The 72,089-nt window shown below is 38.0% G+C and overlaps 1 protein-coding gene, 1 long non-coding RNA gene and 1 other non-coding gene across 13 annotated transcripts; 1 reads left to right on the forward strand and 2 right to left on the reverse strand.

Moving 5' to 3' along the window:
- Positions 1-24,673: 24,673 nt before the first annotated feature.
- Positions 24,674-25,084, reverse strand: LOC145109816 (uncharacterized). Its single transcript, XM_079046965.1, has one exon. The coding sequence runs from the start codon at positions 25,082-25,084 to the stop codon at positions 24,674-24,676; it is 411 nt and encodes a 136-aa protein (XP_078903091.1).
- A 1,364-nt stretch (positions 25,085-26,448) lies between these two features.
- Positions 26,449-26,555, forward strand: LOC145110484 (small nucleolar RNA R71). Its single transcript, XR_013709863.1, has one exon. It is a non-coding gene; the product is annotated as a small nucleolar RNA R71 (small nucleolar RNA).
- Positions 26,556-54,724: 28,169 nt separating this feature from the next.
- On the reverse strand, positions 54,725-58,451 carry LOC145169112 (uncharacterized). Of its 11 annotated transcripts, none has more exons than XR_013742311.1 (12): positions 57,643-58,450; positions 57,459-57,506; positions 56,884-57,376; positions 56,501-56,708; positions 56,316-56,397; positions 56,190-56,221; positions 55,886-55,965; positions 55,587-55,699; positions 55,437-55,480; positions 55,235-55,289; positions 55,031-55,098; positions 54,725-54,931 (listed from the first exon to the last, which is right to left on the reverse strand). It is a non-coding gene; the product is annotated as an uncharacterized LOC145169112 (long non-coding RNA). The 11 variants fall into 11 exon arrangements; XR_013742309.1 differs by adding an exon at positions 56,057-56,090 and having other exon boundaries at positions 56,190-56,218; positions 57,459-58,450; XR_013742307.1 differs by adding an exon at positions 56,057-56,090 and having other exon boundaries at positions 57,459-58,450.
- Positions 58,452-72,089: the final 13,638 nt, after the last annotated feature.

Raw genomic sequence — 72,089 nt, forward strand, 5'->3', positions numbered from 1 at the left:
GTGTCGTCCACCAGGCACTTCCGCAGCTGCGAAACATGGAAAGTGCTGTGTATCTGTCTGAGCTCGGCCGGCAAATCCAACCTATACGCCACCTTGCCCACCCGGGCTAATACCCTGAACGGACCAATGTACCTGGGGCCTAACTTGCCCCGCTTCCTGAATCGAATGACACCTTTCCAAGGCGACACCTTTAGGAGAACCATATCCCCGACCTGGAACTCCAGGTCTGATCGACGCTTGTCGGCATAAATTTTCTGCCGACTCTGAGCAGTCTGAAGCCTGCTCCGAGCCTGCTGAATCCTCTCGGGCGTCTCGAGCACCACTTCGGTGCTCCCCATCACTCTCTGTCCAACCTCACCCCAACATATCGGGGTCCTGCTCTTCCTCCCATACAACATCTCGAAGGGAGGACGGTCGATACTCGCATGATAGCTATTATTATACGAGAATTCTGCCAACGGAAGGTAGGTATCCCAGCTACCTCCAAAGTCTAAAACACACCCCCGCAGCATGTCCTCCAGAGTCTGAATGGTCCGCTCGCTCTGGCCATCCGTCTGCGGGTGAAAGGCGGTGCTAAAATGCAGACGAGTACCCAGCTCGTCATGAAACTTCTTCCAGAACCTAGAAGTGAATCGCACATCCCTATCCGAAATCACCGAAACTGGCACTCCGTGCCGCGCCACCACCTCTCTGATGTAGATATCGGCCAATTTCTCGGCCGAGATGCCCTCCTGAATCGGGATAAAGTGGGCGCTCTTGGTCAATCGATCGACGATGACCCAAATCGAATCCACTCCCCGCGCGGTCCTGGGAAGCTTGGTGATGAAATCCATCGTGATGGCTTCCCATTTCCACAGCGGGATATCCAACGGCTGCATCTTGCCGTGCGGTCTCTGGTGCTCGGCCTTGACCTTCCTGCAGGTTAAGCACCGCTCCACATACCATGCCACGTCCCGCTTCATGCAGGACCACCAGTAATCGGGACGAAGATCCCTATACATCTTCGTCGCTCTGGGATGGATGGAAAATCGGGATTTGTGCGCCTCCTCCATCAGGACCTGGCGCACGCCTCCATGATAAGGGATCCACACCCTACGGTGAAGGGTCAATAACCCTCGGCTATCATAATCGAAGGAGGAAACCTGACTCACTATACGCTCACTCTTCCGATGTTCCTCCTTCAGGGCCTCCCGAATCCGCTCCAAAAGTGGAGTCACCACTGTCATCCGCATGCAGATACCTCTGATCGGCGCCGCCTTGCGGCTAAGCGCGTCGGCCACCACGTTGGCCTTCCCCGGATGGTAAAGGATCTCGCAGTCATAATCCTTTACCACGTCCAACCACCGACGCTGCCTCATGTTCAGATTTGGCTGATCCATGAGGTACCTCAAGCTCTTGTGGTCCGTGTAAATCGTACAACGAACCCCATAGAGGTAATGTCGGCAAATCTTGAGGGCGAACACAACAGCCCCCAACTCCAAATCATGCGTCGGGTAGTTCGCCTCGTGAGGCTTCAGCTGCCTCGACGCGTAGGCGATGACGTGCCCTCTCTGCATCAATACCGCGCCCAAACCTGAAATGGACGCGTCACAGTATACTACAAAATCCTCCACGCCCTCTGGCAGGGCTAAGATTGGCGCTTCGCACAATCTCTGTCTCAAAGCCTCACACGCTGCCTGCTGCTCAGGCCCCCAACGAAAGACCACAGCCTTCCTCGTTAGCCTGGTCAGGGGTAATGCTATCTTGGAGAAATCCTGGATGAATCTCCGATAGTAGCCAGCTAATCCCAGGAAACTCCGAATCTCAGATGGAGACTTCGGAACCTCCCATCTCATCACGGCCTCCACCTTGGCTGGATCCACCGAAATCCCGTTCTGGTTGACAAGGTGCCCAAGAAACTGCACCTCGCGCAACCAGAACTCACACTTGGAGAACTTGGCATACAGGTTCTCCCTCCTCAAGGTCTCTAGAACCTCTCGCAGATGCTCCTCATGCTGCTCTCGCGTCTTGGAGTAAACCAAGATATCATCAATAAATACTATCACCGACCGGTCTAACATCGGTCTACACACGCGGTTCATTAGGTCCATGAACGCGGCAGGAGCATTGGTGAGCCCGAATGGCATCACCACAAACTCATAATGGCCATAACGCGTCCGAAACGCAGTCCTCTGCATATCCTCCTCTCTGACCCTCATCTGATGATACCCCGAACGCAAATCAATCTTGGAGAACCAAGATGCTCCCTGTAGCTGGTCAAAGAGGTCATCAATCCTCGGGAGTGGGTAGCGGTTCTTCACCGTTACCTTATTAAGCTCCCGATAATCTATACACATCCGATGCGACCCGTCCTTCTTCTTCACAAACAGAATCGGGGCTCCCCATGGTGAACTGCTCGGTCGAATGAAACCCTTGTCTAACAGCTCCTGAAGCTGTGTAGACAACTCCTGCATCTCAGGAGGAGCCAACCGATACGGTGCCTTGGCTATCGGAGCCGCACCAGGGACTAGGTCGATCCTGAACTCCACCTGTCGCTCCGGAGGTATCCCAGGCAACTCCTCGGGGAATACGTCCGCAAACTCTCGTACCACGGGTACATCGTCCATCGTAATCCTACCCGCCTCCCGGGTATCCATAACGTAGGCTACATAACCTGCGCAACCCTGCTGAAGGTAACGCCTAGCTCTCGCTGCTGAACATAAAGTTGGTCCTCGCTGTGGCCTCTCGCCCTGAATCACCAGCTCTCCCCCACTTGGGGTCCTGATCCGTACCAACTGTTGCGCGCAGTCGATCACTGCCCCATTGGGGCTCAACCAATCCATGCCAATAATGACCTTGTTCCCCCGCAAAGGTATGGGAACCAGGTCCACCAGGTAGCGCTCCTCGAATAATCTCAGCACACAATCTCGGAACACCGTCGATGCTCGCACCGAACGGTCGTCTGCAATCTCTACCTCTAGAGGGCAATCCAACATACCCGAAGACTCGGAAAACCTCTTGCTGAGCGCAAGAGAAACAAACGATCGGGTAGCGCCCGAATCAAACAACACCTGAACCGGGATGCCGTTCACATGGAACGATCCTAAACAGAGCACATATCAATAACATAAACATCATAAAAATAAATCAGAGGGAAAGAATCATACCCGTCACCACATCGGGTGCAGCGCGTGCCTCCTCGGCTGTCATCTAAAACGCTCGGCTCCGCACCACTGGAGCCTCTGCCTTGACCTTCCGGCCATCTGCAACCCGCGGCGTCCCTAAGACCGGCGCCGCTGCTGCCAATCTCGGGCAGTTGGCCCTTTTGTGGCCTCTCTAATTGCAGTGGAAGCAAATCAGGTATGTCGTCTGTACTGCAGGGGCGGGGGCAGTACAATCCCTGCCAAAATGCCCAACCTTGCCGCACTTATAGCAGCCCGAACCCGGCCCAGTGCGACAAGCCCCCTCGTGTGACCGACCGCATTTCCCAAAGCGGTCCCGTCCTGCCTGGCCTTTCGGCCTACCATCAGATCCCTTGGGCTTTTTCCCCGAAGCCCCGGTCGTCAGCCCATCTACCGCCTTCCTCTTCTAGATGTGCTCCAGATCAATCTCCCTCTCCCTAGCCCTGGCAACCATGGAATCCAAGGTAGGGCAAGCCGAAAAACTAACATGCTCCCGAATGTCATCTCGTAGCATGTCGTGGTAGCGGGTCCTCCTCATATCCTCGTCTCCCGCATACTGGGGCACCAGCAATGCCCTCTCCCGGAACTTGGCGGTGATCTCCGCCACAGTCTCCGTAGTCTGTCTCATATCCAAGAACTCCCTGGCCAGCCGCTGAAGCTCCACAGCTGGCGCAAACTCCGCCCTGAATCTGGTCACAAAGTCCGACCAGGTCATAGCCTCAACCGCCGAGGCTCCCAATGAGTCACTAACAGACTCCCACCAATCTCGGGCCCTGTCTCGCAAGCAACCTGTTGCATACCTCACCTTCGACCCCTCCGGGCAGAAGCTCGTCAGCTGCGCAGACTCAATGTATGTGATCCATCTCCGGGCAGCAATGGGGTCTTTCACCCCATGGAAATCTGACGCACCACTCCCACGAAAGTCCTTGAAGGACAGTGTGCACGTGCCCACCTGGCTAGACGCCATATCACTCCTGAATGCTCGGAGGCGATCCTCCATTAGCTCAACAATCCCCTCCTTGATCGACCCGAAGATGATAGGGGTCGACTCAAGGATGCCTCTCGTGATCTCAGACGCGATGAACTCGCGCAACCCGTCATCAACCTGCTCAGATCCTGCACCCGAGCCTGATCCTGATCCGGAACCTCCTGCTCCGTGTCGTGTGGTCACCATGCTGAAAATACACGCATAAACGTCAGGATCATACATATACTCGAGAGATCTAACACCCTCTCCAAGGTCCTTGGTTCCATCTAGGCCCTCCTTGATTCGAGTACGGGTCCTCTGCTTTCAGTAGTACGGGCCCATACTACCTTCCACATCTACCTGTACTTTCCTCAAGGATTGCTTCGACTTCGCCAAGTCCCTTTACCGATACCCTTTCCACTGACCTCATCCTAGGCTTCCCTAGGGCACTCTCCGACCTACCCTCCGCCATCAGCTGCATTAGGAGTCCCTATTATCTCCCCCTAACTAACTTGCAGATACTGTTACATATCCGCTCCTTAGTTAGTTGGAAATGGCCAGGACCCCCATAGCACAAAGCAAGCAGCATTCGTGCATCGAGTAACCAAACCAGGCATAACCTATACAGGCCATCCTACTGCTGACTAAACAGTCCTAGCATACAGCTCATACAACCGGCGTATAAGGCATCCTCCTAGATCCTTAGCCCTAACTAGCATGCAATTATCAGAATCATATATCAGGCACACAAGGCATCTTCCTAGATCCTTAGTCCTATTCTAGCATGCAATTCCGAATCAAACCATATAGCATAATATAACAAGTATGGGTATCTTGGGGAAACTTACTTGAGCCCGGCCGTCGCATGCATCACACACCTTGTTTTTCTTAAAACCCTTCCGTTTAGACTTTTAGAAAACCATTTTATTGTACAAATCTTTTAGCCCCTCAGTTTGAGTCCAGACACCCCCGAGGGTGTGTCTGAATCCCTCGAACCAGAGCTCTGATACCAACTTGTAACATCCCAAAATTCAAGCCCAAAAATTTCATTTTTGATTAATTAATTCATAAAACATTTATTAGAAAATATTGTATAAACACGTCATCTCAAAAAAACCAAGTATCATGTTTGAAACCCACAACATAAACAAATGTCATATCAGAGTACAATCCCAGAGAACACCATGCAGAAAATCATGTGTGTGTGTGATGCCATGCTACGCCGCCGGCTCCTTCCCCTTAGGCGAAGAGGTACCTGAAACCAAAACTGAAACCGTAAGCACAAAGCTTAGTGAGTTCCCCCATCATACCACATACCATACAATATCATCGGTATCTTTCAACCGGTAACCATTCATCGGTATCTTTCAACCGGTAATCATTCATCGGTATCTTTCAACCGGTAACCATTCATCGGTATCTTTCAACCGGTAACTGGGGACTATTCCACCCCCTACCACTAACATACAATACAAGATATAAGCATACAGTCAGGCATATCCGGGTACTGACCTACCCCTCGGTCCTAAGGACCACTATCAGGGAAACTATCCTTATCATGCACGTAACATATCATACAGATATAACTCATAACCAAACCAAGATAATTATCACAAAGACAATCATCTTCTAAATACTCCTCATTGGTGGGCCGGCATTGTGGCCGTAGACCCACCCCTACTGGAAGGTAACTCACCTCGTACAAGTGGCTGCTGATAATCTGTGCGGGAAACCTCCGTCCACTGCTGCTCCAGAAATCCTCCGGCTACAAACCCCATAAACACTCAGTTAGAAACTAATCTCTATACTTAGGGTAAAATGACCATTTACCCCCAACCAAGTCAAGTCAAAGTCAAAGTCAACTTCCAGTTGACCCGACTCGCCGAGTTGGGCCGTCAACTCGCCGAGTCCCTCACTCTCTACTCGTCCTCATCCGTGACCCTACTCGTCGAGTTGGGCCGTCAACTCGACGAGTTCTTCTCTCATTCGAACGCCCCATGAAAACTCATCCGACTCGCCGAGTTGATGAACAACTCGTCGAGTTGGCCTTTATCTGATGAACCAGATCTGTCCTCAACTCGCCGAGTTGATGAACAACTCGCCGAGTTCTAAGGAGATTGCCTTGGACTCGCCGAGTCCGTTCATGCACTCGCCGAGTCCCATGAACTTCCAGCACAATGGCTTAGTCCATAACGTTGGGTCACTCCCTGGGACCCCCTTAAAACCTTTCCACACTCAACTGGGTTCTTTTGACCCTCAACAGAAAGGGCAAAACCCTTAGACTCGCCGAGTCCAAGAATGGACTCGCCGACTCGGTCTCATCCCCTCACTAAAACTTCGATTTCAGATGAACAACACTTGACCAAATGATAGATCCCAACCCCTGGACTCGATCTAGCACGTAAAGTTACAAACTTTACGTGCATGCATGGGACATTAGAGCTTAAAAGGCTCTAAAATGGTTCTTTTGTTGCATGGGGCCTTCCTTGGGTGCAAAAGCAACCTAGATCTGACTTGTGACTCATAAAACGACATGATACAGAAGCCCAAACCCCCAACCATGTTTGCAAACATGGTTGGCCACCAAAAATGGCTTATAAAAGCCCTAAATCACCTCAAAGAGGGATCTAACAAATGAATGAGCAAGGTTCAGACTTTATACCTTCCAAAGACTGCAAATGATGAACCAAACTCGAATCCTTCAGTCCCCTCTTGATCCTTCTATGCTCTTCCTTCTTCCTTGAGGTCAAAACTCACAAGAATCACTCAAAAAGTCTTAGATCTTCTCAAAAACGGCTAGGGTTTGATATGAGGGGTTTCTGGAAGCATAAAGGGGCGATGGGGGCTGCATAAGGTTGTTTAAATAGGGTGCAAACCCTCAGATTAGGGTTTTTGTCCAGACAGAGGCTACTCGCCGAGTCCGGGACCCGACTCGGCGAGTCCGCGACTTAAACCCCGTGCCCCTTCCCGCTCCTACTCGGCGAGTCGAGCCTTTGACTCGCCGAGTCCAAGGCCAAACATGCGAAATACTCAAAGATTTAAATAAAAGAATACGTACCAAGAACCAAGTGCTACATTTGGCTTCTTGGTCGGCATTTCCTTCTTGCCCTTGGGATTCAGATTCTTGGCCTTGTGGGTTTGATTCTTGGCCTTCTGCGCATTCCAGTCACCATCGTCTGAACGTGACCTTGAGGGGTTTCTTTTGAAGTATCTCCCTCTTGGCGCGTTCTACCAGCCTTGTGCATAGTAGGGAACGTATGCGCGATTAGGACAATTTCTGGCAATGTGTCCAGGTGTTCCACAGTGAAAACATGTCTTTTTCTTCACTGTGAAGTTGTTTCTTCCTGCCCCTGGTGGCGTATCTTTGCCTTGTCTCTTATTGTTCCCACAAGCATAATTACAACAGGCACTCTGTTTCACTTGAATTGGTGGCCTATATTTCTCAACAGCAGGTTGATCAGAAGCAGCTGAGTTCGAAGCAACAGATTCAGAGTTCAAGGAGATGTTGGTTTGTTCAATGGTGTTCTCCTTGTTCTCATCCTCTGCTACTTTACCTGCACATGAAGTAGATGTGCTAGAAACAGGAACATCAGTATTTTCAAACAAATCATCAAATATGTCAAAAAAATTTAGTTCGGCAGGAGCAGATGCGGAAGTATCACAAAAAACATTGTCATTTTTAACATCAGAAATAAAAGGTTTTTCATTGGAAACAAAAACATCTGGTTCAGACTCAGTTTTGTTATCAGAAACAGATCCTTCAACTTCGTGCTTTGACTGATCTAAGGATTGATCTACAGGGGAAGTAGAAACGTTAGTACTTTCAACATTAATAAATCCTCCTGAAACAAAACCAGCTGGTTTGCCATAAACCATGAATGGTTCGTTGGCAATCTCCTCTTTAGACACAGGGTGATACTGATAATTATGATTGAAAGGAGGAGGCACTTTATCGTATCCTAAACCCTTTTGCTGGTTATTTTTAAATTGAAAACAATGGTCTATCATGTTCGCAACTACTTCGCTTGATACATCAAACCTTTTAAAATCAAAATTTGCAGTTTCAAATTGCCCTTTTAATGTATCAAGCTCAGTAATTAACTCAGCATTCTGTCTCTTGATATAATCATAATGTACACATTTGATACTGTAGTCTTCCTGAAGTTTCCTAAAGTCCTTTATTTTTGTTTCTAACTGGGCCTTTAGGGGTTTCTGTCCTTTCCTGAGTTGGTATCCTTCATATCTTAGGTCCTCAACATCTCTTTTTAATAAATCAATTTGTTCCCGAAGAAATTTAATCGTAGTTTCACAAGCTGGAGTACATGAAACTTCATTTATCGGAATGGATTCGGAACTCATTTTTTTTTTAAAAAATTCTTTGACTAAAAACTCAAAAGTTAACCTTAAAAGTCAAATTTAAAAAGTCAAACTTAAAAGTCAAACTTAAAAGTCAAACCGAAAATCTAAATTTGAAAATTTGAAGGTTAAACGAGAAAGTCAAAGGTCAAACTTGAAAGTCAAAGTCAATTTTTGAAGTCAAAAGTCAAAAATAAAAGTCAAAAATTAAAACCTAAAATTTTTGGAAGAAAAAGGAATTTAAAAATAAAAGAAATTGATTTTTGGGTTAAAAATGTAAAAAATTCGAAATTGGAACCGAGAAGGACGCCTTATGAATTAAATGTGAGAGGAGTGACATAAGGAATCAGCTAGTCGAGTTGGGTAACGCGCTGAGTTTATGAACCAGAGGTCCCGGGTTCGATACCCGGCACCCTCAATTTTGCTTCGATTTTTTTAGTAAAGTGCTGATGCGAGCTTCGGATATGCGAAGCCGAGATTGCGATGCGAGGACGAGATGTAATCCGAGGCGAGAACCGTAAGCTTCGACCGTACACGTGCAATGCGATGCTGACCGTGAACCACGGACCGAACACGTGACCGTGAACTTCGGACCGTAAGCTCGCACCGTAAACCTCGGAGGGCCGTAATCTCGGAACGCAAACTCCGGAAACCCTAGCTGCTGGCCGTAAACGCCGCCACCCCCTCGCTGGTTACGACCAAAAACAACGATTTTTGCCCCTTTTTGCTCCAAAACTCGATCAAAAACCCATTTTTATGAAAAACGCGAAGAACAAACCCCCCCTAATTTTCAGAGATCTATCCAAAAACGCAAAAATGTTTCAAAAATAAGATCAAATAAGCTCCAGATCTGACAAAATTGACTGATACAATCCAGGCTCTGATACCAATGGTAAGTCCCTAATCTGCTTGTGTATCAATCAGATCCAATCGATGGTGCGGAATCCCAATCAATTGGATGATGTCAGATCAAATAGAAGAGAAGGAGAAGAAGAAGATGATGAATCTTGAATGTATTGATTAGAATGAAGTTCCCTTACACAAGATTCACACACTTACACACACTAAAACTCCTCTCTTCTCTCTTGGCCGTACACTCCTTTTATGGTCATCAATCCCTCCTCAACCACCTAACACCTATATATATACTTGGGGAATATGGGCCATAAATGGGTTTACGGCCGTAAATGGGTTTACGGCCGTAAACACCCATTGGGCCGTAAATACAACTACAAAAATATATTACACGACCAAAAATTATAAATGCCTAGAAAAGTAAAGTATAAACCATATTTTTGACCCAACAATAAAGAAAATGCACGTGCAGGTGCACGACGCACACTGATAAAGGGACGTGGACCAGGTAGATTTTGACACGTGTCGCAAGGGCATATGAGCAACGTCATCTTAGAGGTGTGATACGCCTCTTGGAAAAGCACGGTGCACCCCCCTATGAGCATATATATTCGAGCATTTTCAAGCCATTTCACTCACATAATTCTCCCACGACTCTCCCATACTACCCCAAATCCTTAAAGCCCCACTTTTAGTTATTTTTGAGTGTTACTAGCAAGGCTCTGGAGCGTCTGAGATCCTGGAGAAATAAGTCTTTCGGTTTCGGAGTTCTTCCCATGAACTTTTCTAGTTCTCGCTAAAATCTTTGTAAGTTAAGCTACATTTATTTTATTTCAAGTGTAACTTATATTTATATTCATAGTCATTGTTATGAATTTATAAATACGATTTATCAGTTATTCCAAGTCATTATATTGATTGATCTACTTATGACGGTGATGTCTAGGCTAGATTTAGTGAGGTGTTTAAAGTCAGATTTCCAAATAGTATACTATGTATACCAAACGGACCCTACCTCCGATATGATCGTACATGGTTGATCCTTACTTGATAGATCTTGATGTAGACATTGGGTTTGTGTAGGAATCTGGACTATCATTAGTCACGAAGAATATTAGACTAAGACTTAATGATAATTAAACCTAGGTCATATCAAAGGAAAAGTCAAGGTGTTAGGCAAAGCGTTTTCGAATTCACGAGTTATCCACTTTTAACAAGTGAGTGCATAGTTACTTTCATCTTACACATAGATATGAAGTACTTAAATAATTAAATGATATGTATGCTTATTATATGTGATTATGATGTTCTATGCAAGATGATATAATATAAGATGATATTTATATGATTTCTACCGTATATGTATTTTTATACATATAATATTGGGTAATGATGGATGAAGAAAGATTATAGATGATAAGGGTGATGGGTTATGAGAGATAAAGTTGATGAATATAGGCCACAAATTTAAAATAATACTAGTGTACTAACAATGTAGTCATCTAACAGAGTATAAGTGACGACCTAGTCCACGACTTTAAATATTACCAGTGTACTAACGATGTAGAAATAGTACTAGTGTACTAACGATGTAGTCATCTAACATAGTATATGTGACGACCTAGGCCACAACTTTAAATAATACTACTATACTAACCATGTAGAAATAGTACTAGTGTACTAATGATGTAGCGATCTAACAGAGTATAGGTGACGACCACAAACTATTCAAGACAGTCACATGGGACACATGCAGGTTCATAAGCTGTAGGTGATAAACTACGTGTTCATTTGATGTAATCTACTTCCTACTAACATATATTGCGGAGAAATCCCTGAAACAGTATTGTCAGCAACGATGTTCATGATGATCCTTTGGATGGGTGCTTAGGGATGAATGTAGAAGAGAACAGGGATGGGTAATCGGGTTAATTGTTTGATAGATAATTAAACATATTAATTATATTATTGTGAGTTGAGAACCCTATGTACTCACCAGGTTTCCCAACCGCACCCACTCAGTTTCTTTGTATGACATGAAGCAATGCAAAAATAATGATGTCTGGATCTAAGGAGAGATACGAGGAGATGTAGGCCATAATATAATAATATGTTGTAAGGCATGCAATGACTATGTTTATGCTTATGTTTCTTGTATCAGTTATTGTTGGGTTTAAGCACTATAACACTCCTATGGTGCACATGCAACCCTAGATGCTTTGGATCTATGTTTTCTCTAATTATACATGCATTTTCAATTTTCCAAAGCATACATCCTAATTAGCATACAATGGAGGATATACAATACAAAACTCATAGTTAAATGAATACCTCTTGATGTAGTTGTAGTTCTTGGCCTTAAAAAGCTTTAGAACCTCAAGTGTGATGCCTCTAATGTTCCACAAACATCAAATGCAAGAGGAGGCTTGAGAGAATAAGCTAGTTAGCACAAAATCAATATCAAACTCTTAGAATGATAGGTGTCCCCAATTTTGGCTCTAGGGGATTCCTTTTATAGTGTAACAAATGCTAGGGTTACATCTTTGCAAACCCTAATGCACCATGACCTTTCATATTACTTAGGCTCCATGGGTTAAACCTTCATGGACTATCCATGGACTATCTCATTGGTTTAGTCCATCCAAATTAACCATGGATCATTGGCCCACACTATAAGAATCATTGATTTACTTAATCAGTCCCCGTATATTTAATTAGTCTCTTTTGATCACTAAATTAATTCCAAATTAATTTTTGATCAATACTAATTAAATAATATGATTTCTCAATTAATATATTATACTTATAATATATTAATAAATCACAAATAGCCTTATTCTCAAAAGTCCATCCTGTCAAATTGCACTGGTGAAGGCGACCCAAAAGGACCATGCTACAATCGGGTCAAGTACATCCCAGTTAAATTTATGGGCTTAGACACCTAATCCAACAGTCTCCCACTTGGATACGTCTAATAACTATAACTGCCAATGCCACTTCAGGATCTGATTAGCGATCGTAGCTTTCCAAAGCCGTTGTCGAACTCTGACCCATTCAGTGACGCGTCCTTTAGATAAGGGATCATATATTCCTCTATTCTCAAGATATCATGCGGGAAAATACATGGAACATAATCATACTTATTGTCCTGCACTTTGTTTCCCGATTTCCGATTATCTGACATAGAACATAACTGAACACATCAATTTAGTTTTGACCGGGCCGACCACATAAGTCAAAACAAAATCATCGAGGGGCCCAAGATATCGTTTTTAATCCTCTTAGGATAAAAGGAACAGATAAATTTGGAAATTATATGCTTGTACTAACTACTCATCAAATCATGCACAACGATACGTTTTATAACATCAAGTTACTGATGCATTTTCGTATCATCAATGCACAACCAACTCGTAGTCAACAACTCATATATCTTAGTTTGAAGACTATAAGATATTATCGTCTCACAATCACTCGTGATAAATTCCATGAAGTGATTCAGGTGAGCGTGGGTTTAATCCAATGCTCAAATCTTATTTCAGGAGCACTCGTGAATGGTGTAGCAAACTTTTGCTATGTCTAACGCGTTAGACAATATACAAGCCAACTCATGACAGTCTAGCCTCATAACCTACTTCCAAAGTATGATCGACTGTGGATAGTTTGAATAATCTTATTATTCTGGAAGTCAAAACATGCAAAGGTGAAACAATAGTAAATAATTGACACAAGTCAGTAACTTTACTTATAAATAAAACTCCTTTTATTCAATAATCAAATGTCAATTACAATTTAGATATTACAAGTTTCAAAACATTTATCTAATCACTAAAACTAATATCGTCCGTTAGCCCGATGCCCCTTGCATGCCGCAAGTGCTTAACCCTACTCAGTCCCTTCGTGAAGGGATCTGCTGGGTTGTCCTCTGACGATATCCTCTTCACAACGAGGTGTCCTTCTTCTACTTGATGTCTTATAAAGTGGTATTTTCTGTCGATATGCCTGGATCTACCATGATCTCTCGGTTCCTTGGTTAAGGCACCCGCGCATTCATTATCGCAGAAAATCTCCACAGGCTCCTTTATGGATGGCACAACTCCAAGGTCTCCGATGAAGTTCTTCAACCATATCGCCTCTTTTGATGCTTTGCTCGTGGCTATGTACTATGATTCACACGTTGAATTAGCCACAGTCTCCTACTTGGAACTTTTCCATGTTACTACTCCTCCATTTAGGGTAAATACCCAGCCCGACTGAGAGCACAAATTATCTCTGTCGGTCTGAAAATCGGCGTCACAATACCCTGTCACTCTCAAGTCATCACTCCCACCGAGGGTAAGGACCCATTCCTTAGTCCTCCGCAGGTACTTAAGAATGTTCTTAATTGCAGTCCAGTGAGCTCTACCATGATTCCCTTGATATCTGCTAACCTTGCTCAAAGCAAAGGCCACATCAGGGCGAGTACAAGTCATCGCATACATGATCGAGCCAACCGCGGAAGCATATGTTACTCGACTCAATTCCACTATCTCAGCCTCTATACTCGGACTCTGAGTCTTACTCAGTTTGGTATTGCTTTGGATAGGTAAGTCACCTTTCTTGGAGTTCTCCATGCTGAAACGCTTCAACACCTTGTCCAAGTAGGTACTTTGACTAAGTCTTATTAGTCTTTTACTCCTGTCTCTCATTATCCTTATCCCTAGAATATAGGCAGCTTCTCCAAGGTCCTTCATAGCGAAACACTTCCCAAGCCAGGACTTAACTTCCTGCAAGGTCGGGATATCGTTTCCTATGAGAAGTATGTCATCCACATACAACACCAGAAAGCTTACTATACTCCCACTAGCTTTGACATATACACGGGACTCATCCTCGCTTCTCGAAAATCCAAACTCTTTGACTTTCTCATCGAAACAAAGATTCCATCTGCGAGATGTTTGTTTCAATCCATAAATGGATTTCTCAAGCTTACACACTCTATTAGGGTACTTTGCATCGACAAAACCCTCTGGCTGACACATGTAAACATCTTCAGCCAACTTTCCATTAAGGAAAGCGGTTTTGACATCCATTTGCCATATTTCATAGTCATGAAATGCAACTATGGACAACATAACCCTTATAGATTTAATCTTCGCTACTGGTGAGAAGGTCTCATCATAGTCAAATCCCTGAGTTTGAGTAAAGCCCTTCGCAACCAGTCGCGCCTTATATGTGTGTAGTTTCCCATCCATGTCGGTCTTCTTCTTGAAGACCCATTTACACCTGACTGTCTTACGACCCGGTACATTGTCAACCAAGTTCCAAACTTGATTGTCATACATGGACTGAATCTCGTTGTCCATTGCCTCTTTCAATTTAGAATACTTGGGGCCTGCCATGGCTTCCTTGTAGTTAGATGGTTCATCCAATTTACCAGTGTGCTATCATTGATAAACGTATCACCTTCAATAGTAATATGAAAACCATAAAACTCAGGTGCCATCCTATCTCGAGAGGAACGTCGAATAGGTAATGACTCGTCAATAGGTTCAACAGGAGTTTCTTCCTCGGGTTGAGTGCCAGTGTATGAGTTTCCTTCATCACTTAACTCTTGAAGCTCTTCAAGGTCAATTTTCCTCCCACTGTCCTCTTGGCATATGAGCTCTCTCTCGAAAGACTCATATCCTCGCGACGAAGACAACATTGTCACTCGGTCTGTAGAAGAGATATCCAAATGATTTCTATGGATAGCCAATGAAAATACATCACTCACTACGAGGTTCGAGCTTGTGGTGAGTCTCGCGTCTCACGAAAGCCTCGCAGCCCCAAACCTTGATGTGATCTAACGAGGGAACCTTCCTTGTCCACATCTCGTGAGGTGTTGTGGCAACCTTTTTAGTAGGGACTAGATTAAGAATATGGGTGGCAGTCTCTAAGGCATACCCCCAGAATGAGATAGGTAACGAAGCTCGACTCATCATGGAACGAACCATATCCAACAAGGTTCGGTTGCGCCTCTTAGCCACACCATTCAACTGCGCTGTCCTAGGCGGCGTCAACTGTGAAACAATTCCACATTCCTTAAGATAGTCTAGGAACTCGATACTAAGATACTCTCCTCCTCGATCGGATCACATAATCTTTATCTTCCTGCCCAATTGATTCTCCATTTCCTGTTTAAACTCTTTGAACTTTTCAAAAGTTTCTGACTTAGGCTTGATTAAGTAAATATACCCATATCTACTATAATCATCAGTAAAAGTCACATAGAAGCGGTTAGCATCCCTTGTGGCGGTTCTAAAGGGTCCACACACATCTGTGTGTATGAGATCCAACAAACCTTCACCCCTTTCACAAGTACCAGTGAAGGGTGACTTGGTCATCTTCCCAAGTAAACAAGATTCGCAAGTGTCATCCAATTTCAAGTCGAATGACTCCAAGACTCAAGCCTTTTGGAGTTGGCCTATGCACTTCTTGTTGACATGTCCAAGACGACAATGCCACAAGCATGCCTTGTCCAAAACATTGGACGAATCAATATTCAACACATTATTTCCTAGGTTATCTACAACCATCACAGTTTCATATATACCATTACAAGGTAATGCATCAAAATAAAAGACACCATTATAATAAGCACTAATACCACCACTTTCATTATTAAAAGAAAAGGTAAAACCTTGTTTATACAAACTGTGAAAGGAAATAATATTTCTCGTCATATCTGACGAGTAACAACAATTATTCAAATCTAAATTTAACCCATTACTAAGCAATAAAGAGTAAACTCCAATCTTGGTCACATGCGACACTTTCCTATTCCCCATGAATAAGTTTATCTTCCCGTGCTCCGCATCCCTACTTTCTTTTAGTCCCTTCATATAAAAGCAAATGTGAATACCACGACCTGTATCAAGGACCCAAGAATTAGCATGTGATGAGTTATTAGACATAATAGTGTAAATACTTGCGAAGGTGGGCTTTATCTTCCCATCCTTAATATCCTGCAAGTATTTTGGGCAGCTTCATTTCCAGTGCCCTTTTTCATGACAATGGAAGCATGATGTGTGTGAAACAAACTAGTTTTAATCCTAACAAACTCAAATAAAAACAAACATACGCAGGCAGTGTACCTATCGATAACAGTTTAGTTCAAGCAAGTAGGGTATCGAACACAGGGAACGGTAACAGCTAAAATTAATACTAATATTATCTAAGTAAAACAATTAATAAAAGAGGGGGGTTCTCTAGTTTTGCAAGACTAGAAACTTAAACAATCAATTTAACACTCAAGCAAAGACAATTAACAACTAAGAAGAACAAGAAAGGACAACTAGATTCAATGATAAAAGAGACTTCTGTTAAGATTCAATTCACTTATTCCTATGGTTGATTTAATGGCAAGTGCAATGGATCAATATTTTAATGGTTACCGATTTCTAATGTGATTGGGTTCATGTTCACTATTACCGATCCTTTAGTAGACATATTAATTCAAACAGTGATCAAGTGATTAAACTAACAAGTTTTCTAGTGTTCAGTTCGTATCAAGTAAGACTTGTAATAATAGCTAATCAAATTTGTTCAATTCAATCAACTCATATGTGGTTGTTCATCACACATGCTCACACATTTATTTACATATTTTCTCGTTAACCCTAGTTTCATATTCACTATTCCTAGGCATACAATCTTGTATTCACAAAATTATATGAATCAAGTAATCAAGAAGATGTTCATGCAACTCAATAACTTACTTATTAACATAAAATATTTACATCAATACATAAGGATCTTTAACAAGCTTAACAAGATGAATAACCAAATCAATATTAATCCAACCACTCAATCAAACCATGTTCATAAGATTATCTCATCCAAACAGAAGTATAAAGCTTTTAGCTCATATCTATAGCAAGTAATAACCTAAACTCAAAATCTAACGATTCAAACATGGTTCAAAACAAAGATTAAGAAAAGAAGAATAATTAATTGCCTTTGATCTCTTCTAAATTGCCTCTTAGGTTGAAATCTCGAAAACTGAAGCTTCAAGAACCCTTCTGATCTTCACTAATCGCAGCTAGTCTCCAGAAAAAGTTAGGGTTTTGGGCATAGATGTTATCTATTTATAGTTTCCAAAAATCAACCCAACTCGTCGAGTTTTTAAGAATAACTCGATGAGTTTTTTCTACAATCCGCGTATGCAACGTGTACGGCAAGGCATCCTTGAATCGAGAATATTCTGACCAACTCGTCGAGTTGAGGGTCAACTCGTCGAGTTTCTTCATATTTCAGCCTTCTTTCAATCTCCAAGCTTCCAATTACTTAGTCCTCTTCCTTTTCACCCGAGCATGTCTTTTATTGCTGAAATTGAAATATTAAGCTAATTAAGTACCTTTTGTCCATAAAATGATATAAAAACAACATAAAGTATTAAGATAATGCATGAATTTTATAAATAAATATGCCCATATCAAAATACCCTACACTTGACTTTTGCTTGCCCCCAAGCAAAACTGAATTTTATCACACCAATATCATATAAGACAATCCCAATTGAACCCAACCATTATTCCAAGACCGCAACACATGCATTTGTGTCTAAAATTTTCCTAAGGACCACCCTCAATTCTAAATACTTACAATCCTCATAAACACTTGCCCACTTCTTTTGAACATTGATCATTTTATGCATCCCTCCGAATCCATCCCCAAAAAACTTTCTTAACCTCAAGACATTTTTGGTTAAATCCCCAAGCATACGTATGATAAAATAACCTAGAAAAGAAAATTACAATAAAAATAAATAACTTTATAACTTTTTTCCTTGAATCTTCAAGAATTAGCAGCTTTTCTTCTGTGTATTTCTTCTTTGTCTTCATAGCTTTGTAGATTCTTTCAAACATTTCATTACTTTTTTTTACTCACTTTTCCACTCAAAACTAAAAACCTAGAAAACATATGCTTAAGCAAGGGAATTTAACTTCATCCTTTATTGGTTAAAGGCATTAGTCTTATGTGCAATGACTACTTGAGCTTTCCTGGATACATTTCTGGTACACGATGCTAAACATGTTGCAATCCTCAAACTAAGCGAGATTGTGTTTTTGTCCCATGATTTCACTAGAATAAAGGGGGCCACAAATGCACTATAACGTATATTGGCTCAACTAAACATTTGGGTCTTCATAGAATCATCAAACACAATAATAGCATGGAACCCTAATTGCTCTACCAAAATTGTCTGAATTAACCCTAACAATTTTTTATGCAAAAAAAAAATTTTCAAACCAAGAATTCAAAGGATTCTAATTTTTTTTTTCACTAAATGTAATCAACCCCCTACCCCACACTTAAATTATGCAATGTCCTCATTGCATGTTATGCATGATAGAGAATATAAAGTAAAGAGAGAATTAGAACAAACTCCCCTGGGATAGTAGTTGCGAGGTTGAAATTCTTGTTTTGAGCTCCTACTTCAGCTGACTTTGGACATGGGAACAGCTTATCCACGCCTTGGGTGTCAAATCTCGTTGGTTATGCTCCAAAATATAGAGGAAAAAGATCTTGGAAATTCTCGGAAATTGATCTTTAATAGTATAGCCAATTGCCTTTGCCAAATTCAGTCAAATCACCAACTTGAAGGTAAAAGAAAGAGTAACTCGTCGAGTTTATAGATAACTTGCTGAGTTGAGTTGTTAAAGCTGGCACAGTCGGGTTTTTCGAAAGAACTCGTCGAGTTTATAGAAGGAACTCGACGAGTTTTCTTCACTGAGTGAACACAAATAACTCCAACTTCAGGTTCATTTCTGAATTTTTAGGAAATGATTGTAGCAATACTCCCCCTCATTTTTCTTTAGTAAAAGCACATCCTTTCAGCTATTTATTCACCGAACTTGTAAATAGACTCAATTATCTCATTCTTCTCGTTTTAGACTCGATTTCACATTATACTGCTCACGCTTTATTCTTTCATTCTATCCCTCACCCTATATTCTGAAAAGAACAAAAAAAACAAACACTAAGTAATAAAAGGAAAACATACCAATAAAATCCTAAATTACTTAAAGTTTAAACATCAACCACACAAATAAAAAGATAAACACACCAAACAAATGAAAAGAGTTTAAAACAAGCCAAACAAAATAAAAGATAAAGAAAGGATAGTTAGACTTCATCTTCACTCTCTTCTCCTCTTAGCCCACTTCCTCCGGCTCCACCTTGTCGCGTATTCCATCTCTTACTCCAACTTCTCACATATGGATAGTCGGGCTCATCATCCATCCTTGGAATGTTCAAATGATTCATCATATGGGCAAAATTTCTATGACCATAATTCATGCTTCGTGCCAATTCATCTTGGAATGCCCTTAGTTCAACATTATAAGGGTCCATGGGAAGTTCATCATGTATCGGGATGACGGGAGGATCTTCTTGCATGGGTTCTTGTCTTGGACGAACCCGCCTTCCCGGTTGTTCGGGTGTCACTACTTCATCAACACCGGGAATACCAAAATTGCCCCCGCCATAATCTTCAATAATTCTAGCCCTCCTATAAAGAAGAGGACTAAAAGCGGGTTGTGGCACCATTGTTAATTGATTCCCAACTCTCTCACCAAGGACTCCATATGACCTTGCTAATGTAGTCACGAACATTCCACCACATATTCTTGAAGTTGTTCTATCCTTTACCCCACTTTTTGCCAAGTACTTCGCTAAGCAATATGGAATGTTGCAAAACATGTTGGGTGTAAGAATGCACCATAGGAAAAAGACATCTCTGCTTGGTACTTTATCGGCATCCTTTCACATGTTTATGGAACTCGAAATAAAGCGGTGAATAAGGCGATGGATAGGCGACCAGATACTTGCCTCTTGAGCCGCGGATGGAATATAAACCCCATTGGCAATCGTGTTCCACCATCTCGCTGCATCTTCACCATTTGGAACATCCTTGTGACAATTTTCCAAAAATATCCCAAAAGCTTCTGTCATAGCCACATTTTGCTCGTATAAGCCCATTCGCCATGCTAATTCTGCCATACTGCACTCTCTAAACTCGCCCCCAAGCATAAAAGTGAGCACATTAGTGTCAAAGTAGTTATTGCCCCCACGGAATGTAACAGTAGAATAAAACTCCCAGCACAATTCTTGATACACAGGCTCTTGGAGTTGGAAAATTCGCCTCCAAGCATCACATGTAACCCTCACTTCATCTTGAATGAAAACCTTAGTAAGATAAGGATTCATCCCTCCCACTAATCCCCATTGTTCCAAACTTAGCCAATCTAACTCATTTGGCAAATAGAAGTCTTTCTTTTTCAGCTTTTCCAACTTTTTTCTCCATGCCACCAATGTTGCCTTTGAGCCAATTTGAGGGAAATCAAGCCAAGGAAAGCCCCTTTGCCCTCTTTGAGAACCTTGGTTCCTGCTTCTTGACATGATTCTGCAAAACCCAAGTCATAGCAAACCAAACAAACACAGAAAATGTTAAAAAAAATTAATAAAAAATAAAATTGTCACACAGCGGCATGAACTCGTCGAGTTCATGCACAACTCGGCGAGTTCCGTAACAGGTGCGAAAAATTATTCTCGGTTTCAATATATCGACCCATTTAACACAAAATTTCACTCAGGGGTTTGTCTAGGAGAGCAAAATAGGCAAGAATCCATAGATAAAACTAGCAAAAACATCCTAATTAAGTCAAAATCTAAACCCTAATGCTCATATGAAAACTCAAAAATCGGGTTATTTAAACGAATTGGGGCCATGCAACTACTCAAAATCGAAACTTTAACAAGAATGGTCATAAAAAAGATCTTACCTTTTGAAGAGATTTGAAGGAGAAATCACCAAATTGGAAGAACTTGCTTGGGAGGATTTTTTTTTTGGCCGGTTGAAGTGGGGGTGACGGCTGTGAGTGGGTTTACCTTTTTAGGGTAAAATCCCTAATTTACAGCAATTAATTTTTTTTCGATAATAAAACACAACCCGTCGAGTAGTGACCTGGAACTCGACGAGTTTTTGCCTCTGATTGAAAAAAAATTGTTTTCCTTGTGAAAATTATGCACCACCCCACACTTAACTTTGCTAGGCCTCTCAGCAATATTTTAAGTGAATTTGGAAGATAAATACTGAAAATCCTAATAGAACACACAAAAATAAAATCAAAGACTAAAAAGAAACAGAAAAAGAAAGCAAACTCAAATGTCGGGTTGCCTCCCGCAAGCGCTTCTTTTTGAGGAGTCTTTAGTTGGACTCCTTCCCGCCCTACGTTGTTGTGGTCTTCTCCAAGTCTAATCCTTCTTCAATTTCTGCTTCCTTGGGCAAGCCTTCTTCATATTTCTTAACCCTATGACCATTGACCTTGAAACTTATCCCATCTTTATTCCACAATTCAATTACCCCATATGGAAAAACATGCTTAATTGTGAAAGGTCCGGTCCAACGAGTGTGTAGTTTGCCCGGAAAAAGTTTAAGTCTTGAATTATATAAAAGAACTTTTTTCCCTTCTTTAAACTCCTTATTACCCTTCAATCTTGCATCATGCCATTTTTTGGTCTTGTCCTTATAAGTCAACGAGTTAGTGTAAGACTCGTTTATTAATTCCTCCAAGGCATTCATTTGCAAGAGTCGATTGGCACGCAACTCATTTGGATCAAAATTACATGTTTTCAAAGCCCAATAGGCCTTGTGCTCAAGTTCTACTGGAAAATGACAATTTTTCCATAAACTAATCTATAAGGTGTGGTTCCAATGGGTGCCTTGAATGTAGTCCTGAACGCCCAATGTGCATCATCTAACTTATCTGCCCAATCTTTCCGATGACTGCCCACCGACCTTTCTAGAATTCTCTTGAGCGTTCTATTCGTGATCTTAGTCTGCCCATTTGTTTGTGGATGATAAGGTGTTGAAAATCTATGGCGTACACCATATCTTTGCAATACCTTTGCTAATTGTTCATTAGCAAAGTGGGTTCCCCTATCACTTATCAAAGCTTTTGGTACTCCAAACCTAGAAAATAATTTCTTCAAAAATTTTACCACAACCCTTGCACCATTTGTTGGTAATTCCTGCGCTTCTGCCCACTTTGATACATAGTCCACCGCCACAAGTATGTCTTTGTGCCCCTTAGATGATGGGAATGACCCCATGAAATCTATACCCCACACATCAAAGACTTCACACACTTGGATGTTTCTTTGAGGCATTTCATTCCTTGCAGAAATATTTCCTGATCTTTGGCAAGCATCACACTCTCTCACATAGGTGGCAGCATCCTTGAAAACTGTTGGCCAATAGAATCCTGCATCAAACACCTTTTTAGCAGTGTATTGAACCCCATGATGTCCTCCTGCAGGTCCATTGTGGCAATGCTCTAGAATGTCACAGATTTCTTTGCCAAACACACACCTTCTAATGATCCCATCTGCACAACTCCTAAAAAGGTAGGGCTCATCCCAAAAATAATATTTCATCTCTGAAAAGAGTTTCTTTTTCTGCTGATGAGTGATCCTTTTTGGAAGAAAGTCTCCAGCCAAAAAGTTGGCAATGTCTGCATACCATGGTTCTTCTCCCTTGATCACCACTAAGTACTCTTCTGGAAAACTATCCCCAATACCCTTGTTGTCAGATGCATCCCTTTCTGGATTCTCTAATCTTGAAGATGGTCGGCCGCTACATTCTCCATTCCTTTCTTGTCCTTGATCTCGATGTCAAATTCTTGAAGTAACAACACCCACCAGATCAACCTAGGTTTCACATCCTACTTAGCAAACAAATATTTAATTGCAGAATGGTCAGTAAAAACAGTGGTCTTAGATAATATAAGATAAGGACGAAATTTATCAAAAGCATAGACCACGGCCAATAATTCTTTTTCAGTTGTGGTATAATTTTCTTGGGCCGGATTTAAGGTATTGCTTGCATAATAGATTGGTTGAAAATGTTTGTCAACCCTTTGACCAAGCACAACACCTAAGGCAAAATCACTTGCATCACACATTATTTCAAATGGTAAATTCTAATTCGGGGAGATAATGATCGGGGCGTTAGTTAATTTTTCTTTCAATATTTCAAAAGCATTTAGGCATTCTTTCGAAAAATTAAAAGGTGCATCTTTCAAAAGTAGTTGAGTTAAAGGTGGAGTTATTTTAGAAAAGTCTTTTATAAAACGACGGTAAAAACCCGCATGACCTAAAAAACTCCTAACGCCCTTCACATTGATTGGTGGAGGTAATTTAGCAATGGTATCAATTTTTGCCCGATCCACCTCAATCCCCGCTTTGGACACTTTATGGCCTAACACAATGCCTTCTTTTACCATGAAGTGAAACTTTTCCCAATTCAAAACTAAATTGGTTTTTTCACACCTAGCAAGCATCAAATCAAGGTTATAAAGACAATCATTAAAGGAAGAACCAAAAACAGAAAAATCATCCATGAATACTTCCATAAACCTCTCCACCATATCGTGGAATATCGCCGTCATGCATCGTTGAAAGGTGGCAGGCACATTGCATAACCCAAAAGGCATTCGTCGATATGCAAATGTTCCACTTGGACAAGTGAAAGTGGTCTTCTCTTGATCATTTGGGTCAATTGGGATTTGGAAGTAACCTGAAAATCCATCTAGAAAACAATAATAGCAATGGCTAGATAATCTCTCAAGCATTTGATCAATAAAAGGGAGAGGGAAGTGGTCTTTGCAAGTGGCATCGTTTAGCTTTCGATAATCGATGCACACTCGCCAACCAGTTACCGTTCGTGTAGGTATGAGCTCGTTCTTCTCATTCGTCACGACTGTCATCCTTCCTTTCTTTGGTACTACTTGAACAGGACTAACCCATGGACTATCAGAAATTGAATAAATGTTCCCAACATCCAAGAGCTTGACTACCTCCTTTTTTACCACTTCTTGCATGTTTGGGTTCAATCGCCTTTGATGTTGCACTACCGGCTTTGCTCCTTCTTCAAGATTGATTTTGTGAGAACAATAAGAAGGACTTATTCCTTTTATATTGGTGATTTTCCATGCGATGGAATTCTTCCTTTTCTTCAAAACTTTAACTAATTCTTCTTTTTCGGTTTGGGTAAGATCGGATGCAATAATAACAGGCTTTTGTTCGCCTTCTTCGAGAAATGCGTATTCTAAGTGTTCCGGCAATGTTTTCAGCTCCAATTTTGTGCTTTGTACATTAAACATGTCGAGTTCAGGTAGGGAACTCGGCGAGTTTAGGCCAAAAGTGGCGTCTGATCGCGATATTTCGTCACAACTCGTCTGAGTTATAGATAGAAACTCGTCGAGTTTTCTGTTTAGTGCTTCTAATTAGTTCTTCGTATTCGGATTCTTCAAGTAGTCTTTCTAGCTCCTTTTAAGTCTCTCTCAGCATCAAATTCATCTTCTGAAATGAAGATTTGTTCACCTGATTTGTCTTCTTGCCACTCTTCCAATAACTCTTCCAAGATATCCACCGAAAAAGCCGTATCATCACTAAACTCTGAATGTTTCATGGCTTGATCCATTCCAAAGGTAACCGAGTCTTCTCCCACCCGAAGGGTAAGCTTGGATTCTCGTATGTCAACTATGGCACTAGCGGTGTTCAAGAATGGTCTTCCAAGAATTATTGGTACTTGGTAATCCTCCTCCATATCTAGTACAATGAAATCCGCCGGGAAGACAAACTTATCGACTTTTACCAATAAATCTTCACATATGCCTCTCGGGAATGTCACCGTCTTATTTGCTAAGTGGATTGCCATTCGATCGGTCTTGGCTCTGGAAGGTTTAGTTTCTTAAAGAAAGAATATGGCATGAGTTTCACACTTGCCCCTGAATCGGCTAATACATAGCTAGTGGCTAAGTTTCCGAATTGGCAAGGTATTGTCAAGCTACCCGGGTCACCCATTTTCTTTGGCAATTTGTTCAACATTGCGGCTGAACAATTCTCATTTAGGACCACTTTGGATGCCTCCTCCATCTTCTTTCTATTTGTGAGAAGGTCCTTTAGGAACTTGGCATATTTGGGCATTTGTGCCACCGCCCCGATGAAAGGAATATTGATTTTCAAGGCCTTTATGTGCTCCAGGAACTTTTGGTAGTCTTCATTCTGCTTTTCTTGTCGAGCTCGGCCCGGAAATGGCAATGGTGGCTTATATGGCTTGACTGGCGTCTTATTTTTCTCATCAGGTAAGGAACTCGTCTAGTTTTTGTCAGGAACTCGACGAGTTTTTTCCACTGTATGTGATTCCGGGTTTTATTGGTCTTCTTCGTGTATTTCCTTAGGATCTTCACTTGGGATTGGGATCAGGGGCGTGACTATCTTCCCACTCCTTGTTGTCACAATGTTAATGTGTGCACCCTTCGGATTTTTCTCGGTATCGCTTGGAAGTCCGTCCGGTGGTCTTTCGTTGAATTGCTTGGCAAGTTGCCCATGTTGTTTTTCAATATTTAGTATTGAAGCTTGTTGATTCCGGAGTAGATATTGTTGATCCATAATCATTGCTTGGTGCTCCTTCATCATCTTTTGTTGATCTCTAATGGCCGCATCGGCATCGTCATGCCTTTTTTCGGAAGCATTAGCAAATCGGGCTAACATAGCTTCAAGATCCGTCTTCTTCTCTTGTACTGGTTCCTCTTTTTGATACAATCCGCGCGCCTTTTGCCTATATCTTTCCTCCTTTGCCTTCTTGTACTCATCGTAGAGAAGCCACTCCTTCTTGGGTTTTCGCCAATCATCATTAAATCTATCGCCACTTGAATAACAAACTTGCGCCTTTCGGTTGTCGTTCTCATCAAGGTCACAATCCTTAGTAAGATGGGGTCCACTACAATTGTCACAACCCACCCGAATGGCATGGATGGATTGGTCCATCTTTGTCATCCTACGATCCATACTTTCTAGCTTGGCCATCATTGCAGCCATATCATCGGAAACTGAGTTAACCATGCCTCTAGTGGTGTCGTTCCTTGGGTTATGATATTCTCTTGAATGTTTGGAGAACTCTTCCACTAATGTTTTAATAACGGCTGGTGGTTTCTTCATGAGAGGTCCTTGGGAATCGAGTAATTCCTAGTTGTGACTTTCACACCATCATAAAAGATGGAAACCTCTTGTTGCACGTTCAGGTCGTTTTGAGGGAAATTTCTTATCAAACCCTTGTATATCTCCCACGCCTCATAGAGTGATTCTCCTGGCATATGCTCAAAGTTGGCAATAGCTTTCTTCAATTTTGCTATCTTGGAAGGTGGACAAAACTGATCAATGAACTCTTCGCGCATCTTTTGCCATGTTGTAATGGATCCTGGGGGTAGGGATTTCAACCATTCCTTCGCGGCTCCTTTGAATGTAACTGGTAGCATCCGAAGTAAAACGGTATCTCGAGGCACGTTTGGCATGTGGAAATAGTCACCAATGTCCATGACTTCTTCAATATGCTTATAGGTATCTTCGTGATCCTTCCCATAGAATGGAATGTCTTTTAGTTGGGCGAGTATGTGACCCTTCAGCTCAAAGTTGGCATTAGCTGGGATTGTGGGTTGCACGAGTCCCGGCCCGGTACCATCTATTATGCGCTTCTTATAGTCCCCCATTGGTATATCAGCGATGTCGGCCATGTCGTCTTCTTGGTCGGAATTGCTTTCTTTACCAAACGTGGGTATGTCGGATTCGTAACCTTCTACCTTTTCGTCGTGGATTTTGTTGAGATTATTAGGCTCTTCGATTGTTTTGCCCCTCTTTTAGTGAATAATCGATTCCGGATCTTCCACGGGTGGCACTAGTGTGGAACTAGAGCCGCGGGTCATAAAAACCTGAAACAAAACAGAAAAACACGCGTAAAACGAACAAAAACGAAGAAGTAACGAAACTGAAAACGCGATGAACTCATCGAGTTCAGTAATAAACTCGACGAGTTTAACGCAAAAAGATGAAAACTAATGACGAAAATAAAAACTGAAAACAGGTAACTTTATGCAAGAAAAATATCACACAAAGGATCCATAACACTGACAAATAAAATATTAGAACCGTTCCCCGGCAACGGCACCAAAAACTTGATGTATGTGAAACAAACTAGGTTTAATCCTAACAAACTCAAATAAAAACAAACACACGCAGGCATTGTACCTATCGATAGAAGTTTAGTTCAAGCAAGTAGGGTATCGAACACAGGGAACGGTAACAGCTAAAATTAATACTAATATTATCTAAATAAAATAATTAATAAAAGAGGGGGGTTTTCTAGTTTTGCAAGACTATAAACTTAAACAATCAATTTAACACTCAAACAAAGACAATTAACAACTAAGAAGAACAAGAAAGGACAACTAGATTCAATGATAAAAGAGACTTTTGTTAAGATTCAATTCACTTATTCCTATGGTTGATTTTGTGGCAAGTGCAATGGATCAATATGTTAATGGTTACCGATTCTTAATGTGATTGGGTTCATGTTCACTATTATCAATCCTTTAGTAGACATATTAATTCAAACATTGATCAAGTGATTAAACTAACAAGTTTTCTAGTGTTCAGTTCGTATCAAGTAAGACTTGTAATAATAGCTAATCAAATTTGTTCAATTCAATCAACTCATATGTGGTTGTTCATCACACATGCTCACACATTTATTTACATATTTTCTCGTTAACCCTAGTTTCATATTCACTATTCCTAGGCATACAATCTTGTATTCACAAAATTATATGAATCAAGTAATCAAGAAGATGTTCATGCAACTCAATAACTTACTTATTAACATAAAATATTTACATCAATACATAAGGATCTTTAACAAGCTTAACAAGATGAATAACCAAATCAATATTAATCCAACCACTCAATCAAACCATGTTCATAAGATTATCTCATCCAAACAGAAGTATAAAGCTTTTAGCTCATATCTATAGCAAGTAATAACCTAAACTCAAAATCTAACGATTCAAACATGGTTCAAAACAAAGATTAAGAAAAGAAGAATAATTAATTGCCTTTGATCTCTTCTAAATTGCCTCTTAGGTTGAAATCTCGAAAACTGAAGCTTCAAGAACCCTTCTGATCTTCACTAATCGCAGCTAGTCTCCAGAAAAAGTTAGGGTTTTGGGCATAGATGTTATCTATTTATAGTTTCCAAAAATCAACCCAACTCGTCGAGTTTTTAAGAATAACTCGATGAGTTTTTTCTACAATCCGCGTATGCAACGTGTACGGCAAGGCATCCTTGAATCGAGAATATTCTGACCAACTCGTCGAGTTGAGGGTCAACTCGTCGAGTTTCTTCATATTTCAGCCTTCTTTCAATCTCCAAGCTTCCAATTACTTAGTCCTCTTCCTTTTTCACTCGAGCATGTCTTTTATTGCTGAAATTGAAATATTAAGCTAATTAAGTACCTTTTGTCCATAAAATGATATAAAAACAACATAAAGTATTAAGATAATGCATGAATTTTATAACTAAATATGCCCATATCAAAGCACTCTGCATCCTTTGGATTGGTAGAGGGATTAGTAGAATCAGCTTTGGTCCCACTAGAAGAGGATCCATCAAGAGACTTTCCGTTGTAGCTCTTAGAAGGAGCCTTCCTCTTCATCCCTTTCCCATGTCCGATTGCCAGAAGAGGGGCAACAATACTAGGAGTAGGTACAACCGAATTGCCTTTCAAGTTGCTTTCTGCAGTTCTTAGAAGGCCTTGAAGCTTGCTAAGAGTGACCTCCTCCTTGTTCATATGATAGGTCATACATAACTGATCATAACAAGAAGGTAACGAGTATAGGATGATGTTAATGGCCAACTCTTTATCAAAGTTCACATTCAACTTAAGTAAGTGGTCCACTAATCTCTACATCTTCTGCAAGTGGGTCGTGATGGACTCTCCATCCTTCATTTTGGTTGTGATCATGGAGGAAATGATCTCATACCTTTCCTATCGAGAACTTTGATGGCACCTTTACATCAAATCTTGGTGCATTTCGTAGGGCCAGAAGTCCTCATAGGACTTTTGAAGCGCAGCAGTCATGCTAGCGATCATTATACATTCCCTCTCATGAACCCTGTATTCTTCGATTTGTTTGGGAGTAGCAGTTTGCTCATCAATCTCCTTCAACTCTTTATCAAGGACATATTCTTTGTCCTCATATCAAGGGGACATACGAATGTTTCTTATCCAATCGTTAAAGTTTGACCCATCGAAGATAGTTATCCCAACCAAATTCATGAGGGAGAATGAGCTAGAAGGGTTTGAGCCTGAAGCTTTTTTGGAATAAACATCTGAAAAGGAAAAGAACAAAGTTTATATTAGATGAGAATCCTTAATATAACACCCAAATGAAATATTATGGCTAGGACCCAACACAATGTTTTACAATTCGGAAGAGGAATGTCGTAATCCAACTGTAAAATATTTGAAGGTAGTTAAATGAAGATTTACCAATTTCCACCATGAAAAATGAAATTGATTATTAAGTTTTAATTGGATTGAAATTCCTAGATTCTTTTGAGATTCATTGAACTTTTCAATGGCATGTTTAAATCTCAATTGTGCCCTTCAAGTTTGTGACTGGGATGCCGAGGATCACAAACAAGGTGTGAATAACCATGCAAATGTGTTTGGTACTCTTAATGTTACAAATCACCTAATTAATGTGTCGATTAACCACACACGCTCCATTGATCTATGATTAACATCAAGATACCCTTTGCCACTCTTTCCAGTCCCAGATTAGTGTGCCGGTTAACCACACACGCTCCACTAACGACTTAGCAAAGTGAAAAGTGTCATTTCATGGAATAGCACCATTTTCACATTTTTCCTAAAGTAACTAAGATTGGAAATTTAATAAAAGGTTTAGTTACTTTATAATTATCATTATACTTTTAACGAGAATTAATGTCCTATCCTACCCGTTCGGCTAACGACCCTCCACCAGTCAAGGAAGCGGTGGGTGAGAGTAGACACCCATTAAATTGCCATTTTATAGGCAGTAACCTTATACCTCCCTTTTAGACCGTCTTCGTGAATGAGGCCTACTAACGGTAAGACTGACTTGTCTTATATATATATATATATATATATATATATATATATATATATATATATATATATATATATATTATTAAACTTTTTATATTATAATAGTATAAGGGTTGAATTTTAAACTTTTAAAATTTTAAGGTTTGGAATTAAATGTTTCATTAGTGAGACTTTATAAACTCCAAAACTTGAGGGCAAGTTTTGTAACTTTCAAAACTTTTGGTTTCCATAACTTATGAAAACTTATGAGTAATTAATGTTCATGAATGAGACTCTTCACATAACTTGAGGACAAGTTACAAAAACTCAATACATGAACAACTTAGATCAATTTTAGCCAACAAGATTATCATATAATTTAACTTTTGATCTAATCTAACTCATATAGCAAGGCAATTCATGTCAAATAATACAAATAATATATCATATTATCTTAAAATTTGACAATTGTCCTTAAATTGGATGCGGATCATCATTACCAAATCAGAAAATACATTTTTATGATTACAAAACAGTTTGTGGTAATGATCCTTAACCAATTCTGGCCAAGAACTCGAATTTCTGCAACTAGAGCCACCTACTCGACGAGTGCATGAACCTGACTCATCGAGTTGCTCTTTTACTGAGTGGATTCGTCGAGTCAGTCAGTGGACTCGGCGAGTCCATCATTCAGGGGCTAGAAAATCGATTTTTTCAACTTTGAAAATTAGCCAGCATCAAATATAACAGAAAATAATCCTAGGCTCTTATACCACTGTTGGGTTTTAAGCAATATAACACTCCTATGGTGTACATGCAACCCTAGATGCTTTGTATCTATGTTTTCTCTAATTATACATGCATTTTTCAATTTTCCAAAGCATACATCCTAACTAGCATACAATGGAGGATATACAATACAAAACTCATAGTTAGATGAATACCTCTTGATGTAGTTGTAGTTCTTGGCCTTAGAAAGCTTTAGCACCTTGATGCCTCTAATGTGTCACAAACACCAAATGCAAGAGGAGGATTGAGAGAATAAGCTAGTTAGCACAAAATCAATATTAAACTCTTAGAATGATAGATGTCCCCGATTTTGGCTCTAGGGGATTCCTTTTATAGTGTAACAAATGCTAGGGTTACATCTTTGCAAACCCTAATGCACCATGGCCTTTCATATTACTTAGGCTCCATGGGTTAAACCTCAATGGACTATCTCATTGGTTTAGTCCATCCTAATTAACCATGGATCATTGGCCCACACTATAAGAATCATTGATTTACTTTATTAGTCCCTGTATATTTAATTAGTCTCTTTTGATCACTAAATTAATTCTTGATCAATACTATTTAATTAGTCTCTTTAACTTTTGATCTAATCTAACTCATATAGCAAGGCAATTCATGTCAAATAATTCAAATAATATATCATATTATCTTAAAATTTGACAATTGTCCTTAAATTGGATGAGGATCATCATTACCAAATCAGAAAATACATTTTTATGATTACAAAACAGTTTGTGGTAATGATCCTTAACCAATTCTGGCCAAGAACTCGAATTTCTGCAACTAGAGCCACCTACTCGACGAGTGCATGAACCTGACTCATCGAGTTGCTCTTTTACTGAGTGGATTCGTCGAGTCAGTCAGTGGACTCGGCGAGTTCATCATTCAGGGGCCAGAAAATCGATTTTTTCAACTTTGAAAATTAGCCAGCATCAAATATAACAGAAAATAATCCTAGGCTCTTATACCACTGTTGGGTTTTAAGCAATATAACACTCATATGGTGTACATGCAACCCTAGATGCTTTGTATCTATGTTTTCTCTAATTATACATGCATTTTTCAATTTTCCAAAGCATACATCCTAACTAGCATACAATGGAGGATATACAATACAAAACTCATAGTTAGATGAATACCTCTTGATGTAGTTGTAGTTCTTGGCCTTAGAAAGCTTTAGCACCTTTGATGCCTCTAATGTGTCACAAACACCAAATGCAAGAGGAGGATTGAGAGAATAAGCTAGTTAGCACAAAATCAATATCAAACTCTTAGAATGATAGGTGTCCCCGATTTTGGCTCTAGGGGATTCCTTTTATAGTGTAACAAATGCTAGGGTTACATCTTTGCAAACCCTAATGCACCATGACCTTTCATATTACTTAGGCTCAATGGGTTAAACCTCCATGGACTATCTCATTGGTTTAGTCCATCCTAATTAACCATGGATCATTGGCCCACACTATAAGAATCATTGATTTACTTTATCAGTCCCTGTATATTTAATTAGTCTCTTTTGATCACTAAATTAATTCCAAATTAACTCTTGATCAATACTAATTAAATAATATGATTTCTCAATTAATATATTATACTTATAATATATTAATAAATCACAAATATCCTTATTCTCAAAAGTCCATCCTGTCAAATTGCATTGGTGAAGGCAACCCAAAAGGATCATGCTACAATCGGGTCAAGTACATCCCAGTTAAAGTTATGGGCTTAGACACCTAATCCAACAGTTATGACATCCCAAGCTTTTAATAATTAATGAAAAACATTTCTTCGGGAATACTATTTATGGGACAAATTTTGCATTCACAAAAGAATATTTTGTTTTAAAATAAGCATAAAAAGGTCTTTTTGGGTCGTGAAAAATGGGGATGTCACATAAGGTTTTTGATCTGCCATCCTGACCACGACACGGTGGGTAGATCCATCGAGTTTTCTGTTCGAGTCGGACCATGGTATGGCCAAGGTCTTGCCACGGCGCGGTGGTCTGTAGGGTTGACTTGGACAGTTGACCGTTGACTTTTTGACTAGGTTGACTATTGGTCAACTTGTTGGTTTAGATAGTATATTGAGGTTTGACCTTTGTATTATAGTTTAGGTGGTGTGTAGTATCAACCTTTACATTATTGTATCTTGTGTTGTTAGTCTAGTTCGTCTGTGAGGTGAGTCTTCTCACTATACTATGTAGGACACTTGATTGTCTTTGTGACTTTTGCATGAAACACCATGGGGGACCATTTCAATTGTATGAAAGACCATGGGGGACCACGACAATTGTATGAAATACTATGGGAGCCATAACAGGAAAGACTGCAGCGAGGCTGTAGCAACAAAAATGATTATAAGACTATAGGTGGACCTTAGCATTCACATAGTTTGAAATTGTATGTGGTATATTGGGTAACTCATTAAGCTTTTTGCTTATAATTTTAAGTTTAAATGTTTCAGTACTTCTTGTAGCAAAAAGGAAGAGCCAGGCTTGATTGCGTTGCATCCACTATAGATTCTGCACTATCTGTTTTTTTTTATGTTTTTTACTATGATGTTTTGAAAATATAACTTATTACTTTGATGATCATTTGAGGAAATGGAAATGAATGGTTTTAGTAGATTTAAAAGTGAAATTTTTAATCTATATTTTGGGGGACGTTACCAAGTTGGTATCAGAGCCTTGGTTTGAGGGATTCGGGCTAGCACGGGGTGCGCCTGAACTCAAACTGAGGTTTCATAAAATCTTTAATAAGAAAATGTTTTTTAAAAAAGGTTTTATAATGAAAAGGGTGTGATGCATTCAATTAGTCAAGGCTCAAGTAAGTGATCCCAAAATACCCATACATGAATGTTATGTTATATGTGCTATGATATGAGTTGTTGCTAGAATTTAGGCTAAGGATCTGCTCAGGATTGCATGTTAGAATGCTTGCTTACGATAGATGCCTTTTATGATTGTTATTTGTTGATGGTTAGGTGTTTTAGGGGTTTATGTTGATAATGGAAAATTATTTGATGAATGAATTAGGGGGGTACACAATTAAGACTATATAGACTTAGTATGCTTGGTTTAGCCTTATTGTTTGTTCTTGTTTGATGAATGCCTTATGGTAGAGACATATATTCGAACGTCTATGGTTATGAGGAATGTCTCCTTAAAATTAGACTATGTGATGAATGTGTTTCAACATTCTCTTAATGATTTATCAGATGAGGATCCGGTCCGTGTATGTCTTTTATATCTGTTAAAGAAGTGTTATAATGGTCGGTTTCCTAAACAACCTGTGACAGAGGAGTATTTTGCTTTGCTATCCTACCTTTGTGAATTCAACATGTAACATGTTGTTAATTTATAATTAGGGATTATAATTATCATTTTACTAATATTTTTTACAAATTTAGTTGTAAAATGTTTTATGTCGCAAATATCCATTGGGGGCGGGATAACTTGGGATAAGTTGTACTCATAACTATATACTGTATGCACTAAGGTTGACAAGCTTATACATCCAGTCGAACCAAAAGCCAAACAACCTCAAAAAATGATGTACACCCTAAACGGATTTGTATACACTTTTTAGGTAAAGTACATGATTAACATTATAACATTTTTTTTGTTTGATAATATTCTAATACATGATTCTTTTAAATATGGATACTTGAGAATTTTCCTGCAAGCAATTTGTTTGGTACCCAACAACCGAATGTGACCCCTCAGGTTGTTGCTGATGGAATTTGTAGGTAACAAGTTTATGTGGTAAAATTCACTTAAAACACTTAAGGGTACATTCAACCTAAAGGATCTATGTCTTTGCACATAAATAGCAACATACTATGAAACTACAAGATCATTATTCCTTAATCGAAATTTACAAGTAATGGATACATACCTTTGATATTGTTATAACAAACAATACCCTTGATTTCCTTGTAGAACTTCAGAAAGTTTAGCACCAAAAGTATGATGCATCTAATGGCTCACACCCTAACCCTATTAAGTATAAGACTTTTGGAGAGAATAATGAGAGGTGAATTTTCGGCAATGCTTATTCAAGAGAGAGATGACCGAAAATTAGAGATTTTAGTATCCTTTATATAGTTGCATGGAATCCCTGATAACTACAAATTTGAACATAAAATAATATTATTTCAAATAAGTGAATATCTAGTTTCCTTATATTAATTGGAGGCTTCCAGAATCCCCTTAAGGGAACTCGAAAACCGTCCAAGCTAGGAATGTTCTGTTGGATTTTTATTTAAAAATTAGTTTCAAAAACATAATTTTAGCAACGTAAGACTTAGATATCTTGAATAACATAAAGCAATTTTATAGCCACAAAGGATCATCTTGGCAGTTGTAGAAAAATTAAAACACCAACCAAAGAAGATATGAAGAAATAACAACCTTTGTAGTTCTTTGGGTCCTCTTGGGAGGCTTGGATGTTGACGAAGAATGATGGACTGTAGAGACACTAACAATGACTCAACTTGATGTTGAATGCTAGTTCTTTGTATAAAACTCTTAAGCTTTGAACCAAACCTAAGTATGGTTCAAAGAGAGCAAAAGGCAAGCAAAAAATCTTTAAGTGTTCAAAGCAAGAGAAGATAGGAAGTGCATGGAGATGCTCTTAGTAATTTGGTGCAAAAGAATACGCCAAATGAAAGCCTCGTGTCTTGTTTAAAGTAGAATGAGTTTCCAAAATTCCTTAACCACTTAAGAACTTATGACACTAGACCAACATGTCTCCTATGCATGCAAGCCTTACTCATTTCTTTTGATTAAACAATTTGCAATTCCATGCCCTTCCAATGCAAGACCATTCTCGGTTTTGTGCATAAAATGAAGTCAACATGTTATAAAAACACACAACTAGTTTATAAGTTTTAGACTTTGACTTTTTGGTAAAAGACAAAAAGTCCTAAAGGTCCAAAATGTTGTGCATGACTTATTAATTCATACAATATGAAATAATATTTTACTTGCTAATGAAAATTATTATTTCCTAGAAATAAATAATTTCCAATTTAATTATAAGATTTTATTGAATATTTATTAAAATCGATTTCTAATAAATAATCAATTATATCAAGTTGTTGTTAGTATGACCCATTATTATCATATGTTAATTAGTAATATCACTTTAATATGATTCTTGGGCATATAATATCCCTCAATCTACCACTTACACAAGACTCATATTAGACTGATATAGACGGTGGTGAACGTCTAGCAACATTTCACTGCCCCCATTAACATATGAATTTGTGCCATTCTATCAACACCCAATTCCCCAAAAGCTCAAATCTACAATTGGTGTATAAGGTAAGTTTATCATTTATCCCTTTGTCACAGACATCATGTTAATTATAAGATACAGATCGCAATCAATCTCACATGGTGTTTAACTTTGGTAAGGTGCCTTAGATGTCTAACTCTCAACACATAAGAGGAACAAATCCCATCTTGACTACATAAGCCTCTTTCATAGTTCAAACCATACCTGAAAATGGCTTTTATAACTGCCCGCTTAAGGACCAGCGTTTGACCATATCTAACATAGTACTCCTACACTTAAGTCCTACTATGTATCTCAAGTGTTAAGGATATAAAGATAGTACATTTTAATCAAGTATCATTCATGATAGCGATCCAAGAGATGATCTTGATGCAGGTCAGTTCAATACTAGTGCTCTGACAAGTACCTATGAAAATTGGTTACAACCCATTGCATACCTTCATCTAGTGAAAGTCAACCAATCTAATTCATACAAGTCTTATTTCATAATTGTTCCCAAAATTATAACCGACTATGAACTTTTAGAATAATAATATTATTCATGGATTAAACATGCTAATATAGAACACAACAAGTGTTGATGTTATGATCATATCCCACTATATCAAAACATTATATAATAGTTGTTGTCACAATGTTATAATATCTAAATACTAAATCCAAATAAAAATCCCATTTCTAGAATAACAAAGTCTTATAGCTGAAGTGTGACCATTCATACTTAGCTCAAAAGAAGGACTTTATTAATGGGTTCGATTAAACTTAATTTGTGTGAATTTTACGAATACTATCATCTCCATATTTGACTTTACTCTAGGTATAGTTAAATATATCAGAGTATATGATTGGTGTTCTTTCGTGACATTGAGTCTCTTAGCTCGATTAAGTATACTCTCAAAGTCACAAAGATTTATATGTGATCCTTGAGTGGGAGAGAACAACATAGTTTTTCAATGAACTCATTCATCCAATCACATTAGATTTCAACTTCTAAAGTAGTGTATTCTTATTTTTTTAGTAGATTGTGTCATTTTGTTTTGCTTGGACGTCATTCCAACTAAACTTACTCTTCATCTAACAATGAAGTCATAATCCAATTATAATTCATAATTATTTATATTTGTTTAGAAAGCAGAATCTTATGTAACTCTTTACATGAAGATTTTATTATAAACTAATTGTCAAAAATATACATTCTCTTAGTTCTTCTAAAATACTCTTAGAATGTTCCTATAGTCATCCGGTGACTTAACCGTGTATTCAATTGGTATGTTATGATATCACATACCATGATGATATACCAGGTCTTATGCATAATATGACATAAATGATGGATTGATTTGCCAAGCAAATCGAATATAAATCATTTCAACTAGTTCAAACCTATGAGCTAGGTTCTTTTTGAGGTTGGCTCAAAATCAGTGACATGTGACAATGCTAAGGTTCCTCCAAAGGAATATTCTATCTTGATCTCTTTCAAGATATTGTCAATATACACATAAATATTTAAAACTTTTAACATTAATTTTATCTATGTCTATAGATTTTACACTAAAAGAATGTATCTTGTTCTTCCTAAGTCTTTCATTTTAGACATTCTGAGTCAAGGTGAAAAGGCCTGACATGGTCAGAATGTAATTTCTTATGATTAAGTATGTCTCATTCATGCAAGCTTAGGAATGTCACTATGCTCCCACTAGTTCTTAGTAAACATACACGTTCTATTCAATCGAGAGCATACTTGATTATCATACATAGATTACATCTCATGTTCATGACTGTAAGTCACTTATCAGATTCGAGATCTGACATAACATCTTGGTATTTGATGGATTTTCCAAAAACCATCAATAAAAGTTCATCAATGAAAGATTCCACATTTCTCAAGTCACAGGTGTTTTCTACCGCTAATGCGAACAATTTATGTTTATGAATAATTACTATTCAAGTTTAACAATCCATTGTTTTCTGCTAACTCGGCTATCATAGGAATAAGAGAACTTATTCTTGGTGGATTTGCATATAATAATCTAAGCCACATTTAGAGCGTTTTATAAATATATATTTAGTAGATTTTGGGTTTAGAAGCTTTAGTCCAACATAGGCTTCAAATCCACAAAACATTTAAATAAGATAGGGATGGAGCATTTCCATACAAAATATTATGAAGAAGATGTTATATCTACTTGTTAGTTGGTGTTTGTACTCAAGATACAATTGATAGTGTTCTAGGAGTTATCCCAAGGAAATAAAAGGAGGATTTTTCTATCGATTAGAAAGTAAATCATACCAAGTAAGATTTAATAATTTATCCTTTGTCACACCCCGCTAAAGCGGAAACACGGGGCACGACAGTACAAAGGATTTCATAGAAAAAGATAAAGACAACACCAACCATAGTACGAGTCATAATCAGAGTTTTAATATAAGTTTCCATGAATGGAAGTTTGTTGCTGAAATGAGTAAACAAGTTTGCATAAACAGTAGTTTGTTGCTAAAATGAGTAAACAAGTTTGCATAAACAGTAGTTCGTTGCTAAAATGAGTAAACAAGTTTGCATAAACTGTATTTCATTTCTAAAATGAGTAAATAAGTGTGTATATGTATAATGAACAAGCAATGACTTCTCAACCAAACCTATGACAGACGCCCTATCAAGATCTATGCTTATCGTTCCATAGATGGACATGGCAAAATGCAGTCCACAATCGAATGAGTGAGGAACTGTCAATTTCCTAATAGCGCTATCCATAATGAACATTGGCTCAAAGAGTTAATGGTTGAACTAAAGTGTAAGGTACTTAGACGATAACGCCTCATGTTTCATAAGCGCATACACATACATGAAGATTTAGTAACCAAATTGATACAAGTTAAATTACATACAACGAACATAAATAAAATTTGGACATGCTTTTCCACCCCAAAACGTAAAACCGAAAATAGGGGTCGTGAATACTCATAATGCTTTGCAATGATGCTAATGATGCCTTGAACTAAGTTACACATGACCTACTACTGATGTCCTACAATAATGGTATACACTAGTGAGTCTCTAATCGAAATCTAATACTATTATACTAAACTTCTACAATAGAATTATGCCAATAATGTGTCAAAATTTTGGTTTTGAATAAGTTACAATATTTTTCTGGAAAATTCAGAATTCCATGAATCAATTTGTTAAATAACTATTTAAGTGGAAAATTTTCATTTTTGAAATGTTAAAATTTAACATTTGCGAAGATGTTCCAAAGACTAAATCTTCAAAAACTAAATCAAATTAGTTCTAAAATTTCCCAACATTGTATTTCAGTTTTAACCGAAGTCAAGGACCTCTAGATAAAGTTTTATGAATTTTTGATGTTTAGCTATTTTTAACCATTTAACTCCTTGAATAATCATAAAATCATGGAAAAATAGTTACTGGTCATGAAAAATTATTGTAATTTTTGTGACACTATTATGCACTGCCTTGAAGCTAGGAAAAATATTAAATGTTATTTTTGAATTGCAAAACTTGATTTTTATAATTTAAATGTTTTTCATGCCATAAAATTCAAAATAAATAGTAACAGTTGATATAATTCATGAAATAGTTTTTACAGCTCTACCCAACCTCTTTAAGATTGGGAAAAATATTAGTTTGTATTTTAAGAGTAGAAAACTCGGAGTTACAAATTCATGTTTGAAATAATCAAGAAATAATCCAAAATTCCCCAAAATATCCAAAACAGTTTTGAAAAAAATTATTAAACTTTATTTTGTGGTCCTCATAATAATCATGGTTTTCAGGTAAATTTTCTATATTTTTGGTCAATTCTAGCTATTTTCCAAAATTTAATCTATTATATATTCGTTAATTCATGCCAAAATAGCAAATAGTCATAAAAAATTATTAAACTATTTTTATAAATGTTCTACTGTGTCATGAAGCTGAAAAAAAAATACTAAAACGTTATTTAGAATAACATAATCTTATTTTATAAATTACTCATTATTAAAGGTACTAAAATCAAAATAATTATTAAATAATGTCAAAACATCTAAAATTTTGTGTCGTGATATTATGTTGCATGGGGAGAATCCTGAAAATTTGTTAGTAATTATTGACCTTGGGAAGTAAATGATATGATTTTTCACTCTATTTCTTATTATATCTATATAAAAATAAAGAAAACAGATTTACAGCTGAAAATTTCCAGAATGTATTATCGTAACATCTACTAATTGGGAAAAATCGGATTTTCACTTTTCATGTCAAAAAGATGCCTTACAAACACAATAGATTATAGGAAAATTTTGGTTATTATGATTTTGGTAGGTATATTGACGTTACTTTTAAAAAATTTATAGCATTTTCTAAAGACTTTTGAATCAAGATGTGACATCCCGAAATTTTGGTAAGAATCTGTAAACAGTCAGTTCATCGTGAACCTTTTTATTTCTTGACCGATTGAATTTTAATGCATATTTTAGTAAAAATATAGTGTCATTTCAATTACAATAAGTTATGAGATGGTATCTTAGTATCTTACTTTTCGTTGTCAATTGAATCATAAAGCATAAATTGTAACCTTAGTTAACGTCTGAAAAACTGAAAATTTGAATTTAGTGTCTGTGAGTAAAGAAAATACTCTAGTCTCGTAGTTCATGTTTACCTAAGTCCGAAAATATAAAGAACCCCCAAAACGGAGTTCATATGCAAAACGTAACGATTGTTTTAAAAAACCAAACCGGTAAAACGTTGATTTTACATGAACTACATAAACCGTATTGATCCGTTGAGACACTTGTACACCTCAGATGGAGATTCTGAGAGCGTTTTTGGACTCAGGCTACGGTCTAATATTTGATTTCATGCTCAAAATATTTTTATAAAAATATTTGTAAAAGTCGAAAAAAATCAGACGTTTCAGACCAATTAGACACGAAACTTTAAACGCAAATTCTTGGAGTTCTACAACTCGAAAATTTTATGTTAGGGTCGAAATGTTGTAATAGTCGAAGTTTGTATTTAGGGTCTTCGAACATTTGTGTAATGTATTTTACTAGGGCATAATATTCGAAGCTTCATGTTTAGTCGTTAGTATATTTTTTGTACGTTTTTCTCTTCTATAAATAGGAGTGGTTACTAGTGTCTTAGTAACGAAGTCTTTACAGAATATTCATTGTACTCTGTAAAATTTGCAAAAGCGTAATAGAGCCAAACAGATCATATTTACATCGGTGTTCAAATCTTTCAATTCTACTTTGAATTTACACTCTAATTCGTTCAATACTTGATTCATTGTCTCATCAATTGGTATCAGAGCAGGAATCATATCTCTGATCTGATTTTCACTTTGTTCAAAAGGTTTTTGAGTCAACTTTTTGATTCAAAAGTTTCCGCACTTTTTGAAAGTGAAAAATTGTTTAGATCTAAGTCTGTGATTCGATTCTGCATTTAATTCATTGAATCGAGTGTTCTAAGAGTGATTGTGATTTGAATCATACAGTTTGTTGTCAAATTCTCAAAGTTTCTTCAAAAATTCTCAAGGATCTATTCCGTACAACAATGGCGTAATTCAATCTGATATTTGTTATGGGACTTCGAAAGGAATGGCGTAGTGTGAGCATGATGGTGAAGAATCAACAGAGCTTTGATACGTCAACATTGAATGACTTGTACAACCAACTTAAGACTCATGAAAGCGAAGTGAACGAAATAGCTGAAGAACCGAAGGCTATGTTGGGAGGTCCACTAGCTTTGGTTTCGAAGATCTCTGAAAGAGATGCTGAGAAAGATGCTTCGGATGAAGATGAAGGGTTCATCATGAACTCAGATGATGAGGCAGTTGCCTTTTATTCAAACAATCGTGTGAAAAAGTTCTTCAAAAAGCCTTTCAATCCGAAGGCAAAGTCGTCTGAGACAAAAGGGAACTTTCTGAGTAAAAGTGTTGGGGAAGAGAAAAAGAAAGATGAGATGAAAGATTTGAAGCCTGTTGAGGGAAAGTCTGAGAAGAAGCTAAAGGGAGATGCTGGGATTGATTGTCATTATTGCAATGGTGCTAATCACCTTGCTAATGATTGTATGCTTCGAAAGAAGGATGAGAGAAAGAATAAGGTCAAGGATGAGGCGTACTATGCTGAAAAGTTGGAGGAGGTTCGTGCGAAAGCCAAGAATTTGTCTCTGGTTGCAAAGGGTGCGAATGAGGATGAAGATGGTACTTATCAAATCTGGTCATCTGGATCAGATGATGAGGAAATGCGAAATCCAACCCATGGAGCTATGTTTGCAAAAATGGAGGAAGAATCAGAGGAGGAAACATACGAAGTGCATGGAAGATGCTTCGTATCAAAAGCTGCTGACAAATCACCAATGACCACAAAGGTACGAAACATTCTTGAATCTTTTAATATTCCAGTACATGCTTATAATTCTGAATTAGTATCTTTTGATGAAACTGTTACTTATTTTGATTCGATTGTGGTATCTGCTAGCAATGAGGCTAAGAAGCTGTCAATGCAATTGCTAGAGACACAGAAGAAATTAGATTCGAAAATCACTAAGATAGATTGTCTAGAACTTCAAATAACGAATATCATGGTTGATAGGGACAATTTATCTAGTGATAATAAACTGTTGTTAGCACAAAGAAACATTTACTATAATGCTGCTAAAAGATTATATAGGAAAATAACTGAACTTCATCATTCATGCGAAATCAGTAAAGAACAACATAGAAAATTGCTGCCATTTTTAGCTTATGAAAGAGCTAAGGTAGATAACATTTCGTATGACTGTGAAAAAGAAATAGCTGATTTTGACAAAGTTCCGAATGACAAGTATAGATATGGAATTGTCAAAGTTGATGAATGTCTTGATTCGAATGATTTAGTTAACATTGTAAATGATACTTTGACTAAATCTGAACAAATTCACATTTTGAAAAAGACTGAGAATTCATCATCTGATTCTCAATCTAATTTTGCTGATATTGAAGATAATTCTGACAATATTAGTGAAATTAGTGAGCTTGAAGATGTTGATTGTTCTCAGTTGTCTATTGTTAATGTTGCTTCAAATTCTAAAGGGAAAGAAAAAGTTAAGGATTTGATAGTTGAGAAAGAAACTGATATTCCCTCAACTTCGAAAGTTAGTGAAATGAACTTCGTGGATCTCAAAGATTACCAAACTGATGATAGTGATGATGAAGATGTAGAGAAAGTTTCGAAAGAAAAGAAATCTTCAAAGAAAGAAGTAATTCCACGAATAGTTGTTGACCAAGTGTATGGTGATACACAAAAGTTCGAAAAAGTGATGAATGAAAAAGGTGAACATTATCTTGAAACAAACACGGTGGTTTTTCCAAATTTCAAATGCACAGATGATGTCATTTTTCCAAATCAAGTTTTCGTAACTACCGGAAATGTTGAGAATATCAAACCAGAGTTCAAGAAGATGGTTGAGGAGGATAATTCAAAAACAACTGAGGAAGGTTTTTTCGCAAATCAAAACACAGTTGAAAACAACTTAACAAAGAATTCATATATTTTTCAACGACAAAAACCACAAAAACAATGGGTTGAAAAATCAAAAGTTGAAAAAGAGAAAGTAAATCGTGTTGAAAAGGAAAATGAAAAAGTTGTCAAATTAAACTCTAAGGAATTTAAAGATCAAATTGACAAATTTTCGAAGGAAAACAACATTTCAAAAAGACAAGCACGAAAGAAAATATTTTGGCAAAATATTGAGTCTCAAAAGATGTCTGAATCACAATCCATCAAAAAGGTTTTCAACGTTAAAAATGATTCTTTTTCAAAAACTCAACAATCATCTCAATCAAATCAAACAAGGTCTGAAGTACATAAGCAAACAAAGTTTTCAAAAGTTTCTGAAACTAACAAAACAAGAGATTTTTCAGAAAAATCCAATTCAAATCAAAAAGTTTTTCAACGTCAACATTTTAAATCAAAAATTGATACATCCTATGCTTACTCTTATGTTACCAAACCCAAAGTTGATTTTGTACCTCAAAAGCCAAATTTTCCTAATTACACAAAGAAAGAAACTATGAGGACGTCACGGGAAAAAGGAATGACTTCAAGGAAGAGCATTGATCATTGGCTTGACGGAAGAGGAAAAATGTATCAGTCAAATAAATATTCAAAAGAGAAAATTCATGAAGCATACGAAAAGTATGTCAATACTTCTTCGAATGGCAGCTCATCATCTAAGGATTCGAATATCTCAATCAAAACATGGAGACCTGTCACAAAAGCGAAGACTGTTCAATCACAAACTCAAGATGCGAAGGGAAAAGTCAGTGAACATTCGAAACTATCAAACACTTATGTTTCAGTTCCTTTAGATGATGAAGTGAACTTAATTGATAGTCTCAAAACCAAAGTTTGTGATTGGGTTAAAAGTTATTCATTTCATTCGAAATTGAAATCTAATTTCCAAGGACCCAAAAAGCCTTGGGTACCTAAAATTTTTCATTGATTGCAGGTATTGTGTGACGAGCAATATGATAACAAATGGTACATTGATAGTGGTTGCTCTCGTCACATGACTGGAAAGAAGGAGAATTTAAGAGATTTTCGAAGTCTCAAAAATGTTGGAGTAGTAAAGTTTGGGAACAATCAAAAGTATCAAGTCATGGGATATGGAAAAATCACAAATGGACAATTCACAGTGAATCGTGTTGCATATGTTGAAGGTCTTCAACATAACTTGATTAGTGTTTCTCAACTTGTTGTGGGCACTGGCAATCAAGTTCTTTTCAACGAAGAAGGAAGTGTTATTTCGAATGTTAACACAAACGAAATATTACTGAAATCTAAAAGGAAAGGTGACATGTTCACTTTGGACATCAATCTAATTGTAGGCAAACCAGCAGTATGTCTTCTTTCGAAAGCTACATCTGATTTAAGCTGGTTATGGCATCGAAGACTTTCACATCTCAACTTTCGAAACATAAATAAACTTGTGGTACAAGATCTGGTAAGAGGTTTATCTGTACTTAAATTTGACAATGATTCCTTATGTGCAGCTTGTGAAGTTGGCAAGCAACATAAACAAGGTCATCCAATCACAATTGATTCGAAAATTGTTGCACCTCTTGAGTTGATACATATTGATTTGTGTGGTCCTTCGACTGTTTCAACTCTCAACAACAAACGGTACATTTTAGTTATTGTTCACGATTTTTCCAAATTTACGTGGGTTTATTTTCTCAGGCTCAAATCCGAAGTTGCACAAATTATGATTGACTTTATCAAAAAGATGGAAACCATGTTGAAGAAGACTGTTAGAAAAATCAAGAGTGATCATGGAACTGAATTTAAGAACAAAGTTCTTGATTCATTTTTGGTGGACAAAGGAATTTCGCATAATTTTTCATCTCCATATACACCACAACAAAATCGTGTTGTAGAACGAAGGAATCGCTCATTATGCGAAGCAGCAAGAACCATATTGGCATATGCGAATTTACCTCAATATCTATGGGCTGAAGCTGTTTCAACTGCATGTTTTACTCAAAATAGATCGTTCATTCATCGTCGATTTAATATTACACCATACGAAATTTTGAATAATCGTAAACCTAATGTGAAGTTTTTTCATGTTTTCGGATGTAGGTGTTTTATTATGAATCTCAAGGACAATCTTTCAAAGTTTCAAGCAAAAGCTGATGAAGGAATTTTTCTTGGATATTCGCACAATTCAGTGGCATATCGAGTGTTAAATAAGTGAACACGAAAAGTGGAAGAAACGTTCAATCTCACATTCGATGATTATTATGTTAAATCAAATGAGCATAGATTTACGAATCATCCAATTTTACAAGAAACACAAGTTGAAACTGAATCTATACAAATGGATGATACTGATTATGATTTGATTTTTGGAATTTCAGATCATGCAGTTGATGCTGAAGTTCATGCTCCTGATAATCGCATACCAGAATTTTCAAAACTTACTGATGATTCACCATCGACTCCTCAAGAAGGCGAAACTATGAGTGATAGTCCACTGGAGGGGGAGCAATTGGATTCGAATACTTTAGATGATGAAGAGCATTCTTTCGAGGGGGAGAAAGAACAATTGAATGTTGAAATTGAGGGGGAGCATGTTGTTGAGGGGGAGCATAATGTTGATGATGTTTGTTCGAATGCAGGCTCAGAAAATGATGAAATATACGAAGATGCCCCTTTGGAATTTAATCCAGCATATCCACCCATGGAAAAATGGACAAGAGACCATCCGAAGGATCAAGTTATTGGGAATCCACAAGAGGGAGTTCTGACAAGAGCTCAAATTCGTGCAAAGAATGAGGTATTGAATACTCATCAAGAATTTTGCATGTTTAATGTTTTCATCTCTAAAATTGAACCAAAAACAAATAAGAATGCAATGGAACACTCAGATTGGGTTGTTGCAATGCAATCGGAGTTGTTTGAATTCGAACGAAACAAGGTTTGGAGATTAATTCCTAAACCTGAAAATGTTTCGATTGTCGGGTTAAAATGGATTTTTAAAAATAAAACCGACAAAGATGGAAACATTATTCGAAATAAAGCCAGACTTGTTGTAAAAGGATATTCACAACAAGAAGGAATCGACTATGAAGAAACTTTTGCCCCTGTCGCAAGACTCGAGGCAGTTCGAATATTTTTGGCTTATGCAGCTCACAAAGATTTTGATGTTTATCAAATGGACGTGAAATGTGCATTTCTCAATGGAGAGCTTGAAGAAACAGTTTATGTGGAACAACCCCCAGGTTTTATTAACGAAGAATATCCTAATCATGTTTATATTTTAGATAAGGCAGTTTATGGTCTGAAACAAGCACCAAGAGCATGGTATGCAACACTTACATCATTTTTGAAACAATCTAAATTTAAACAAGGATCAGTTGATCCCACATTATTTCGAAAGAAAGTGGGGAATCATCTAATGTTTGTTCAAATTTATGTTGATGATATTATTTTTAGCTCGACTGACCCTGCTTTGTCTAGAGAATTCGAAGAATTGATGAAAAGCAAATTTGAAATGAGCATGATGGGAAAAATCAATAATTTCCTTGGATTGAATATTCGTCAAAACAGAGAAGGGATTTTCATTAATCAGGAAAAATATACGAAAAATCTGTTAGAAAAGTTTGGATTGACGAATAGCACAAAGCTTCGTGTACCAATGGCAACAGGCATAAAGCTAACACCATCGTTGGACAAACATGCTGTTGATATAACGTTGTATAGGAGCATGATTGGTTCATTACTTTATCTAACAGCAAGTAGACCTGATATCATGTTTTCTGTGTGTAATTGTGCTAGGTATCAGTCTAATCCACGCGAACCACATCTTACTGCAGTGAAGAATATTTTTCGTTACCTTAAAGGCACAATTTCGTTAGGATTGTGGTATCCTTCGAAAACTGGATTCTTCGTTCAAGCATACTCAGATGCAGACTTGGGTGGTTGTGATCTTGATCGAAAAAGCACAAGTGGAGGATGTCAATTTCTTGATGGCAAATTAGTCAGCTGGCAGTCGAAAAAGCAAACGTGTGTGTCAATTTCCACAGCTGAAGCAGAATATGTGGCTGCTGCTGCTTGCACTTCGCAAATAATATGGATCCAAAGTCAATTGCGTGATTATGTAATTAATATGAAAAAGATTCCATTATATTGTGATTCTCAAAGTGCAATAAGAATTTGTCATAATCCTGTGCAGCATTCGAAGACTAAACACATAACTCTTCGTTATCATTTCATTAAAGATCACGTGGAGGATGGAAACATTGAAGTACATTTCGTGAAAACAACTGATCAGTTAGCTGATATATTCACGAAAGCTTTGGATGAAAAATCTCTAATGCGAATAATAGAAGGTCTTGGAATGATCGATGGCAATTCTGTTCCATGCGAAAAAGAAGAATGATAGGCGAACAAGAATGAATCAGAGGCGATGAATAAAAGATAACACAAAGTCATTCAGCATTCAGAGGTTACTGTTCATGGTCAACGCTTCGACCGCTTCGAATTCGCATGATTGTCACTTATTTTCAGTGTTGAGTTAGTGGTTACTGTTCATAGTCAACGCTTCGATCGCTTCGAATTCGCATGATTGTCACGTATTTTCAGCGTTGAGTTAATGGTTACTGTTCATAGTCAACGCTTCGAACGCTTCGAATTCGTATATTTGTCACTCTTCAAGGAATGCCAAATATTCGTCTGTTTGCAACAAATTCAAAAAGATTTTCTTTTGTTTTGTCTTTAAATTTTCGAAAAATCAAAAATTCAAAAAGATTTTCTTTTGTTTTGTCTTTAAATTTTCGAAAAATCAAAAATTCAAAAAGATTTTCTTTTGTTTTGTCCTTAAATTTTCGAAAAATCAAAAATCCAAAAATATTTTTATTTAAATTTTAAATATTTTTATTTAAAAAAAAAATTTAAAACAATAAAAATATTTTTATTTTTAGACTTTTGTTGCAGATTATGATGATGATTCAGAGGGGACAATGCAGGCAGTTTTAGGGTTAGGTAAAATTTTTCGTATGAATTGATATGTTTCTCATTATTCGAATTAGTTAGGTTGTCCCTAGAAGCATGCTGCTGCATGTCGTCCAAAGCCTCCATGACTCAATGTGTGTGTACGAAAGCCTTAATGAAATGTTTCGTACGAAAATTTCTTTCCAATCAGGCTTATATTCACATTAGTCTCTGAGCTACCTTACTCTTCTCACAATGAGTTAAGAGTTTCCTGTTTGGTCCAAAACATAACAGAGGTACTTTTCGTGTCTTACACCAATCTTTTTCATCCAAAACATTCTTACACGATCACACACAAAGACGTATATCCGAGAGGTCTCTGATCAAACCCAACGAGACTTAGATATATAAAAACTCTGTGTTTATGATCTGACATCATGAGTCCGTGATGGAAGTGAAACCCAAAAATATTACAAATTAAGGAATTGACGGGGAACATTGTTCCAGATATATACGAAACTTTTGTTTCTGTACCAATGTTCGAAACTCCAAATCATATTCATTTCGAATGAGTGGTCTTGATCAAGCATTCGAAACCCACGATGTTTGTTACCCAACAAGATCCAGTATACAAATTTTTTTATGAATATGATTTCCGTGTGAGTTTCATTCGAATGTCCTAGTCATGTTAAAATTTTTCAAAGCCGACTTGTCACTGACTATACTGGTCATACAAGTAATTTCTGTTACACTTTATCACCTTATGTTTAGGTTGACATGTAACGAAATTTTGAACCTACCCACGAAGCATTCTTAAAAGAAGCCATTTGATACTTATCAAAAAGTATTCGATTGTAATTCACGGGAACATACACAAGCTGTTGATCATCTCTCTTGATGATTAACGAAGCAACCTTTGCCCGGGGTTTAACTGCCTTCGTGTCAAATTAAATTTTTGACATCACAAAATTAAAAATTTTTGTTGTTTCTTGTCTAAACTTTCTTTGGCACACTACACACACGAAATCCTTGAGGTTCTGAGTAATACCAACTCAGGCTGATGATTTCGAACATCTGGCAAATGACTTCGCTTTTTATCCCAAAAGTGAAAGAGCCTTGCCTCCATTCGAAGGGTTCTAACGGTTACAATTCTATTAAGGGGATAATGACAGGCTGTGTATATGTGACGTATGGTATTCTGCCCGGTTTTCTAGGTGATGTGACAGACACTTTTTGACGCATGGCTACCTTTCCGCTGTACAGGTCCGATTTTCAAGGTGCCACGTCGGATCTCATTAAATGCATCCCGCTTCAAATTCAAATCATTTAGGGTTACATATAAAAGGGGGTTCAAGAGTACTTTATACGTTTCCGCGATCAAAACTCAAAACTTCCCAAATTCTTTGTTCTTCATCTTTTTCAAACCCTAACAATGGCGACTACTGCTCATGTCGATCCTTCTACTGATGATACTTCTTCTGTACTAGTTATGAAGATTCAATCTACTAATTATTATGTGGATGGTGAACTTTCTCAATGTCCAGAAGAATTCAAGATGCTTATTGTTTCTTTAAAACACTCTGTTTTATCCAAAGCAATGTTCAATTCCTTTTCTGTTCCGGTATCCTGGCTTTCTCAAGCAGGATCTACTGCCACATACAACAAAGCCTCTGATTCGATTACTTTTCACCTAATCAATGACAAAAAGGTTAGGCTTTCCAAGAAACTGTTTTGTCAGATTCTTGACATTCCAAATACACCTCCTTTTGTTGAATTTCAATTCTCCCAAATAATTCATATGTTTAATGAAATGGGATATCAGCCCCCATTGTCAAAGATAAGTGACTTTAAGAAGTCTGGTCTTCCAAAAGTATGGAATTTTTTGTTTGGGATATTTTTGCGTTGTTTAACCGGAAGAACAGTTGGATTAGATAAAGGAAGGATGGAGGTTTATGCCATGGTGGCTGGTTTATACTATGATCTTCCAGCAGACTAATCTACACAGCTATGGAAGGAATTCCAAAAAGGAGTAGAACATACGAATGTTGTTCATGGCATCTCGTGTGCTAGGTACTGGAGTCTAATTCTGCAACATTTTTACAACAAGGAAGGCATCTTGGTTTCAAATGAAGAAGAGAAGGTTATTTTTCAATCTTATCACTTTCCGAAGGAAGTTGTTGACAATGATGATGAATTTCCAAACCTTGCTCGGATTCCAGACGCGATGCTTAAAAGGGTGGATCCTACGAATCCTGTTTTGATTGCATATCTGAAAACATTCGATTCTTCTATTCCTACGGGAATTTTGTTGCCACGCGACGAAAAGAAGACCAAAAAGTCGAAGAAAGCTGATCCTGCTTCACCTGAAAAGAAAACGAAGGGTTCAACATCCTCTAAATCTCCAAAGAAGAAGACAGAAAATGTTGCAGTGACAGTTGAAGCAACACAAGTGATTGAGCCAATAGTGGAAGAGACTCAAGAGAACGTGATTATTCCTTCGAAAACAGGGATGTTTCGAAGAATCAAGATGAAATCCACTCACAAACGAAAGTCACCATCACAGAAGTTGATTCGCAAGCCTCAAATTACTCACCAAGGAGTTTTAATTCGTGAGGTACCTGTTCCTGTTTCTCCCGGATCCAAGAAAAGAGCAGCAGAAGATATGGCAAAACACTTGTCACAACCGAAAAAGAAGAAGACGAAGAAGACTCGAAAGATTGTTTTATCTACTGAGTCTACAGAAGAGGATGAACGAATACCAGAAACTTCAGAGTTCACTTCTATCATTACAAGTTCCATTCCTGAGAAGACTGTTATCATACCACCCGAAGTTTCGCTTGCCAAGTCAATTTTTGAGGAGGTTCGAACTTCAGGCATCCCTGCACACGTATCTGATACGGATGCAAATGTCAACATGGGTGAAGGTGGTTCGAAAGATGCAGATCAAGGTCCAATTATCTCTACTCCTTTCGAATCATTGGTTTCTGTTACACCAACATCTACTATTCCTCTCACATCAACCACTGTTTCACCAACCTTTGAACATATCATCAATCAACCAATTACTTCCATTTTTTCCTCTCAATCCACTGATACACCCAAACCATCTTCACCCACTGACACTGATAATGAAGGGTTTGGTGGAACATTCGAAGACTTAGAGTTTCATGATGAAGAAGAAGAATTTCCTGATCATATGTTAATGACAATGAAGCAATACAAAATTCTTAATCAAAAGTTGAACTCCATCCTTCAATCCCAAGCTGATCTTGGCGGAGGTTCATCTATTTCAAGTTTGGAGGTTGATTCTATGCTCAAGATGTTTGAATCAAGAGTAATCAACAAAGTTTCTGGAATGATGAAAGCCTCAGAGTCTGTTATTTTAGAAAAGGTTGATTACACAGATCAGAATTCTGAGCTTCGTGTTAAAACTCTCAGATCTGATTTTATGGGAGAAGTTAAGGATCTGCGAAGCATAACAAAAGAACGACATGTTCTTTTTGTTCAGGAAGTCAAGAAAGTGAGGGAGGATGTTAACTCCCAAATTCACGAACTTCGTGAAGACATGAAAAAGGAAATTCTATCTGTTCAACATGATTATGCGTCCTTGAATCAGAAGGTCGATATCATTTGTGATGCTGTCACTCGATTTGTCAAGCTATACGAAGGTTTGAGTCCTCAAATAACTCAAATCTCCAAGTCTGAAAGTGAAAATTTTGAAGGTGTGATCAAGTTGTTAAATGAGTTGACGGAGATCTCAACGAAACCGGTTTCGTCACCGTTGATTACTCCAGAATTTTTATCCCAGAAGTTTGTGCAGTTCGAAGCCATACTTAACAAGCAACTTGCTCCACTATTTCGCTTATCCAGTCTTCTTCCCACAACTACTGCCCCTCCTGTTTTCACAGGGGTGCAAGGGGGAGAAAGGAAGTCAACAGAAGAAGAAGCGAAAGTGGTGGGCAAGGTATTTTCATCTAGCATCCCTTCAACAAAACCAGTAATTGTGTCTGCTCAACCAGTGACCTCAACAATCGTAACAACATTACCAATTACAAGAACAATTTCGAAAGGAATTGTAATTGGTAAACCTTTGGAATCTGGTGGAAGTGGTTCGAAGCTAAAAGACGTAACTGAAAAATCTGCTTCGAAAGACAAAGGAAAATCAATTCTGGTTGAAAAATCTAAAGAAGAAAAGAAGGCTGAAGCTGAAGCTGAACTCGAGAAAATGAGGCTTATTCAAAGCATCATGACTCAGAGGGCTGGTGATCCGAAGGGCATGAATAAAGGTGATCCAGCAAAACATTACAACTATGAAACAATCGAAGCCTTGGTTGCCTTTAATCACATGTACTCATTTGATAAGAAGCCAAAACAGAGTTATGTGGTTACAAACACTGATGCATGCCAGTTGGATTTCCCTATAAATGAGATGATGTTCATCATGCCTCAGTTCAAAGCTGAAGGGAATTTCAAAGAAAAAGATGAAGGGACTCATATGAAAATTCGTTTTCATGCAGTACTTGGCAAAGCCCCTGAGGATGTTTGGTCACTGATCAAGATCAAGAAGGTGATAAGCATGAAAAAGGATGTGGTCTTTGAAAACATTGTTCAAAATGTTAAATATGTTGTGGCCAGGGCAAATGGAAAAACATGCGAATTCACTATTGCAGATTTTCCTCTGATGAACTTGTATGACCTTATACAAGTGGCATTGCTTCTGAAAGACAAATCCTTTTCTTTTCTGCAAAACACAGATCCAGAGGAATTCAAACTTGGAGTTGCTCACATCAAAATCTTCATTGAGAATTATTATGAGTGCCTAGCACTGACTGATGTGGAGTTGGCTACTGCAAAGGAAATGGAAGTAAAAGTTCCAATGGCTCCTTCGTTGACTCAGACTGAGTTAAAGAAATATGCTGATGGAGAAATATGTTTAAAGCCATTTGGAATAGTTTTTGCTGGAAAGGATAAAGCTGGAAAAGCGAAGCGGTTTTTGTTCCAAGCTAGCGAAGTGGAGAGATATTCTACATCTCAATATACGAACTTGATTGTTTGTATGAACCACTGCAAAAAGAACAATGACGGAGACAAGAAGGAATTGAAGAAAATTATTTCTTGGTATACTGAGGTTCGAAGAGTTTTGCTGTACTCCATTACTCTACTTACAAACTGAAGACTTCGACTTTGATTACAAAAGGGAGATTGTTAGGGTCGAAATGTTGTAATAGTCGAAGTTTGTATTTAGGGTCTTCGAACATTTGTGTAATGTATTTTACTAGGGCATAATATTCGAAGCTTCATGTTTAGTCCTTAGTATATTTTTTGTACGCTTTTCTCTTCTATAAATAGGAGTGGTTACTAGTGTCTTAGTAACGAAGTCTTTACAGAATATTCATTGTACTCTGTAAAATTTGCAAAAGCGTAATAGAACCAAACAGATCATATTTACATCGGTATTCAAATCTTTCAATTCTACTTTGAATTTACACTCTAATTCGTTCAATATTTGATTCATTGTCTCATCATTTTATCCGTTTGGGTTTTTAAAATCCTTGAATTAAAATCTAACATTCGGCACAATCGGAAAAATTATCCGACATCGACAATTGGACACACGAAACGAGAATCGTTTTTAAGGCTTAATTGAAACAAGCCTACGGCAACTTATTTCGGATTAGATTTCTGATTAAAAAAAATCATACCAGTACCTTGTTTTCTTGTTCTCGAAACAACTACATCAATCATGCAATCAGCTAAAGCCTTAACAATCGACTTTATATCAAAGTTACGAAAATTACGAAAATTACTAATAGCATCTTAACAATCAATCAAATGACATATATAAGGAAAGAATTCGGTAAACAAACGTTCAAGTTTCTGAGCATCGTTTTGCAGAAGTGACACACAATTAGTATAAAGCATACTCACAATCGACTAATAAAGAATTATTTTTCAATGATTGATCCTTCAGTTGTGACAGTTCCTTTTGCTACATCTAAAGTCAAGATTCCTCAACGTCTTCATCTACATGAGAAATTTAAGGTTATTAGCCATAACTTACATTGGCTTGTTCAAAAGTACAAGGGTATTATGGTCCAAAAACTAAGTATACTTGTCATTTACCGTATGAATGAGGCTACGAAGACGATCAACAAAGCTAACATGTACAATAGTTACAGATGGATCTGAACCTTGATCAATTAAAAGAATTGGAGTAGGAATATTATCAACATGTTGTTCAGATTTATGTAACAGAGATACAATGTTAATGTGAAGATGAAGAAATAGAACTTTGATTATATAGCAGATAGAGTATAAGAAACTGACCAAAGAGCTTACACCCAATGACTCGACACCATCACTAGAAGCTTGAAAAATGTTCCTGAATAACAGTTCAAGAATGGAAATAAAAGAACTTTATGAAATACCTTCTTTTCATGGTTCCAAAAAGTCAAGAATGGAAATAAAAGAACTTTCAGGTGAGGGATGGAAAGACAAAAAAATGTTAATTTGCAGAAACCCAACTAACCAAAACCATGTTGGTCGGTTTAACAGATCACACGTTGCCAAATTCTGCAATAAAAAAACTAATCAATAAGCTATTTATGCAAATTATTTAAAAGAGAAATAAACAATCCAATCTTAGCAATGTAGGGATGGAATATCATATATCTAATACCTTGTAGTACTTGAATATGTTTGGGAGCATAGTTTTGAATACTCGGCTGGCACGTACCGACTGTAGCAACTGTCATCAGGGTCAACTGGTGGAGGTACTAAAATGCGATATATCTGATAGCAACAAAATGATTTTAAAAAATAATTTGAGATATGTATTTTAGAAAAGGTAATAGATATAAGAGTAAATTACACTAAACATGAAATTGAAAAATCACATGAAAGTACATTGATATATCAAAAAACGCCAAATAAACATTAAACAAGTGAAAAGAATGATAAGTGCAAAATTCAAATTACAGGTGTTCGTTGTATTAGATGCATGATGCCCACAATTCGACGTTCTTTCGTCCCATATTCATTAAAATGTTGATGCAAGTCTATAAAAACAAAACACAAATATATTCTTATATTAGTTTTAACTCTACTAAAATAATTAAAGCTGTTTTTAATAGATAATATTATATTTACTTCTACTAAACCAATCTGATGTCTGCCCTAAAGCCTGATCAACATGAAATATGGAAAAGGTGATTATACCCTTAACACAATAACATATAAATAACACAAAACTCAAGAAGGAAAATTTGAATTTGAAAAGTACCCTTCGAAGGCCATGCCTTTTATCCTCCCCTGCTATATCATTTTATAAAGAAATCACTCATTTTTAATACTACCCATACAAAAATGAATCATTCATAATAAAAAAATTAAAATTTCATTCACAAACCTCAAGTTTGCGAATGGATGCCTCTGTTGTTGCATTTTGTAAATTCTCACAAGCAATAATCCTCACTTCCTCTTCCTGAAGCCTAAAAATCACCACAAAAACAATACCATGATTCCTGTAATTAGTGTGTGTGTGTGTGAGAGAGAGAGAGAGAGCGAAAGAGAGATACTTTGACAATTTCATACCTCCTTCGGTGGTATTCCACGTCACAGGTAAGTCATTATTACTCTCTTTTGGCCTGTTATTATTCACTTAATCTTGTGTATTTTTGATCTTTTTGTCATGGTGGCTCCTTTATCCACCTCAACATCCCTGACCTCTAATCTTCAAGAATGGTGACTTCTACCCTCAACAGGCAGAAGTATATATGACAGGGAGGAGGTTTCTGGGCTGCTGACAAAGGTACAGGTAGAAAAAAGTTATTAGTTTGGTTTATGTATTTTTTTTTTCAAAACCAGTTAAGTATTAGTGATAACATGTATAGCAGGGTGCAGATAAACACATAATTGTTTTATGTAAAAATATACAAAATATATTGTTATAATATCAAAAAAAGTTAGTTATATACCTTGCTAGAACATGCATGTGCAACAGAGAATTGAGTTTGGTGCTTGACTACAGGAAATGTCGAGTCATCAGGACCACCTTGTTGAGAAAATTACTTATAAATATGATGTATAAGGTCGAAATAACCAAAAAAAATATTGTATTTCATTTGTCCTTGACCTCCATCTTTCATTTGCTCAAAGTTTTTCTTTATTATATCCCACTTCCCCTGTTTTCCTAAGCGAGTAATGATGATAATGAAGATACTTGGATCAGGATACAGCCCTTGTGTTTGCATCTCGTTGAACAATACAAGGGCATTTGTGAGATCACCATGTTTGCAATGCCACCTGATCAAAGAATTCCATAAAAAAGTATATAAAAAAAAAGATTTTGAATACGGATCTTGAAGAAATAAGATTTTGAATACGGATCTTGAAGAAATTGCTTCTTGCAGGACCAATCGAGTGAGTATTGAATGCCGATTGTTGTGGATTTTTTCATCGATGGCGGTCCTGGTGAGAAACCCTCATCAGCGAAGCTACAATAAAATCAAACTCTAAGCTACTTCAAATCCAAAAATTAGGGGTGAGATACCTGGAATTCGCAACTCGACCTTAAATCCCCTTTCAAATTCGACAAAACCTACATAAGAATGAAATGAAATTAGACCCAGCCAGCCGATGCAAAACCGGAACGAAGCAGAGTGATGTAAGGGACGATAGGTAGGCGGTGGAGCGGTGGGGGTTATATCAAGTAGATCCTGGCCGGAACATTTTACCCAAGAAATCCATGATAGAAGGGATGGCGATGAGTTTATACAGAGATGGAGGGTTTTGGAGAAACGGTGTGAAGCATCGAAAGGAGGCTATTGGATGATAGAGACGTTGGAGGGGTCTACGCTCCGCCGACCACTTCCACCGATCGCCTTCGCCAACACCGGCACCTTGCTAAGTTTCTATTGTTGTCGATGTAGTGTGAGAGGAACGAAAGAGTGGTGGTGCACTGGTCCTTCGATGGCGGTCGGGGAGAAGCAGAAGTGAACAGAACAGCAACGAAAAGTAAAAAAGGAAGAAGGAGGAAATAAGGAAAAGTGAACGAAATTGTATTGGAGGAGGAGGGCGGCAAGGCGGCGACGAAAAGGGATAAGAAGGAAAGGAAAAAAGAGAGTATTGGGGCGCTTTCAATAGAAGGGAAACTAAAAGAAGCAGAATGAAACGATCAAAGAAGTATCGGTGGGAAATCATCTGAGAGATACAGATTTATGTGAAGGAAAGAGGCGGTGAGACATTAGGATGGGGAGGCGATGGTGACCAGATGAGAAAGCATGGAAGAGGAAAACGAACGAACTGAAGTAGACGGTGGTGATGGCGGTGCTCAATCAGATCTAAAGAGAAGCCCTCACAGAGGGTGGAAGGACTGAGATGAAGTGGTGGGAGAAAGACAGTGGAAGGATCGGGGAGTAAAAGAAAACGTAATGGAATAACAACGGTGATAAGAGAGGCGGTGGGAAGTATCCGGAAGCGGCAACCATGGTATAGAGGAGAGTAACTGGAGGTAAATTGGAAGCAAATTGAGATAAGAAGAAAGAGGCGAGGTCAAAGCCGGTGGAGGGAATTGTGGCGTTAAAATGACAATAAGAACTTCCGTGGCCAAACATGAAAGAGAAAAAAAGTTACTGTTCTTCAAGTTTTTAACAATTAATAGTATATATAATTAAATAAAAACTAAACATTTTGGGCTTGGATTGGTCAATGGGGAAAAGCACCAGCATCTCACGTGATCTCTCTCATGTCTGTATCTCTTAGAAAGTCAAAGCTTGCAAATTGAAAAAACCACCAAATTCATCTTCTTTCTGATCAAAAGGGTAGCATACGAAATTTGAGAAAGCAATTGTCTTATTCTTCTGGTACCCATTCACCACCTCCACCTCCATGTTTAGGGTTAACTGATTAATTTAAGCTTACACTCTTATCATCAACACCATCTCTCAAACTCACCACTCTCACTCATCTTGTGCCCTCCCTCTCGACTCATTAGCACCACCACCAAAATCCACCTTGTATCACCCCATACTTATCAAAATCACCACCAAACACCCCCCCCCCCCCCAAACCTCCGAACACATCCTTCCTCCCCTATCTCCCTCTCGTTGAGTTGAAACCGAAGGCAACAAAAGAAAGAGGCAGCAAGAGGGCTGACACCCTCGTCACTCACTACCACCACCGTGACCATCCCCTTGTCGAAATCCCTTCACCTCCGGTCTCTCTCCTTCCCTCTCGTCGAACTCATCGGAATAGGAAGACGGAAGCAGCATAGCTGCCATCGACGCCCACAACCGCCGTTCTCAACCACCATCGGTTGCCTCCACGAACTCTGACCACCCACCACCTGGATCACCACCGATCACTCTTGCTGCCACTGTGAGTCTCAACTACCATCATTGTAAAAAAATTTATGTTCCTTCGTGCGTGATCAGACGGGACCGAGAGACCTGCTTTGTGAGTTTCGTTCTTGTTTCACGACCTGCGAACAAAAGTGAAGAAGACGTTAACCTCCAAACTTCAATTTAAAATATTTAAAACCACCCCCTGGTCCAAATGATTAACAAAGTTAGTCCTTTTTACCCAAACTTACCTTTAAAATAACTAGATTAGTCCCTCCCTTAACAATTCCTAACAGAATGAGCCCCCATCTTCAAACTTGAGATGATTTAAGCCACTTCAGCCCCTCCCACGAAAATAAATTACAAAATCAGTCCCCTTGTTGAATTAAGTTAGCAAATCCTTCCCTTTAATTAATTATTTTAGTAAAACCACCCCATGCTTGTTAAATAATACCAAAACTACCCTTTTGATTAATTATATAATAAAAATAGTCTCGGTGGTTTACTTTGGACGCAAGGAGCGTCACGTTGCGGTTTTTCACGTCACCCTTAGTTCTCGAATTTACGTGTTTAAGGTGAGTGTTTACGACCCATTTTTAATACTTTTATGCTTTGGAGGAGAATACATGTGCCATATATATTTAGTGTTCGTGACAAACACTTACCGATTTCAAAACTAGTTTATAAATATTATCTTGTTAAATAATACTTCATTTACAAATAAACTAGTGTAAAGTATGTTCTATGTATATATGTTATAGTTGTTTTTAAATAATACAACTAGTCGAGACAACATATTATATATATATATATATATATATATATATATATATATATATATATATATATATATATATATATATGAGTTATCAAACTCATATCTTGAAATCATTTATGTACTTGTGTACACTACCATGGGATTTCCACTTATTAGGGCGAGTATTATACCCATTTATGAATTTTCTTATCGAACATACTCGGCTTTTCATAATAAATCTTAGTTAAGGGCCTTATGAGTTAGACATTATTCACTACCTAAGTGCAAAAATACTTAGGATACCCACACCACTATAACTGTTAATCTTCGGAGCTGAGATACGTATGTATAGATCTATACGGGTTGACACCCTCACCTGTGGTTGCTAGCTACAACATCGACTTATGAATCAAAACGGGTGATAAATATCTTATTCATTTCTACTACGTCCAATGAAGTGTTGTAGGGGGTACTTAAATCACATAGTTGGGTTATACGACTCACTATAAGCATTAACTAAATCTTTTTACCTAGAAACCACAGATTCAGTTTCTCTGTTTATCAAGCATTTGAAGTATGGATTTACTTTGATTTCTCTATTTATCAAACATTTTAAGTATGGCTTTACTTATGTTTTCTCTCTTTATCAAATACGTAAGTATGAACTTACTTATAATTTATCTTTTTATCAAACATTTCCAACAAGGTTTTAACTACATAAGGAATACTTTTTAGACTTTTAAAGTATCATTACTGCGGTTAGCAGAAAACTTATAACTCTCACCAACCTTTGTGTTGACTCTCAAATTACATGTATTCTCGGGAGATCATTGAACCAGTTTTTAGGAGGAGAAACATTCATGGATTTCGGACAACCTAGTTTTAACTAAGTTTTTGTTATATCGGCCTATCTGTTAAGGCAAATTTATGAATTTATTATTATTATGAACCTTGTATTCAAACCTTAAAGTGGAATGTAGTTGCTATGTTGTTATTGTTGTAACTTGTGATGTATATTCAATTTGCTTGTGATCCATGAACCAAGTCGCACAGCCCGACGTATTCTGCCGCCTCGGCCGAGGGTGTGACACAAGATCTTTTTTTCCCTCTGAACTTATGATGTTAAGTGTTCAAATTTATTTTCCCTAGATTTTTAGTGTGGAATAAGTCCTTTGAACATGCAACACAAAACTAGTATTTACAAGAAAAGTGTTGTTGGGGCAACAGTTTTGTGAAATTTGTTAAAAAATCGAAATCTATGAATTTTTCAATGAGGTCGGATGGGTTTGAAAGCTAACTCGAAGTAATACATTCCAAAAGAAAGAACAATTTTTTTGGATAAGAAATGATTGAGTTATGGCTTTTTAAAAATGGAGGTTGAAATCTAACAGAATGTTAAAAGTAGAACTCATAAAATATGGCTCAACACTCATTTTATCAAATGATTTTGGTTTCTTTTTTATTGGATTGAGATAAAACAACCTAATATTGAAAATATTCTGTAAGAAAACTTGTTTCTAACCTTTATAACTTTCATGCAATAGAGCCAAAGTTAATGAATCCTTGGAAAATCGATTTTTGGTGTTGTATAAAGTTTGCATGTGCTCACCTTTGTTCTGGACTTTGGTTTGATCATGGATCACCACCATTTCCAGAACATGCAACATGTTTTTAGTGGTGATCTACAAACATCAATATTAGAAAAAGATTCCAAGCAAGAACATGCTCTAGAAATCCAATAATGGAAGAGAAAATGGCTAGAACTTGTGTAGAAATTCATAGGACTTTGTGTTTCATTACCTTAGCTTGATTTGAGGCTTCAAAACATCCAACATCTTCCCAAATTTCATGGCTCTCGTGGAAGAAATGGCAGAACTTTGAAAAATAAAAGGTGAGTTTTAGAGAGAAGGATGAGAGAATTCTATATTTGGAAAGAAAAGTGGAGTGTGGGAGATGTTCTAATGAGTGATGTGTGACTTTAGAGAGAGAGATGAAGAGAAGGAGAGGAGAGAGGAAGGATTTAAGTGGAAAAAGAGAGAAAATACTCCTTTAGAAAGTGAAATCTTTAAAAAAAATATGAATGGTTGGTTTTTATAAAGATTTGTGGTATATTTTATAAAGTTTTATGGCTAGTTTCTTGATTTTTAAACAAGTAGACTGTCATTATAAAATTTGTTCATAAATATTGTTTTCTAATTCATTATTTTGATAAATAAATTAGCTTATAATTTATATTCTAAAAACATAAGCTTTATATTTCATATAATGAAATAAGGATTCATAAAATGATAATTCATGATTAGATTATTGTTTGAATTATATTTTTGATTCTTGATTCGAATTGTGATATATGGAAATTAATTCTAACTTGTAAGTACTTCATATCGTGATTTAATAAGTTTGAGTTTGTAAAATACTTAAATTAGTTAAGTACTTCATAAGTTCCAATTGGGTAATTAGGGTATTTGGAACTAGTTAATCTTTTGGAAATCATAATTAAATGAATTTTGGTATTTCAAACTATTGTAGGGTTTCATAACTCTTTTTAAACTAAGAATAATGTTTGTATTTGTCTTTGTCGGTTTATTGGAATTTTATGTAGTGGTTCCGAGATTCAAGTGAAATTGAAGAACCAAGTATACTAGTCCTAGCTTTAATTGTGACTTAAGTTCCTACGAGACTCTGACCTAATTTCTACTACTAGGTCAAGTGCATGATATGTCTACATGAATATACAAAGATGATCGATTTAAGGAATGACTTGAATCTAACAGTTGTTATAGTTAAAGTACGTGTAGAATTTACATATCAATGTGAGATCTAAGTATACTATCCACCATTTCTAATTGTTTCCAAGTTTCTTGTAAGTCATAACTTAGTTTTTATTTTTTAAGTCTAGAATGTGGCGTGCCTACATGTGCAAATGAGTTTGGTCAAATCTGGAACCGACTCGAATTTTGATGGTTGTCACTGTCTCCCCCCAGTTGAAACAATTTCGTCCCGAAATTCAATTGGTGCCGTATTCGATTAGAACTTTGTCAGATACAAGTATATAGTTGGAGAGGCGGTGACTTGAAAAACCTTTTGATCATATTGGATTAATTCCTCAAGGGAAAGTCCAATCATTTAGCTATAATCAGGCTAGGGTTTCTCTAATTCGAGTCCTACGGTCTAGTTTATAGGAAAATAGGATCGTGGAAATCACGATCTAACTATGGTGACGTAGTTGAAGAAAATTATCTAGTTAGGGATTTTCTGAATTAAGAAAGCGTTATAAGCTCTGCTTAAGTACCAACTGTAATTAAGTGCCAAGTCGGCATTGATCCTTAAGTTGCTTTCTAATTCGATATTAAGTCTAAATTCGCCGCCTAATTAAAAAGATATTTAAGACAAATTGTTCATTTTCGGGTTGGCTACTAGGTCTGTCAAAGATATTTTTGGAAATGAGAAGAGGTAGCAAAAATGAAGGAGAAGCAATCGAGGGTAACCTCCTAAGGATACGTACTAAGGGTAGGCAACAAATTTTTGGTACATTTCAAATGTAAAGACTATTGAAGTTCCATCTAGAAAATAAATTACGAAACGAACGAGGATTTTCGAAGCTATAATTTATACTATGGGTACTCTTACTATACTAGAACCATAATTGAAGAATATACTTAGAGAGATGTTGTACATAATGAAGGCGATGACAGTTTATGATATTTTAAACCACATTATCTAGGTAGTAGTAGAAGTGTTTAGAAATGGTAAGTAACTTCACTATTATCAAAATGTTTAATAATTCAAAGAGTGAAGATACATGTGTGATGACCAACCAAACTAGTAAAAGAATGAAGAAATTTATTATGGTTAAAGGTTTTAGTTGTCAATAAGGAAACTTATTGAAATATTTAGATTACAATTTCTGAAAAATTATCCAATTATTTATGTCAAGCCAAAAACAAATCTACAAGGAGTTAGAATATATGATAACAAATTAAGGAGTTAGGAACCTAATGGAAATAGCAAAGTAGAATGCTATTGTAAGAAAGGTGTAAAAATATCGATCATTGAAAATGGTGCATTCTTAATTTAGTGATTCTAAGACAACATTTTTTTGGAGGATATGTGTCACACCCCGTTAAAGAGAAAAATACGAAGAGTGACAGGCTAAGGTCTCATAACTCAAGGTAAATAGGAGTACCAACCATAATCATTGAGCATTTTAAGTTTACATCATATTCGAAACAATATTACATTTTAGTTCCATACTACATAGTCTAATACAAATCATAACATCAAACATAGATCATTGTGGCATCTTAAATTGGCTCACTGACCGTTTCTTGAAAAGCATGCAAAAACGAGGGTCAACTATAAAATAGTTGGTGAGTTCAGAGGTTTATAATGGAATATCGTTTCAGGAAAATAGTTTTGTTCAATGAAAAGTTTGAACTCAGAAAAATAATGAATGCCAATCCATTCATGTTCACAACCAATCCTAATGACTGTTCTTTCCCCGTCCTATCATGTCCATGGTTCTCATGATATGAGTTCACGGAAATATGCACTCACGGCTCTCAGCGAGTGGGGGCTGTCTACCCCAAATAGCGTTATCCATAAGACCGATGATTCGAATACGAGTTAATAGGTTGTATCGGTTCTCTGGGGACTTAACATACAAAGTTCATATCACTAAGTTCATAGAAAATTTTCAATAAACAACATCGTTCCAAGTTTATGAGTTCATAAAACATAGTTCAATAAGTTCATAAAACAAAGTTCATCAAGTTCACAAAATAGAGTTCAGCAAATTCATAAAACAAAGTTCCACATGTTCATTATATAGTATGGATAGCTTTTAAAACAGTAGCATGCTTGCCACCCCAAAACATGAAAACAGTAAAAAGGGGGCTGTGAATACTTACAATGGAGAGTTTGCGGTTCGAGCTTCATGGTTCGGTGTTGTAGAGATCAGTTTCTACCAGTGTCCTACGGAACAAATAGTTTCTAGTGAGATAAGATTCACTAAACCATTATCTAAGAACTACCTATCCCACTAGTGGTGTCGCAAAATGCCCAAAGTTTGTTCGGTTCATTATTGGTAATATTGAATTCACGGTGCCTTGTGTTCAAAATCCACAAAGGCATGAAAATGAACTCCAAAAATTATAAAAAATTATTTTCTGGTTCTAACAGAGGGTATTAGTATCCAGAAATGTTATAGAAATTTTTGAAGGTCATTTGTTATTTATTTGTAAATTAAGTCTAAATAATAGGAAAAATTCAAAATAAATAGAAAACAGTTGCACAAATTCCCAAATTAATTTTTACAAGTTCTCATAATGTTACCAAAGTTGGGACAAATATTGGTTCAAGCCCTTGAGTCCTATGAACGGGTTTTGTAAATTCATGTTCTAAATCAATGAAAAATTTGAATAAAATATGAAATAGTGACCAAATTGTATAAAACTTTATATGGGATCCTTATTTTACGAATACATCATACTATAATTTTTCATATTTTTATCTCATCTGTAAATGATTATTTTGACTTTATGGCCATTAAATTCTTATTTTTGTAGAAAAATAAAGATTTTGTTTTAGTACTTGGGGTTTCACCGAACATCACTTAAAAACATGAGGTTTCATAAAGCAAATTGGTTCATAATTAATTCAAAGCTAAATGGGGGTATTCAACCCTAACAAGTTTTGAAATGTAGCACTAACTAGTGCATAAGTTCTAGATGTAACTGGAAGTTCGAGAATTTATGTAGAAACTTCTATAACGTTTTGTTCATCAAATTTTTGGTCTTCCGAGATTAATGTGTTAAGTCTTTAAATTATTTTTCCCGAGAATTTTTGAGGGGTTTAAGGCACTTGATCACTCAATATAAAACTAGTGATCACAGAAAAAGTGCTGATTGCGCAACTATTTTGTAAAAATTTTCAAAAATTGAAATCTTAATTATTTCCAGTGAATCCAATTAGGTTCAAAAGCCAATTCAAAATAATACATCTCAGAAAAAGAATCTCAACATTTTGCCAAGAATCAAGTGAGATATGTCTGTTCAAGTTTGGGTAAACAATTCTGTAAGAATGCATGTCTTTCTTTGTTTGATTAAAGTGCCCCTTTGGGTTATATGTTCACAAGAACAACATGCATATTCTTTTTGGTAGAAAATGAAGGATAGCATACTATAATTTATAAAGGAACAAGAAATTTTGGTGTGCATGAATCCAAATCATAGATCTAGGTTTATCCAAGACCCCAAAAATGGGTGTTTCGTTCTTGTTATAAAGAACTCCTTGGAACCGAATCTTGCACTAGGATTGGCACCTAAAACCCGATTTCTATCACATGCATGGAGTTAATATACACCCAATATGTAATAGAAATGGTTTTTGTCCTATGAAAACACAAAAAATGAAGAAGAAAAAGGTGTAGAACTCGGTTTTGAAATCATATGAACATGCTGTTGGATTAGGTGTCTAAGCCCATAACTATAATTGGTATGTACTTGACCCGAGAGTAGCATGGTCCATTTCGGGTTGCATATCACTAGGACAATTTGTTAGGATGGACTTCTGAGAAGAGGTTAGTTATGATTTATTAATATATTATAAGTTCTAATATATTAATATGAAATCATATTATTTAATTAGTATCGATCAACAATTAAATTGGAATTAATTTTGTGATCAAAAGAGACTAATTAAATTAATGGCGACTAATTATGGTAATTAGTGAAACATATGGATTGGGCTATTTGATCCATGTTGGACTAAGTTTATGTAATGATCCATAAATATTTAGCCCACATGAACCATGGATCATAACCCATGTGTATGGATTAGGGTTTACCCATGACCTTTGGAATCCTACACTATATATATGTTTCTCATACCCTAAAATCGGCTAGACATGTTCTTGGAGTTCATAGGAGCCGATTTTGAAGCTAGCAACCTTCTCTCAAGTTCTCCTTTGTCCTAGGTGTGTTGTGAACCATTTGAGGCATCACTTGGGGTGCTAATTTCTTAAAGGCCAAATACAACAAGTTCTACAAGCTACATAAAGAGGTAAACTCCTAACTAGTATTTTTATGTTGTTTATGTCATATGGATGCTAGTTCTTGTTGTGTTTCTCACCTTCATTCCGATTTTTGGTGAAGAAAGAACTCCTCAAGGCCTTCAAGAATCCGAAAATAGGGAAGAAGCTAGATGATTTGGGGATGGGAGAGGTTCCTTGGAGAATGAGATAGAAGTTGAGTGTTTTAGAGAGAAGAAGGAGAGAAAGTGAGGTTCTATCTCTCTGTATAAGCTATCTCTCGCGTCATCTCTTTGGGAATATAATTCATCAAAATCGGCCACAAAACACCAGAAATGGGAGTTAACTTATGAAAAATGAAATGGAAAAATCTCTCCCACATAATATGTCTCTAAGATCGGATTTTCTCTCTCACAGTGACATTCAAAATCTGACCTCAGTATTTTGCATAAAGAAGCAATGTATAATAAGTGAGAGAGAGAGAGAGAGTGAGGGTTGTGTATGATCAAATTTTTGGGGAGAAGAGAGGCTTTATGAGGCTCTTGAAAGCTGAAAATCTTTAATAATTGCCTCTTAACCATTTTAATAAAATTGATCTTTAGTTTTTATAAAAGAAATCTATGTATTTTTATAAACTTCCAAGAGTTTTGTTCATTGGTTTTTATTCGAGTATTTTGTTTTTAGAAATAGATTCATAAAATTGTATTCTCTTGAATTAAATTATAAAAACGATAACTTATGACTTATTTTTATAAAATCAAATTCTATATTTCAAATAAATGAAACAAGGGTTCATAACATATGAATATATGATTAGACAATCCTTGAGTATATATTTTGATTTGTAATTCAAATCATGAATTGTATGAACTTTGTCCCACTTTTTGTAATTAAACCATACTATAATTTAATTTGTTCACATTTTTTTTTATAATACTTAAACTCATTAAGCACTTGAAATTTTCCAATTGGTTATTTAGGGTATTTAACTTACCCTTGAACCGTGATCTATTGAACATGGTTTTGTGTTTAGTTTTGAGATTCAACTTTGACACTTTACAACCTAGTTGGAGTATCCACATATCAATGTGACTGCTTAGTACAAGCTAACTTACACTACTTGTTCTGAGGGATCTATTAAGTCGTGATCTAGCTCAACTTGTTGCATATAAAGCCAAGTTATGTGCACGCATGAAAATGAGAAAGTTCTAGATGAGTCCTAATATGAGTTTTGACGCCTGTCATAATAGGTAAATGTAACATTTAAAACTTTTTATGTTTATAAAGAAAAGAAGAAACATGAGAAAAATATAACTCTTCACAACTATTTTCAGGATTTAGAAAGATGATAAACACATGGGTATTTATGTTTGTATTAATTATAAGGAAAATACAACGAAAATGCATTTTTGATCAAATTTCAAAATTTAAAAGGAAAGAACGAATGAAAATAAGGATTTCTCTTTTATGATTGACTTCGAAATAAAAACAAAATTTATATGTTAAGAGGTTTAATTGAATATATCAAAGTTTACCAATTCAAAATTATGCCTCATGACTATATATGTATTAATCGATCAGAACGAAAAAGTAGACTTGTAGCACCTGGTTCCTGGTATGTATTTTATTCTAGTATCTTGCATTTTGGCCTTGGACTCGGCGAGTTGAGGTCCAACTCGTCGAGTCGGAGCGTATTGGACACAGAAGTTTAATGACCTACTCGACGAGTCCGCGTCCGGACTCGGCGAGTAGGCGTTGTCCAGACAAAAACCCTAGATGAGGGTTTGCACCCTATTTAAACCACTTATTTAGCCTCCCTTTCGTCCCCAATGCTTCCAGAACTCCCCATAAGCAAACCCTAGCCGTTTTTTAGAAGAACTAAGCATTTTTGGTGGATCTTGCTAGTTGTGACCATAAGGAGGAAGGGATAGGCTTGAGGAAACAAGAGGAGACCAGAGGGGTTCGAGTTTGTGCTTCATTTTCAATCCTCAGAAGGTATAAAGTTGCTAACTTGCTTGTCCATTTGCTGGATCCCATTTTATGGAGATTTAGGGCTTTTATAAGCCATTTTAGGTAGCCAACCATGAATGCAAGCATGGTTGGGGACAAGGCTTCGGATCTAGGTCCTTTGAGGGGTCACAACGCAGAAAGTGGATGCTTTTACACCTAAGAAAGACTCCATGCAACCCAAGAGCTTGTTTTAGGACCTTTTGGACTCTAAGTCCCATGCATGCACGTAAACAGCATGCTAGAGTAGGACTAAGGATCTAGGAATGATGCCTTATGTGCCTGTTATATGTGTTTGAGCCTTATGAGAATTGCATGCTAGTATTGGGTAGACAGTAGTAGGATAGCCTGTTTAGGTTATGCCTGATAGAATGAGCATAGCATTATATGCTAGTGCAGTTTCCTGTTATGAGGATAGGATTGCTTGAGATCGTTCCCTTTGTCTGAATGCTGCTTGCTTTGTGCTTTGTGGGACTCTGAGTGATGGGAGTTAGCCATTAGGTGAATACGTCACGTCACATGTGATCAAGATTGAATAATCTCATAGTGCTGGATTTGGCCCTATTGCGCAGCTCTCGTTTGAGTCTAACCGTTGTAGGGACGAGTCTTTTACTCGAAGGATTATCTGAGCCTCGTCACATGTGATGGTATTCAGGTGATAACTAATTGGCATTACAAGGAGGTCTTCAGCAGCTGAGGACTGGTTTGGGTAGAGTCAAAGATTTCCCTAGGGCAAGCCTAGGATGAGAGTAGCAGAGATCAGTAGTAGTAGAAGGGACTTGGTGGAGTCGAGGCGGTTCTTGAGGAAAGTACGGATATATGTGGAAGGTAGTATGGGCCCGTACTACTGAAAGTAGAGGATCCGTACTTGAATCGAGGAAGGATGATGCAAGACCAGGGAACTTGCGATGGGTGTGATCCCTCTAGATGTATCAGTGTCACTGATGGTTGTCATTATGTATTGCAGAATGGTGGTACTACGTCCGAGGCCAGTAGTTGGCAGCTCAGGAGAGGGATCGGGTTCGGGCTCAGGTTCCGAACCAGTGGATGAGAGGCTACGCGAGTTCATCGCGTCCGAGATCACTAGAGGCATCCTTGATGCGACCCCGGTCATCTTTGGGTCGATCAAGGAAGGGATTGTCGAGCTGATGGAGGATCGCCTCCGAGCGTTCAGGAGCGACATGGCGACCAGCCAGTCGGGATCTCGCACACTGTCCTTTAAGGACTTCAGGGGTAGTGGTGCATCGGATTTCCATGGGGCGAAGGACCCCATTGTGGCCAGACGATGGATTGCAGACATTGAATCTGCACAGTTGACCAGCTTCTGCCCCGAGGGGTCGAAGGTACGATTTGCAGCAGGGTGTTTGAGGGACCGGGCTAGGGATTGGCGGGAGTCGGTTGGTGACTCTCTGGGAGCCTCGGCTGTTGAGGCTATGACATGGTCGGATTTTGTGACCCGGTTCAGAGCTGAGTTCGCGCCTGCGGTAGAACTCCAGCAGTTGGCCCTAGAGTTCCTAGATATGAGGCAGACGACTGAGTCAGTGGCGGAGATCACCGCCAAGTTTCGAGAGAGAGCCTTATTGGTGCCCCAGTATGCGGGTGACGAGGATATGAGGAGGACCCACTACCACGACATGCTGTGAGCCGACATACGGTAGCATGTCAGTTTCTCAGCTTGTCCCACCCTGGATTCTATGATGGCCAGGGCAAGGGAGAGGGAGATTGATCTGGAGCACATCCGGAAGAGGAAGGCAGAGGAGAGGCAGGTGACTGGGGCTTCGGGGAAGAAGCCCAAGGGATCATATGTTGGGCTGAAAGGCCAACAGAGTCGTAGCCGCTGTAGGAAATGCGGCAAGTCGCATGAGGGGGTTTGTAGATTGGGAGCGTCTGGCTGCTACAAGTGCGGCAAGACGGGGCACTTCGGCAGGGATTGTACCGCCCCTACACCCACTTTTCAGACATCAGAGTTGATGTGTTTCCACTGCAACCAGAGGGGCCACAAGAAGGCCAATTGCCCCCAGTTGACAGGAGCAGCAGCGCCAGTGAAGGCGCCAGCTCCAGCGACCCTGCGGATTACTGATGGTCGGCAGGGCAAGGCGGAGGCTCCAGTGGTGAGGAGTCGGGCTTTCCAGTTGACTACCGAGGAGGCACGCGCCGCACCCGATGTGGTGACGGGTATGATTCTTTCCCTCTGATTTATTTATATGATGTTTATGATATTGATATGTGCTCTATTTTGGATCGTTCCATGTGAACGGTATCCCAATTCAGGTATTGTTTGATTCGAGTTCTACCCGATCGTTTGTTTCTCTTGCACTCAACAAGAGGTTTCCCGAGTCTTCAGGCATGTTGGATTGCCCTCTAGAGGTAGAGATTGCCGATGATCGATCGGTGCAAGCATCAGCGGTATTCCGAGATTGTGTGTTGAGATTATTCGAGGAGCGCTACCTGGTAGACTTGGTTTCCATACCATTGCGGGGGAACAAGGTTATTATCGACATGGATTGGCTAAGCCCCAATGGGGTGGTGATCAACTGCGCGCACCAGTTGGTGCGGATCAGGACCCCAAGTGGGGGGGAGAACTGGTGATTCAGGGCGAGAGGCCACAACATGGACCCACATTGTGTTCAGCAGCGAGAGCGAGGCGCTACCTTCAGCAGGGTTGCACCGGGTATGTCGCCTATGTTATGGACACCCGAGAGGCGGGTAAGACGTCAGTGAGCGATGTTCCAGTGGTGCGAGACTACGCAGATGTGTTCCCGGAGGAGCTTCCTGGTATTCCCCCGGAGCGTCAGGTGGAGTTCAGGATCGATTTGGTTCCTGGTGCGGCCCCGATTGCCAAGGCGCCGTACCGGTTGGCTCCTCCCGAGATGCAGGAGTTGTCTACACAGCTGTAGGAGCTGCTAGACAAGGGATTTATCAGACCGAGTAGTTCGCCTTGGGGAGCCCCGATCCTGTTTGTCAAGAAGAAGGATGGGTCGCACCGTATGTACATAGACTACCGGGAGCTGAATAAGGTAACGGTGAAGAACCATTACCCACTCCCGA

This window comes from Lactuca virosa, chromosome 4, assembly GCF_052849685.1.
Source record: "Lactuca virosa cultivar CGN04683 chromosome 4, Lactuca_virosa_CGN04683_v6, whole genome shotgun sequence".
In the NCBI taxonomy this organism is placed as follows: Eukaryota; Viridiplantae; Streptophyta; class Magnoliopsida; order Asterales; family Asteraceae; genus Lactuca; species Lactuca virosa.

Coding starts and splice junctions, on each gene's coding strand:
- LOC145109816 (XM_079046965.1), bottom strand. CDS start 25,084: ATGGCAATCCACTTAGCAAATAAGACGGTGACATTCCCGAGAGGCATA.